The sequence below is a fragment of the Pogoniulus pusillus genome, chromosome 32 (assembly GCF_015220805.1).
Source record: "Pogoniulus pusillus isolate bPogPus1 chromosome 32, bPogPus1.pri, whole genome shotgun sequence".
Classification (NCBI taxonomy): domain Eukaryota; kingdom Metazoa; phylum Chordata; class Aves; order Piciformes; family Lybiidae; genus Pogoniulus; species Pogoniulus pusillus.
The window spans coordinates 15,476,285-15,547,299 of NC_087295.1; the positions used below are offsets into that span (position 1 = coordinate 15,476,285).

General features: G+C 50.2%; 1 protein-coding gene across 3 annotated transcripts; it reads left to right on the forward strand.

The window, feature by feature from the left end:
* The first annotated feature begins 16,740 nt into the window (after positions 1–16,740).
* Positions 16,741–56,861, forward strand: GPD1L (glycerol-3-phosphate dehydrogenase 1 like). 3 transcript variants are annotated; one of them, XM_064169704.1, is made up of 8 exons: positions 16,741–16,872; positions 25,152–25,329; positions 27,173–27,313; positions 31,455–31,608; positions 34,028–34,140; positions 47,881–48,114; positions 48,454–48,560; positions 54,009–56,861. In XM_064169704.1, the coding sequence occupies exons 1-8, from the start codon at positions 16,820–16,822 to the stop codon at positions 54,103–54,105; spliced, it is 1,077 nt and encodes a 358-aa protein (XP_064025774.1). In that variant the 5' UTR covers positions 16,741–16,819; the 3' UTR covers positions 54,106–56,861. The 3 variants fall into 3 exon arrangements, with proteins under 3 accessions (XP_064025774.1, XP_064025775.1, XP_064025776.1); XM_064169705.1 differs by having other exon boundaries at positions 31,455–31,593; XM_064169706.1 differs by lacking the exon at positions 54,009–56,861 and adding an exon at positions 52,351–52,434.
* The last annotated feature ends 14,154 nt before the right edge of the window (positions 56,862–71,015 follow it).

Genomic DNA, 71,015 nt, shown 5'->3' on the forward strand with positions numbered 1-71,015 from the left:
AATGGAACAGTTTAAACAAGCAGAGCTTGGAAAGCAGGAGCCTGAGAACAGGAAGAATTGTAACTAAGCTCATGGAGTCTTGGCATTCACTCCAGCATAGGCACTCACAACGTTTTTGGTCCCTAAGTCTCCTGTATCAAAGACACTTCCAAACTCGCGATGATGATCCCAGGGTAACACACAAAACATTCCAGGCAGAGGGAAGGAGATGATGCTGAGGTGCTAAGCTGGCAGGTGTGAGCTGCATCCACGTGGCCACCTGTAGTGAGCTGCAAAGGAGAGGGAGGAAGGCTGGATGCAGAAAGGGGCAGATTCTAAATCATCCCCCTTTAAATACTTCATTTTGAAACCCAGACTGGCCAGCAGGCACTGGCACCATTGTGCTGCCCAAGGAACTCAAAGCTTCCTCACAGCCCAGGGCACCAGCTGTGACAGACACACACACACACACACTGACCCTCCTGCTCTTTCTTATCTATGTTTTGTGTTCTTGTTTTTATACATCTCAGCAAGCCTGTGAGTGACCCCCAGGGCCTTTTCCTCAGGGCTGTCCTCTGCCATTCCCCACCCAGCTTGGAGCTGTGCTTGGGACTGTGGCCACCCAGGTGCAGGACCTTACACTTGGCCTTGTTGAATGTCATGAGGTTGGCTTGGGCACAGCTCTGCAGCCTGTCCAGGTCCCTCTGGATGGATCCCTGCCCTCTAGCAAGTCAGCTGTGCCACACAGCTTGGTGCCATCTGCACACTTGCTGAGGGTGCACTGATTCCTCTGTCCATGCCACTGACAGAGCTGTTACACAGCACTGGTGCCAGCGCTGACCCCTGAGGGAGCCACTTGGCACTGGTCTGTTCACTTTTCCCCCTGACCAAAGACTAACTGATACATTTTTTAACCCAACGGTGCAGTCAAATCTCCAAGGTTTCAAGCTGCAGAACAAGCCCTGTTAATGAGGTAACCAATGACAGCCAAGCCAGTTTCTGGTTTGTTAATTACTGGGCAGCTCACAGACTTCAGCAGATTTCTGACTGCATTGCTGCTGATGAGTTCTGGATGGGCAAAGCATTCATGTGTTGCACACATTTTAGTGCCTTCAAGGCCAACCCACTAAAAAACTTTGCAATCAATACTCTTTCAAACTTGAAAGCTAAGCCATAAACTATGTCCCTGAGTCCACCCTTCTCAGAGCAGGTTAATTAGTCACGCCAGAGGGCTCTGTGTGTGCCCAGCCGAAGAAGGACAATGCATCATCCCTACTAGCAGTGAACATGAAGATGTGAAGCTCCCAAAGAGCTGAGAATATTTCCTCTAAAAGATGCAGCAAGTTTTGGAGCAGATGAGGGGGAAAAAAACTGAGAAGAGGCTTCGTTATCTGAATGCAATTCAGCTGAAATGGTAAACATCACCATATTGCAGCAGGGAATTTGGGGTTATTATTGCTTTTGGGTTCTTCTGCTGTTGCTTCTTCCACACCCAAGGAACCAGCTGAGGCATCACTCAGGAATTTGGAGCTCAGAGGTCTTTTGGAAACGCCTTTGTTGAGCAGGGGCTGAAAACAGCTGTTAAAACCAATTAAGTTATCCATGAAGTACAGAATTTTAGCTTACTGTGGAGAGCACCCTGGGCTTTCTCAAATATGAAGGGGACAGACTCCAATTAGGTCCAAAGTGGGAGAGGTTTGTTTTTTTTTTAAAGACTAGGTTGAAGAATTGCAATAACAATCACCATGTGAATGGGCTGTAAGCTTTGGTTCACAGGCTCACAGCACCAGGCAGGCTGGCAAAGCCCCTCAGGAGCACCAAGTCCAGCCTAGAACCTACTCTACAAGATCCACCTTAAACCATAGCCCTAAGCAGCACATCCAAACCACCCTGAAACACAGCCAGGCTGGGTGACTCCACCACCTCCCTGGGCAGCTCATTCCACTCCCTGAACACTATCTCCATGAAAAAAAATTTCCTAATGGCCAATCTAAACCTCCCCAGCCTCAGCTTGAGGCCATTCCCCCTTGTTCTGTCTCCAGTTCCCTGTGAGCAGAGCCCAGCAGCAGCTTCTCCACAATGTCCTTTCAGGTAGCTGTAGACAGCAATGAGGTCTGCCCTCAGCCTCCTCTGTTCCACACTAACCATCCCCAGCTCCTTCAGTCTCTCCTCATAAGATTTACTCTCCAGGCCCTTCCCCAGCTTTGTTGCCCTCCTCTGGACCTGCTCCAGCACCTCCACATCTCTCTTGTATTGTGGTGCCCAAAACTGAACACAACACTTGAGGTGTGGCCTCAGCAAAGTTCAGTCCAAGGGGACAATCCCCTCCCTGCTCCTGCTGGCCACAGCATTTTTAACCCAAGCCAGGATGCCATTGGCCTTCTTGGCTGCCTGGGTACACTGCTGCTGGTTTGTACCACATCTTGTTTGGAAACTTTTAGTCTAGTGTCTCATTTGTCTCCAGCTTGGTCTTTTGCTCAGGCAGTTTGCAGATAAACTCTGTAAACCACTACAGTCCACAGATGTTTGAACTTAAGCTGCCTATGACAGAATTTACTGTGGGGAAACAGCAAATCCCTCTAGTGCTAAAGGAGCTTCCTCCCTCCCAGCACACTGAATGTGCAGTGAAAGTCATTCTTTGCTGATTAATATTGTGTTCCTCTTATGAAGTTGTATTCAAGAGTCTCGTAATCTTTTACTGCACCCAGAGAGTGGCTGCCAATGGCTCCATGGCCAAGTGCAGGCCAGTGACAAGTGGAGTCTCTCAGGGATCAGTCCTGGCACCAGTCTTGTTCAACATCCTTGTGGGTGCCATGGACAGAGGCACTAAGTGCAGCCTCAGCAGGTTTGCTGCCCACACCAAGCTGTGTGGTGCAGCAGCCAGGCTGGAAGGAAGGGATCCATCCAGAGGGACCTGGACAGGCTGCAGAGGTGGGCACAAGCCAAGCTCAGGAGGTTCAACAAGACCAAGTGCAAGGTCCTGCAGCTGGGTCGAAGCAATACCAAGCACAACTCCAGGCTGGGCAGTGAGTGGCTGGAGAGCAGCCCTGAGCAGAGGAACTTGGGGGTGCTGGTGGAGGAGAAGCTCAGCAGGAGCCAGCAGTGTGCATTTGCAGCCCAGAAAGCCAAGCAGAGCCTGGGTTGCAGCAGCATAAGTGTGGTCAGCAGGGCTAGGGAGGTGATTCTCCCCCTCTGCTGTGCTCTGCTGAGACCCCACCTAGAGTACTGCATCCAGCTCTGGAGCCCCTGGGACAAGAGGGATGTGGAGATGCTGGAGAGTGTCCAGAGCAGGGCCAGGAGGATGCTCAGAGGTTGCAGCAGCTCTGCTGTGAGCACAACCTGAAAGAGTTGGGGATGTGCAGGCTGGAGCAGAGGAGGCTCCCAGGTGACCTTCTTGTGGCCTTCCAGGATCTGAAGGAGGCTACAAAAAAGCTGGGGAAGGACTTTTTAGGCTGTCAGGGAGTGCCAGGACTGGGGGGAATGGAACAAAGCTGGAGATGGGGAGATTCAGACTGGACGTGAGGAGGAAGTTGTTGAGCAGGAGAGTGGTGAGAGGCTGGACTGGGTTGCCCAGGGAGGTGGTTGAGGCCCCATGGCTGGAGGTGTTTGAGGCCAGGCTGGCTGAGGCTGTGTGCAGCCTGCTCTAGGGTAGGGTGTCCCTGGGCATGGCAGGGGGTTGGAACTGGCTGCTCCTTGTGGTCCCTTCCAACCCTGGCTGATTCTGTGATTCCCTCCCGGGCTCTGTTGTATCTGCCAACATAAGTGTTAACAGCCACTGACAGTGACCAGGAAAAGCTGCTCTGCACATTCACATCAGGACACTGTTGGGCTCTGATGAATTTTTCTTTGGAAAAACAAAATATATTAAGCACAGTGAAAAGCTTTGATTTACACACTCAGACTCTGCCATGGTTGAAATGTGTTTGGAGTCCCCTGGTGTTTCACTGCTTGTGGCAAGTGTCTAGTTTCCAACTAAACATAAACACTGAAATCAGCCACAGTTATCCTGGATGCTAAACTTCTCCTAGGTGTCAATACTCAGGAGGTTAGTAGGCATTGACTCTGCCACGGAATAACAAACCAGAAAGTTGAGACATCCTCATGGGAGTTTTTATCCTCTGCAGGAAAGATAAATAAGGCCCTACCCTCTTGAGTTACAGACTAGCTGCAGCAGATCACAGAATCATAAGCACAGAATGGTTTAGGTTGGAAACGACCTCAAGGATCATCCAGTTCCAAGCCCCTGCCACAGGCAGGGACACCTCCCACTAGAGCAGGTCGCTCAAGGCCTCATCCAGCCTGGCCTTGAACACCTCCAGCGAGGGAGCAGCCACAGCCTCCCTGGGCACCCTGTCCCAGGGAGATTTCATGCTGGCTCAGTATGCTGCTACGAGGGTTTGTATGCTGCTGAGGCTGTAAGACTGCACTGCTGTACCCGGGGTCACTGAGATTGTCACCCCCGACGCAGGGAGGCTTTGCACACATCAGGCTTGCACAGCTGGCCTCGCTTGCAGATGCACAGCAGTGGAACAGCAGGTGTGTAACACAGACAAAACCACAGCCCACTGCTGGGCACAAGTAGGATTGCGTCTTACCGAAGACAGGCAGCAGAAAGCTGTCAGACCTTCATCACAGAGCTGCCTCGGCTGCGATGCCAGGCCTGCCCTCTGTCCTCAGGGTCTGAGGGCGAGAAAAAGATCAAATATTCCAAGTCAGGCAGCCACAGAATTGAAAAGGCAGGACGCCATGAAGGGCAGTTTTGAAAGCAAGGCGATGAGGATGCAGTGTCCCTGAGAAGAGAAACCTGTAGCTAGTCTGTAAGTTAGCTTCCTGCCATCAACTGGGGGTGTTGTTCTTACCAGTTTGGGTAGAAACTGTAATAGAATGGAAGAGCAATCATGGATTTATTGATAATGTGGATGGCTAGCTCAGATCGAGGGCACAGTGTCCACCTGGAGACCAGTGCCCCTTCAGGGGTCAGTGCTGGCAGCAGTGCTGTGTAACAGCTCTGTCACTGCCATGGACAGAGGAATCAGTGCACCCTCAGCAAGTGTGCAGATGGCACCAAGCTGTGTGGCACAGCTGACTTGCCAGAGGGCAGGGATCCATCCAGAGGGACCTGGACAGGCTGCAGAGCTGTGCCCAGTCCAACCTCAGGACATTCGACAAGGCCAAGTGTAAGGTCCTGCACCTGGGTGGCTGCAATCCCAAGCACATCTCCAGGCTGGGTGGGGAATGGCTGAGAGCAGCCCTGAGGAACAGGACCTGGGGGTCTGGGCTGATGAAAAGCTCCACAGGAGCCTGCAGGGTGAGTGCAGCCCAGACACAACCCTGTGCTGGGCTGCAGCAAGAGCAGTGTGGGCACAGGGCAAGGGAGGGGATTCTGCCCCTTGGCTCTGCTCTCCTGAAACCCCACCTGCAGTCCTGGGTGCAGCTCTGGAGCCCCCAACACAAGCAGGACATGGAAGTGTTGGAGCCAGTCCAGAGGAGGCCACCAAGATGCTCAGAGGGCTGCAGCAGCTCTGCTCTGAGGACAGGCTGAGAGAGTTGGGGCTCTGCAGCCTGGAGAAGAAAAAACTTCAAAGAGACTTTGGAGTTCCCTGAAGGGGGCTACAGAAAGGCTGGGGAGGGACTACTGACAAGGTCTTGGAATGACAGAACGAGGAGTAATGGGTTTGAACTGGCAGAGGGGAGATTGAAACTGGGTTTTAGGAAAGGGTTCTTTGCAGTGAGGGTGGTGAGACACTGGCACAGGTTGCCCAGGGAGGCTGTGGCTGCTCCCTGCCTGGAGGTGTTCAAGGCCAGGTTGGATGAGGCCTTGAGTGACCTGTTCCAATGGGAGATCTCCCTGCCTATGGCGGGTGTCTGGAACTAGATGATCTTTGAGGTCCCTTCCAACCTAAACCATTCTATGGTTCTGTGATAATAAAACATAATGCAAACTTTAGTTGGCTTAAGCTCATTATGATCTAATGATAACCTCACATCTCCTAGCTAGAGAAGCCCCTACCCACGTAAGGCTCTTACCCTGTAAGCATCTGCAGCAAATTTAAAAGAAGCTGTGTATTGAAGATGAAGCAAGAAAGTACCTAAGCTAGCAGTGGCTAGTTAGTAGGGGTTAGCCTTAGCTGCTGCTAATGTATTTTACTGTCTCCACAGTGCCCTGGCTCTGTGGAGTTCTCTCTTGGCACATTTTCTGCACAGGACCAGCATAAAATAACTAACTCTGTGTGGTGATTTGGTTTAGCACACTAGATACAGAATCTAGATTTTGGACAGCAGCTTCCCTAAGCACTTGCCTTGGTTCTTGTTTACATTTCCCAGAGACTCAAAACATAGCTAATGGAACCAGTACAATAACAGGATGCCTTCCCCTCTCCTTCCCCACACCTTTTGGAAAGAAAGGAATTAGATGGAGAGAGGAAGAGGGTACAACACCACAGCCAAATAAAGTAGCCTTGCTTCCATTTGGAAGGTAACAGAAAAACTTTAACAATAAATAAAGGATATTTAATTTAAGGTAGGGGAGTTACAAAGAGGTACAGAGAAGGAAAACAAGATACAAAATATGTATTTACAACCAGATTGCTGGCAATGGATGGAGGCAGAATCAGGAAGGGTTTGTGCACCATGTGGAAGGATTTCCACGAGGTAAAAACAAAAGCAGCCTCAGGAACAAGGGTGGTGCCAGCAGGCTGGGAGGTGAAAAGACATACAGAAACAGGAAGTTCCTCTGGTTTTATAGGGGCCCATGACAGCAAGTGGGAATGGGCACCTGGGGTCAGGTTCAGATCCACCCCCAGGAGGGTTAACCCTTTACAGCACTATCATAGGATCATCTAGGCCAGAAAGGACCTCTGAGATCAAGTCAAGCCATTTCACCCACTCCACCAAGTCTATCACTCCACCATGTCCCTAGGAACCAGATCTGTTTGGCTTTTAAATGCATCCAGGGATTCAATCACCTCCCCGGGCAGCCTCTTCCAGTGCCTGACAGCCCTGTCTGTGAAAAGAGAGAAGATGGAAGAAAATAGGAACTCCTGGTACAATGCTCTAAAAGTTAGATCCAGATCCTATGTATAAAAGTAAGCACTTCTAAGCAGTCACAGGATCACTCATTATGGCCTGCTGCTGCTCTGATGTCGCACAGTCAGAAGGTGAGGTACGAGCTGCCTCTCCAGTCGTGTATGTGTTGGCCACTTAGAAAGCAAACAAGTAGAGGGCAATATACATGCCCTGTTGTTCCAGTGAGTTCTGTGGGGACCAGAGAACACACTCACACATGGGTGTCTCCCTCTGGGTACAGCTTCAGTGCTTTATTATAGCTTAAACACTAAAACCATAATGAGAAAGGTAGACTGGAAACCACAGTCTCACATGCTACGGCCATAGAGAGAAGGGTACATGGGAGAAACTGCAGTGCTAAATTAGACGTGACAGACAATCCTGAGTAGCTCTGTTGATCGAAGGTCAGGCTGCACTCACCCTACCCCACTGGCCAGCATTGCTCCTGAGATGTGCAGAGAGCAGAGCTGGGCAGCTGCTGTCTCAAAAGGCAGGCATCCCCAGCGTGGAGCAGCGCCTGTCACGCTGCTGAGCCTGGTGCCACTCACAGCTCAGCCACCTCTGTGCTCAGTGTCTGTGTTCAGCATTCTGTGACCTGTGGCCAGCATGTCCCAGAAGGCTGAGCCAAGCAGAACCAAGCTCCTCCCTTACTGCACAATCTGTTACAGAACAGCTTCCCTACTGCCCATGCACACTGTTGGCTTCGGTGGTTGTGTGACCAGGTGCCCAGGTGGCCAGAAGAGCCAGTGGCATCCTGGCCTGCATCAGGAATGGTGTGGCCAGCAGGAGCAGGGAGGTCATTCTGCCCCTGTACTCTGCACTGGTTAGACCACACCTTGAGTCCTGTGTTCAGTTCTGGGCCCCCCAGTTTAGGAGGGACATTGAGATGCTTGAGCGTGTCCAGAGAAGGGCGACGAGGCTGGGGAGAGGCCTTGAGCACAGCCCTACGAGGAGAGGCTGAGGGAGCTGGGATTGGTTAGCCTGGAGAAGAGGAGGCTCAGGGCAGACCTTATTGCTGTCTACAACTACCTGAGGGGTGGTTGTGGCCAGGAGGAGGTTGCTCTCTTCTCTCAGGTGGCCAGCACCAGAACAAGAGGACACAGCCTCAGGCTGTGCCAGGGGAGATTTAGGCTGGAGGTGAGGAGAAAGTTCTTCACTGAGAGAGTCATTGGACACTGGAATGGGCTGCCCGGGGAGGTGGTGGAGTCGCCGTCCCTGGAGCTGTTCAAGGCAGGACTGGACGTGGCACTTGGTGCCATGGTCTAGCCTTGAGCTCTGTGGTAAAGGGTTGGACTTGATGATCTGTGAGGTCTCTTCCAACCCTGATGATACTGGGATACTGTGATACCCCTTAGCATCATCTTCGGCTCCCGCTGCAGCTGGTTGTCCTCTGCGGAGCCTGTCAAGGTCATTGCTGGCTCCACATGCTGTTTAGCCAACACCACATTCCAGCTCCTGGTTACAGGGATGGTATTGCAGGCTCTGTTTTCCTTAGTTTTATCACTGGAGAGCTTGCAGACCCTGTTCTGCCCAGGTCTTATCTCTGGTGACCTGGCAATTATTGGCCTGCCACCCTAAGTCAGATCAGCCACATACCAACCCTTCCCTCTTGCACCTGTGTAGATCTATAGCACAAGGTATGTTTCTGTGTGTTGCAACATGGCACAGCTCTGTACAGTGCACAGGTTGAAGCTGCACAAATGCAGCATACAGTGAATTGGGCTGTCTACATTACAGATAGACAGATAGGGTGGAGAGAGAGGGGGCAAGAAATGATATGCCACTACCAAGTACAATATGGCTTTCTCACTTCTGCAGCCTAGAGTTGTTTGTTTTTCTGGATCACTGGCACCCTTTGAGGCCCATGTAGTACAACTTCTGCAGACTGTATAACTTTACACAACCCATATCCCACAACCTTGTCTTCAACAATCTGCTTGGCTTGGTACTCAGCTCAAAGGCTCACAGACTTCCTTCCTGCTGTAATCACCCACTATGAACCAGGTTACTTTCTAATGTAGAACTTGTTTCACAGTGATTTGTATTGTTTATTGTTTCAGAATGTTTAGATGGTTTTCAGTTCAGTTGCTCTTGGTGGATAAGACAGTTTGCTAACTTGTTCCCCAAAAATTTACAATGACATATAATCAACCATGAATGCACTGAAAAAAATCAATTATGGATCTGCATACAACTTCAGATAGGCTACATCAATAAAAGCTATTAAAGAGTAACAAACTCCCTTTCAGATACAAGTGCTGAAAGCATCAGCTGCACATGCATTGATTGATTGATGAGGAATTGCTGGAGACAATTATTTCTGCAAACCAGTCACTACCTCTTTCTACAGTGACTTTTAATGTTTTCTTCAGACTGCATAATACTGATATTTGTTATCATAGAATCAACCAGCTTGGAAGAGACCTCCAAGATCATCCAGTCCAACCTAGCACCCAGCCCTATTCAATCAACCAGACCATGGCACTAAGTGCCTCATTCAGTCTTTTCTTCAACACCTCCAGGGATGGTGACTCCACCACCTCCCTGGGCAGCCCATTCTAATGCTAATCACTCTCTCTAGCAAGAGAGAGTGTTCAGTTCTGGGCCCCCCAGTTTAGAAGGGACATTGAGACACTTGAGTGTGTCCAGAGAAGGGCGACGAGGCTGGGGAGAGGCCTTGAGCACAGCCCTACGAGGAGAGGCTGAGGGAGCTGGGATTGGTTAGCCTGGAGAAGAGGAGGCTCAGGGCAGACCTTATTGCTGTCTACAACTACCTGAGGGGTGGCTGTGGCCAGGAGGAGGTTGCTCTCTTCTCTCAGGTGGCCAGCACCAGAACGAGAGGACACAGCCTCAGGCTGTGCCAGGGGAGATTTAGGCTGGAGGTGAGGAGAAAGTTCTTCCCTGAGAGAGTCATTGGACACTGGAATGGGCTGCCCGGGGAGGTGGTGGAGTCGCCGTCCCTGGGGCACTTCAAGGCAGGATTGGACGTGGCACTTGGTGCCATGGTCTGGCCTTGAGCTCTGTGGTAAAGGGTTGGACTTGATGATCTGTGAGGTCTCTTCCAACCCTGATGATACTGTGTGACACTGTGTGATACTGTGTGAACTTCCTCCTAATATCCAACCTATACTTCCCCTGGCACAACTTGAGGCTGTGAAGCACTGAAGCAAAGAAGGAAGAAATGACATTGGATCCACAAACCATTTACATAAGGCTTAAGGGTTAAGCCTCATGGGGAGCTGCTGTGTGTTTCTCAGATGCATGCAGGGACCGGTATGGTGAGTCTCACATCGATGTGATGCTTAAGACAATACTGTTTACTGAAGCTAAGAGTGATGCTTCTCTAGTGGCTAATACAACATGTATCATTCTGATAGGTTACATAGCAGAATATGGGCTGTGCACACACCTAGAAGCAGACCTGACCAACCGGCCCCCCTAAGTCCCCCTTGCACAGCTAACTTTGCAGCTTCTCTGCCAACCTTCTCAAGGTCATTTTCCCTGCAGCTCTGCTTCCAGGCAACCAGCAATAGAACAAGGGGACACAGTCTCAAGTTGTGCCAGGGTAGGTCTAGGCTGGAGGTTAGGAGGAAGTTGTTGGCAGAGAGTGATTGGCACTGGAATGGGCTGCCCAGGGAGGTGGTGGAGCCAAGCCTGGCTGGGGCACTTAGTGCCATGGTCTGGTTGATTGGTGTGCTAGTTTGAAGCAAGCTGGAATGTTTTGGTAAAAGAACTAGGGCAGCCTAGACCTCCCCTGGCACAACTTCACACTGTGTCCCCTTCTTCTGTTGCTGGGTGCCTGGGAGAAGAGCCCAACCCCACCTGGCTACAGCCTCCCTGCAGGTAGCTGTAGACAGCAATGAGCTCTGCCCTGAGCCTCCTCTTCTGCAGGCTGCACACCCCCAGCTCCCTCAGCCTCTCCTCATAGGGTATAGGTACCACACTATCTGCTTCCTGACATGCACTCAGTAATGCTGATGCTGATATTGACTGGGGTGTTGGCAGAGCAGATCTGTCAAATCTTAGAGGTGGTTTAATGAACCCAGATGTCTGCTTCACCTGCCAGAGGAGCTCATACTGCTGCCATAGCAAAGCTGCCATAAGGGAACATAGGCTCCTGCTTCAGCTGCTTCCATACAATGCCCAGCATGAGGACCCTGTGTAGTGGAAGGCCCAAATTATGTCTAGAGTCCATATCCATCCCATGTCCTGAACACCTGCCCAAATACCCACCTTGCCCCCCCCTTCCTGCTGCTTCTTCCCAGGTGGAAGAAGTAGAAAAGCAGACAAATCCTTTGGCTCCTCTCAGTCACTCACAGCCCCCAGGTTTGGCCTTGTTTTGCAGCCTGCTTTGCTTTGTGATAAAGGCAGGACACATCCTAGGCCTGTGCAGCTTCCTTCTCTGGAGACACAGCTCAGGCCTGGCTCTAGGGCTGGTTCTGTCTGTTGCTGCTGGTCACAGACGCTGGTCAGAACGCCTCAAGCCCTGGCAAACTGCTTGTTTGCTGCTGCTGCTGTTCCGTTCGTGCCCGTTTGCCTTACTGCCTCTGGGAGCCACCACTCTGCACCGTGCCCAACTGGGCACTTGCCTGCCACTGGCAGCCCTGACCCTGCCTGCACTGAAACCAGTTTGGACACTGGAATGGGCTGCCCGGGGAGGTGGTGGAGTCGCCGTCCCTGGAGCTGTTCAAGGCAGGATTGGACGTGGCACTTGGTGCCATGGTCTGGCCTTGAGCTCTGTGGTAAAGGGTTGGACTTGATGATCTGTGAGGTCTCTTCCAGCCTTGGTGATACTGGGATACTGGGATACTGTGATACAGTTTACCCTTGGGCTGGGATGCAGCTGCCCACTTGAGCTCAGACGAGCCCCAGTGCAGGTAACAACACAGCAATGCCCTAGCAATGAGTTGCAGCACCAGGACTTGCCAGCCTGCCGCTGCAGCCTGCTGTGCCAGCCCCAGGGCTGACTCCTTGCTACACACAGCACCCGATCAGACTGCTCCAGCCTGCAAGCCTGCACCCTGCTGTGCCCAGGGGGCTGCTGACCACCCATTGACTCCCTGAGAGCCACGTGTACAGGGTTAACCCTCCAGGGGGGGTGACCTTGAACCTGACCCTAGGTGGTCTTGACCCCTCTCCAGGGGTGGGTCTGAACAGCACCAGGCTGTTCATGGTTGGCCTGGTCCCCCTTCCTGCCTAAAGGTCTTTAAAAGCAGGGGGAGCTTCCTGATTCTCTCTCTCTGCACTCCTGTGCTAGTTTGAAGCAGGCTAGAATGTTTTGGTGAGAAGGACTAGATTACAGGCTGTGAAATGAAAACAAGAGTGGTGTCTACTTCCCTCATAGGCTTACTCAGATGTATAAAAACATAAGTCAAAACATAGATAAGACACTCAGCACCACTCTCACCAGGGCTGCTGGCTGAGCTGCATCTCTCTAACCTCACCTCCATTTTGGGCTAACCTACTTTGCTTCCTAACTCCCTGGCTGAACCTCCATTCTTCCTTGGGACTGGGGTAAGGTTGAGAGGGGTAGGGGGAAGGTGCAGGGGTGGTTGAGAGCCCCTCCTGGGCACTCAGGTTTCTGGGAGGGGAGTTGTGTTTCCATATTACCTTTTACCTTGTCTATTTCTGTTTATAACTGTATATACTGTAAATATCTGCCTGTATATTGTGCCAGCTGTAAATATAAGCTTCGTTCATATTTCCAGAGCTGGCTGAGTCTAGTCTGGGTGATTTCCAAAGTGTGGGGGGGTGTGGGGAACACCCAAACCATCACAACTCTCTGCTTCCCTGCTTACCAGCATCACCATCCTGTTCCTGGTTCTCTTTGTTTTACCACGTGGCCATCACCCATGAGGCAGACAAAGCCATCACCATCAAAATCTGGTTGTATTTACACATTGTGTCTATGTTTTCCCTTCCCTGTACCTTTGTAACTTCCCTACCTCAGGTAACCTGTTTAAATTTATTGTTAAACTTCTCTTCTTTTCATCTTCCAAATCAGAGTGAGATTTGAGTGTGCTGACCTTTTCCTGTCTCTACATCTAACTCCTTTCTTTTGGGAAAGGAGGGGGAAGAGGGAAGGGCACTCTATAAATTGTTATTGGTTCTATCAAATATATTTGAGTCCCTGGGAATTTAAATTAGAACCCAGACAATTAATTTGGCATCTCAGCGTGGGGCTAGGTAGAAAATAATTATTTTAGACAAGATTTGGAAGTTAAAAATGGATTTTTTGAGAGTTTCAAGCATTTGGATGGCTATTTTGGTCATGCACTAACACCATGGAAGACTTGTTTCGTGTCCGTGGGCCTTCTCAGATGATGTGCTCCATCTGGACTGAGCAAGCAGCAAAGCCCCACTGCATCATTACCAGATGAATTCCACCACGTGCCTTTGACTAGATGTTTTTCTGTTTATGCTTTTGGAGCACAAATATTGAGGTTGTTAACCAGTGTGATAAACTGGGCCTGGATTTGTATCAGTGAGAATATAAAGGACAATGGCAAAGCCTAACTGCTGTGAATCCAGAGGGGATTATTCTGCTGTATTCCACATTGGTGCAGCCTCACCTGGAGAACTGCATGCAGTTCTGCCCCCCACAGTTTAAGAAGAATGGGAAGGTCCTTGGGAGCATCCAGAGGAAGGCAGCAAAGCTGGTGAAAGGGCTGAAAGAAATGTCCTGCAAGGAATGGCTAAGGATTTAGCCTAGTGTAGTTTGGAGAGCAGTCAGAGGGCTAACCTCATTGCTCTTCACAGTTTCCTGAGGAAGGGAAGTGGAAGTGGAGGTGCTGATATCTTCTCCTCGGTATCCAGCCATGGGATGCGAGGGAATGATTCAGAACTGTACCAGGGTACGTTTAGAGTGGATGACAGGAAGCATTTGTTTGCCAAGATTATGGTCAAACACTGGAACAGGCTGCCCAGAGAAGCAATCAATGCCCAGCACCTGTCAGTGTTTAAATGGTGTTTGGACAATGCCCTTAACAGCATGCTTCAATGTGAAGGATCCTGGATTGTTCAGGCAGGGCGGATGGGGGATAGATGCTCATTGTGGGCAATTGAGATACTTGATTCTCCTCTAATAGGTAAAATCCTCTGTTTGGAATGGTACAGGTAGGCCTGTGAAGGGCAGTGCATCTGATGATTGTTCAAGATGAATAGGCATTTACATTGTATTTTGGTTGCTAATAGAGTTTGCATGAACTCAAACTGTTGAACTAACTGCAGTTTAGGTCATGGTGAAGATTTATGTTAAAGTTCAGGTTGCAGGCTCCCAGTAAGGTGATAGTTGTGTGTAAAACACAGAAGTACACACATGGAAGTTCTTCACAGAGAGAGTGATTTCCCATTGGGATGGGCTGCCCAGGGAGGTGGTGGAGGCACCATCCCTTGAGGTCTTCAAGAAAAGCCTGGATGAGGCACTCGGTGCCATGGTCTAGTTGACTGGCTAGGGCTGGGTGATAGGTTGGACTGGATGATATTGGAGGTCTCTTCCAACCTGGATGATTCTGTGATTCTATGGCCTCACAAAATGCTGCAGACTGCTGGCCCTTATCCTTCTAGACTGCTGAAGAACTGTCAGCTTAATGAAAAAAACTACAGACATTAGCATGTGTCTGATTTTTTTATTTCCTATTTAGCCTACTAGAGACTTTTATCTTTCCCTTTCAGATCATTAAAATGATCCTGAAATGCTTCTATTAAGGATGTGCTTTTTGCACCATTTTCATTCTCATATTCCACTGAGTATGTAGATTCCAGCCTTTTGTTACTCCATTTCACAGGCCTACCCTTTCCACAGTCACTCAAAAGCTAGGCTGATTATTGTCAACCCTGGCCTGTGGATGCTTAAGGCAATCCTAGGCAAAAGTCTTGCAGGACTCAAACAACGAGATGCAGATTTTCTGCACGTTATCAAATGCTACCAGTGGAAATGGAAGACAATAGTGTGAGCAGATTGGATTTAGGCATGTTTTTGTTGTTGTTGCTGTGTGTCATCCCACATTCTGGTTTGGTTTAGTTTAATTGGATAGTAAATCTGCAACAGAGTAGATGAAAACACTACTTGAAACAGAAAGAGGAACACCAGGTAGCAACTCGCACTGCTTGTTGTGATGACCTAAAAGGCAACCGAGGTGGTCCAAATCTCCCTCTTGTGTAGCCTCTAACTATAGGATCATTTCAGGAACAGCTTACACTATCAGACTCCTAGCAAGCCACCTGGACAAGGTGCAAGCAGAGTCTGCCACAGCTCCCAGTGCTGCAAAGCTCAAAAGGGTATTGTCTTGTTACACAGTTTGTGTGAATAAAGAGGAGGGGGCACTGTCTGTGTACAGAGATAAGAGTGCTGGCCAGCCAGAGAGACCTGGACAGACAGAGCTGGGCACAGAGGGACCAAATGAGGTTCAAAAAAGACAAGTGCAGAGTCCTGCACCTGGAGAGGAATAATAAACTGTAGCAGGACAGGCTGGGAGGTGACTGCTGGAGAGCAGCCCTGTGGAGAGGGACCTGGGAGTGCTGGGGGAGAGCATCCATGGCACAGCAATGTGCCCTTGTGGCCAAGAAGGCCAATGGGATCCTGGGGTGCATTAAGCAGAGTGTGTCCAGCAGATCAAGGGAGGTTCTCCTGCCCCTCTACTCTGCCCTGGTGAGACCTCATCTTGACTTCTGCATTCAATTGTGGGCTCCCCAGTTGAAGAGGGACAGGGATCTGCTGGAGAGAGTCCAGCAGAGAGCTATGAGGATGATGAGGGGACTGAAGCTTTGCCTAATGAGGAAAGGCTGAGGGACCTGGGGCTGCTTAGTCTGGAGAAGACTGAGAGGGGATTGAATCAATGTTTATAAACATCTGAGGGCTGGGGGTCAGGAGGGGGGCAGGCTCTGCTCACTGCTCCCTGGGGTAGGACAAGCAGCAGTGGATGGAAGCTGCAGCACAGGAGGTTCCAGCTCAGCACAAGGGGCAACATCTTGCCTGGAAGGGTCCCAGAGCACTGGCACAGGCTGCCCAGAGAGGCTGTGGAGACTCCTCTGGAGCCTTTCCAGGCCTGTCTGGATGTGTTCCTGTGTGACCCTGCTCTGGCAGGGGTTGGGCTCTGGACTGGATGACCTTTTTGGGTCCCTTCCAACCCCTGACATCCTGTGAGCTGTGACTGCATGGAGAGCTCCCAGGCTGTTACAAATACAGTGAAAGGTGTCAGCAGAAATACACCTTTGAAAATGAAAAGCTTATCACCGGTGACATAAAACCACCTTAGGGACCTAACACCACACCTGCATTGTGTTTTCCCTGCTAGAAAAGCACAAGGACGGCAAACAAGACGCTTTTGGCTAAAAGCTGAGGGGAAACGAGTATCTGAGAAGACTCTCATTGCTCTCGTTGAATGTCCCCGGGTTACTACTTACAGATGGGATTCTCCCACAGCTGGAGGCTCTCTCCGAAGCTGCTCGATGCTGTCGGGCACGGAAGGAGAGCAGAAGAATTCGCTGTGACATACGTGACTTCAATGCATGGCTTCAGCTGCGTGGAGAACAGTGACAACAAGCACGGGCACAACGCCGGCGGCAGCCGCAGGCCTGCCCCGCCAGGCCCGCCCGCCCCGGCGGCAGCCGCCGCCCCCCGCAGCGCCGGCACGGCAGGGGGCGCGGGCGGCGCGGCAGAACTACGCTTCCCGGCAGCCGCCGCCGCGGCGGGAGGCGGGGGCGCGGGAGCGGGCGGCAGCTGTCGCGCAGAGCTCCTCGCTGCGGCCGGGAGCGTGGCGCTGCCGGCGCTGCTATGGCGCTCTCCGCGGCGCCCCTCAAGGTCTGCATCGTGGGCTCGGGAAACTGGTGAGTGCGGCGGCAGCCCCTGAGAGGGCTGACAGCCCAGCGGCGGCCCCGGGCTTCCTTGCCTCCGGTCGTGCCTGCCCGGGCCTTGCTATGGCTTCCCGCGCAGCGCCGTGGCGCCCCCGGCCCGCAGCCGGAGAGTTTGGCGCTGTGGCGGCGCTCCCCTCGCTGGTGGCGGTGGCGAGGGCAGCCGCGTCCTGGAGGCAACGGCCCCGGCGCTGCTGGTGCGATTGCGGCGGGCGTCTGGGTGCCCTTGTGCCGTAGGAGTGAGGTTCCTTAGCCCGTCGTCTCCCCCGGGGCTGGAAGCGCTGTCCCCGAGTGGAGGAGGCAGGAGGAGCCCCCAGCCGCGGCGTGCTCGGGGGCCCCGTCCGTCGCGGGGCTATTTTTACCGCGGCATGCCGTGTGTGGTTCGCCTGGCGCCCGTGACGTGGGCGTGGGGCGCTGAGCGTTCCGCTGCGCACAGCCGCTCACTGGGCACCGGGCACTGCCTGCGGGGCTCCCGGGGCAGGTGCACTGCTCCCCAGCGCTGCCGCTCGGGGGTTCCTGCCGTACCGTTTGCCCGGGTAGCTCCAAGCAGCGCAGCAAGACACTGGGTCGTTTGAAATAGCTGAAGGCTTTATTGCTTAAACTTACGGTTATGTCCGCAGAAAACAATAGATTAGCAATCAGTTCGCCGAGTGAAGGGTCACTTTATCAATCCATGCCCTTGCTGCTTCAGTTTCGCTGCCATTCCTGCTGAACAGTGAGCAGGGTTCCTGTTTACGGTAAGCTCGGCGTGTCCTGCAGGTGTGTTCCCAGCGGGTGTGATTGCTGACGCTGTGCACACATTATTTGTGATAACGTTAGGCTTTTTTCAGGCTGAATGCACCTTCACATGAGTCTGGTGTAGAGCAAAGTGCTGCAGATTATTAAACAAAACAGGCTTTTGTCAGGGCGGTCTTAGACTTGTTGCTCGCCCCCAGCTCCCTCTGAGCAATTGGTTATTGGTGCTGGTTTGCTTTTAATTAAGAATACCAGGAGCTGCCAAGGTATGTTTTGGTTTGTGATGGCAGTTGCAGTGCAGTAGCTCTTCCTTTCCCTGGCACTAGCGTGTAAATGGTCAGGGAGATGCTGTGCAGTGCAATGTGTGTCAGAAGATTCCATAGTTAGACATCATTCTTCTAGTAGTGTCGTTGTCATTCTTCCATACTTGAAATCTGTCAGAATGCTTTACAGGAAGTTTTTATGTCTGGCTCACTGTGAAACACACTTGCAGAAGCAAGAGGATTTGTAGATGTTATCGCAGGATGTGAGGGGTTGGAAGGGAGCTCTGGAGCTCTTTGGGTCCAGTGCTCATGCCAGAGCAGGACCATATAAACTAATGCAGGTCACACAGGAATGTATCCAGACAGGTCTTGAAAGTCTCCAGAGAAGGAGGCTCCACAACCTCTCTGGGCAGCCTGTGCCAGTGCTTTGGGACCCTTAAAGAGGTTCCCCCTTGGGTTGAGGTGGAACCTCCTGTGCTGTAGTTTGCATCCGTTGCCCCTTGTCCTGTCACAGGACACAAGTGAGTGAAGGCTGTCCCTTCCTTCTTGACACCCAGACCTCATGTCCCCTCTCAGTCTTCTCTCCACATGAAACAGACCCAGGTGTCTCAGCCTTTCCTCATCAGGCAGTGCTCCAGTCCCTTAATCATCCTTGTGGCCCTTTGTTGGACTCTCTCAAGTCGATCCTTATTGCTCCTGAACCGGGGAGCCCAGAACTGGATGCAGTATTCTAGGTGGGGCCTCACTAGGGTAGAGTAGAGGGGCAGGAGAACCTTCCTCTGTCTGCTGGACACACTCTGCCAATAAATAACCATGGGGTTTTTTTTTTCACCTCATTGGATCAGTCTAATAAAAAGAGAAGTCAGTTGTCAAATAAGTCTAATAAAAAGAGAAGAAGAGGGTGAGTATTTGGGTGGCAGTGTGTCTGTATCTGTGATGCTGAGAGAAAGACATGCTACTACCAGCATTATGTATCCTCTTTTGGGGATGAATGCATTCAAATAACTGATAGTCTATTTCTTGTTTGATAGCAATGTGCTGTTTGTTTCTTTTCCTAGCAGTAAAGCAGAAACCAAAGTAATACCAAAGTTTAAATTGCAGTAGCTGTCCCATGTCCTTCCCCTCTGCCCCCTAGTGCTTCTGAAAACCATCATTCTTGGAGAGGTAGGTAATCTCTTCCCCAGAGGCCAAGGAATGACAGACTGCAAAGAGCACTGTTGTTCAGTGATGTATGTAACCATTGAATTCAGCAGGGCTTAATCTGAATTGTGTACCTGTGTATGTAAGTGACTTTTTGAACTGGGGTCTGTAACCCTAAAGCACTTAATGCTCAAAAGCAGGTCATAGAAAGAAACTGAAACATGTCCATCTTGTTGTTGATATTTTGGGGTTATATGTTTTTTAGCCTAGGCTAGTGGAGTGTGTGACTGATGTTCCTAAACTGTGAGCTTGGAAATAGATGAACTGAGTGGCATCATTAGCAGTTCAGAGTCTATGGGGGGTTTGGGCTTCTGTGTGAGGTGATTCTGCCTCACAAGTGGCAGTGAGTGGATGGATATCTTTGCTTTCTCACAGCAATTCAACTCATATCTGGGATGAAAAAATCATTAAAGGAACTTGGTATCAACAGTCACTGTTTAGAAGGGTTGAACCGGTCACTTTAACTGCTAAACTACTTTTAGTTAGTTCTTTGGTCTGTTTACTAAGGGGAAGGTGACCTTAACAATGAAGCTGGCTTGGCAAGGGTCACTTGACACCTAAGGGAAGATCATGGGATGGGTCATATGGCTCACAAGGCACCAAAAAGCAGGAGCTGTGCTTTTTGCTGGCCTTGCCTATTTAGGGTTACTTAGCTGATAGATAAGTGATTGTATCAGGATCTTAGGACATAAAGTAAGCTTTCTGGAATGTGCAGCTTGGGAATGTGCCTTGGAACCTCAGGATTCAAGGACGGTGCCCAGGATCAGTTAGAACACTGCAAATGCTGCCCTGAACATGTACTAAAGCTTGCTTTTCTGAGAGTGCTTCCAGGGCAGGTTGACAGGGTGTGCAGGGACAGAATTTATCCCTGTTGGTTTCCCTAAAATGGTTGTTAATTAATCTGATTGCTGAACTTGAACAGAAACTGTAGTGTTTTGAAAGAGATGGAAGCTTCTAGGACAGATGGGTTTGTACAGTTAGGAACTTGCAGTAGGAAAATAGGAGGTAAAAACTACAGCTTGAGGTGATTTTTACAGGGGCAAGTTGTAGAGATAGTCAGTGGTGTTATTTGTACTTGCATCTTGTGACCTCCACTGGTGCTAATATGAGGGCAAATTCAGGAGTTTCTTAGCCTTGTGATATTAGAGTGATGAATCATAGACTCAACCAGGTTGGAAGAGATCTCCAAGCTCACCCAGCCCAACCTAGCACCCAGCCCTAGCCAATCAACCAGACCATGGCACTAAGTGCCCCAGCCAGGCTTGGCTTCAACACCTCCAGGGATGGTGACTCCACCACCTCCCTGGGCAGCCCATTCCAATGCCAATCACTCTCTCTGCCAACAACTTCCTCCTGACATCCAGTCTAGACCTGCCCTGGCACAGCTTGAGACTGTCCCCCCTTGTTCTCTTGCTGCTTGCCTGGCAGAAGAGCCCAACCCCACCTGGCTACAGCCTCCCTGCAGGTAGCTGTAGGCAGCAGTGAGCTCTGCCCTGAGCCTCCTCTGCTGCAGGCTGCACACCCCCAGCTCCCTAAGCCTCTCCTCACAGGGCTGTGCTCCAGCAGACCACTTTTGATGCACTCTTGCAGTGAAGGGCAGGAGACAAAGCAGGTATCCTGCTGAGTGCCCATCAGAGAGAGTTTTCAGAAGTGTTAAGTGGATGTGATTGCATTTGGGCTTACCTTGATATTGTTTGTGAGGAAAGGAACTGCTGTGTGGCATGGATCTGTCTTGTCCAACGTGAACAGGTTTAACAGTCTCTCAGAGCATGTCAGGGTTAAGGTGTATGAGGTAATCTTCGACTGTTTTCTCCTTCTGCAGTTGACACCAAGTCTTCCAAATTAGCTCACACTAGCACTGTTATTGCTAGGAGTGAATGGGCGAGGTTTGCCTTCTCTTTGCCTCGCAGTGTGTCAGAAGTATGCAAGGAGAGCCAGATATTCCAGCAGACTGTTTCAGAGTGCACACTGGGGAGTGTTAGGGCAGAGAAAAGAAGAGAGGCTTGCTTGTTTGATTAGCAGGTGTGGGGAGCTGGTATTTCCACAGAGCAGTCTTAGACTCAGTTATTTGACCTTGGCACAACAGCTATTGCAACATAACAGGAAATGAGGAGCCAGAAAAGCTGGCCAGCAGGATCTTCCTGAAGTCAGGAACTCAGACTAGGCAGAGCTTCTCTTTTTAAATGCTACATTCAAAGGCTGAGAAAAAAGACAAGCAAGATAAGTGGGAAATAGTAACAGAGTTAGTGTCTCACTCAAGTAGTGCACACTGCCAGATGTGCTGGCAAACTCCTTGAAAGTCCCAGTCAGAAAGTTGCTGAATCAGTTATTTTTGTCCCTATCTTCTGTTCACTAAGCAAGAATGTGTTGTGGAGTTCAAAACCGAAGACAGTAACTTGCCAGAATCCAGACTTTGTATATAAATCTACAGTAGTATCACAGAATCTCAGGGGCTGGAAGGGACCTCCAAAGCTTACCAGCCCAGCCCCGAGCCAGAGCAGCATCTCCTAGACCAGATCACACAGGAATGCATCCAGACAGGTCTTGAAAATCTCCAGGGAGGGAGACTCCACAACCCCCCTGGGCAGCCTGTGCCAGGGCTCTGTCACCCTTACAAGGGAAAAATTCCTCCTCATGTTTCAATGAGACTTCCTCTGCCTCAGCTTCCACCCAGTGCCCCTTGGCCTGGCACTGGGCATCACCCAGCAGAGCCTGGCTCCAGCCTCCTGGCACTCACCCTGCACATATTGATAACCACTGCTGAGGTCACCTCTCAGTCTCCTCTTCTCCCAGCAGCACAGCCCCAGCTCCCTCAGGCTCTCCTCCTAGCAGAGCTGTTCCATTCCCTTCAACATCTTTGTGGCTCTGTGCTGGACTCTCTCAAGCAGTTCTGTGTCCCTCTTGAACTGGGGGGGCCCCGAACTGGACACAGTACTCCAGATGCAGCCTTACCAGGGCAGGGTGGAGGGGCAGGAGAACCTCCCTCAACCCACTAACCACAGCCCTTCTGATCCACCCCAGAATGGCACTGTCCCTCCTGGCCACCAGAGCACATTGCTGGGTCATGGTCACCCTCCCATCCACTAGGACCCCCACATCCTTTTCCCCTGCACTGCCTTCCAACAGGTCAGTCCCCAACCTATGCTGATACCTGCCACTGTGCTCAGAGAACTAAAAGCACTTTCTGAGGAGCACATACCTGTGCCGTGTTGAATGTGATTCATACTGGTTGTGTGGTTCTGAAATGTGGGTGTTGAGCTGGTGAGTGGTCTGCCATTGCAGTGAAAACTGCTCTGTGCCTGCAGATCTAGAATCTGAGCTTGGTGAGAGATGGCTGACAATTGTGGCTCCTGTATCACCTCCTGAACCCAGAGGAATTTGCAGTGTTTGAAGTTCTATCAGTGAAATAAGTTCCAGTCTTTTAAGATACACAATTTTATGGTTTAACTGGAAAAATCTACTTAGGATACTGTCATTTCTTCTTCCACTACTTACAAATTGACCTTGGGCCTGTGATAGCACACATTGGTGATGCAGAACACTGAGTTGTGCCATATTAAAAGCTCTTAGAGCAGAGTGAATTTACTTGATTTAGTGTCAGCTTTGACTGCATTTATTACTAGCAATGTGCACAAGCAGTATAGAGGAGTGAGTGAGTATTCAAAAAGCTGAGGTGTTGCTGTCTACAACTACCTGCAGGGAGGCTGTAGCCAGGTGGGGTTGGTCTCTTCTGTCAGGCAAGCAGCAACAGAACAAGGGGACACAGTCTCAAGTTGTGCCAGGGCAGGTCTAGGCTGGATGTTAGGAGGAGGTTCTTCACAGAGAGAGTGATTGGCATTGGAATGGGCTGCCCAGGGAGGTGGTGGAGTGGCTGTGCCTGGAGGTGTTGAAGCCAAGCCTGGCTGGGGCACTTAGTGCCATGGTCTGGTTGATTGGCCAGGGCTGGGTGCTAGGTTGGGCTGGCTGAGCTTGGAGCTCTCTTCCAACCTGCTTGATTCTATGATTCTTGCACCCTATTAAAATGTGCAGTTTCCACATACAGACAAAAGCCTGAGATTGACTCTGTATTTTTATAGCATCTTTCCAAATTCTTGTTTTGTCTGCTTGGTGACTTTTATCAGTAATTATCAACCCGCCTTCTTATCTCAGAAAAGGAAGTTAGGTTAACAGATATTAAAAGTTTGTATCTTTTTAGCTCATACAGCCTTCAGGAATGGAAACTTCTTTCTTCTTTTGTGCAGCTTCAGTAGTTCTGACTGACTTCATTGTTGATTTGAGTAGTAAAAGCAGGCACTGTTGCCCAGTTCTCACTGTATGCTCTTGGGGAGAAAATGAGGCTGACAGCAATGGAATTGTCAGCCTGCAAATTCAGAGGATGCCATTGCAACAATTAGATTCTGTCAGGTTGGCAGCATAACCATAAATCTTATAGTTTTTGCTAGATATAAATGCTTCTTGGCTTTAAATGCACACCTGTATTGTACAGCAGTTGATGGCTCAGTCAAAGAAAGCTTCCTGTTTCTAAGGTGAAAGTGATCCTTGTTTTGAAATTGAGCATGTCACTTTTACCACTGCTTTGAAGATCTTGTGTGTGATACCCTGTGCTGGGCTGCAGCAAGAGCAGTGTGGGTACAGGCAAGGGAGGGGATTCTGCCCCTTGGCTCTGCTCTCCTCAGACCCTACCTGGAGTCCTGAGTGCAATTCTGGAGCCCCCAGCACAAGCAGGACATGGAACTGTTGGAGCCAGTGCAGAGGAGGCCACCAAGATGCTGAGAGGGCTGCAGCAGCTCTGCTCTGAGGACAGGCTGAGAGAGTTGAGGCTCTGCAGCCTGGAGAAGAGAAGGCTTTGAGGAGACCTTGGAGTGGCCTTGCAGGATCTGAAGGGGGCTCCAGGAAGGCTGGGGAGGGACTACTGACAAGGTCTTGTAATGACAGGACAAGGAGGAATAGGTTTGAACTGGCAGAGGGGAGATTCAAAGTAGATGTTAGGAAGGAGTTGTTTGCAGTGAGGGTGGTGAGACACTGGCACAGGTTGCCCAGGGAGGTTGTGGCTGCTCCCTGCCTGGATTTGTTCAAGGCCAGGTTGGATGAGAGGCCCTAAGTGACCTGTTCTAGTGGGAGGTGTCCCTGCCTATGGCAGGGAGCTGGAACTCGATAATCCTTGAGGTCCCTTCCAACCTAAACCATTCTATATAATCCTTTTGATCTGTGGAAGTACAGTAACCCAAACCCTCTGTTTGCCAGTAAGCAGGCAAAATAAGTAAACTCATTTCCAGTAAATGCTTCAGCCCAGCCTACTTTAGATATATTTGAGAGAAAGCAGCAGATGTGAATGACTGCTGTATTTTTCCACTTGTCTTACTAGGTGACAAAGGCTGCATCGTAACCAGTTGATAACCTGTGAGTTTGCATATCTTAGTGTGATGGTTTGGGAGTTACTCAGCCCCTGCACTTAAGTAAGTCACCCAGACTAGACTCAGCTGCCTGGAAGTTAAAGAATGAAGCTATATTTACAGCTTAGCAGAATATACAAGCAGATATATACAGTTATATACAAGATAAAGGTAGTACAGAACCACAGTACCCCTCCCAGAAATCAGAGTCCCCAGGAAGGCTCCCAACCCAATCCCCCCTTCCCCCTCCCTCTTTCCCTCCCTTCAGAAATAACCAGATCAACCCACGTATATCTCAGGTGATAAACCTGGAGATCTGAGGTGAGATGTCAAAAAGAGACGATGAGGAGGTTAGAGGAAAAAGGGTTGGGTGGGTTGGAGAGTTGGCAGAGTAAGGCACAGAGAGCAGACCACCAGGAGGAAGGCGCAGCCAGAAGTGAGAGCTGAGCAGTGAGTGGCTTGTGAGTGTTGTGACTGGTTGTGTTTCTCAGCTGAAGAATGGGTGATCCAGGGCACCTACTGGTTCTTCCTTCTCGCAGCTAAGGATTTCATTTCCCTCAGTAAAACATTTCAGTTAGGCTCAAACATCACACTTGGAGACAGTCTCTTTCTCCTAGAGTAAAATCCTAATTGTTCTTAGGCTGTTTGCTGTTCTTTCCCCCAGGGGTTCTGCAGTTGCCAAAATAATAGGCACTAATGTAAAAAAACTGCAGAAATTTGCCTCTACAGTGAAGATGTGGGTCTTTGAGGAGAACATCAACGGGAGAAAGCTGACAGACATCATAAACAAGGAACATGAGAATGTGAAGTATCTCCCTGGATACAAGCTTCCAGATAACGTGGTAAGGCTCAGAAGCTGAATGCCGGTTATGGGTGGGGGGAATGTTGCTCATGCCATGAATGGAGGTAGAAACTTCTCTTGTTACCACCACTACTAGGGTTTATGATGTTCCAGACCTATGCTATTTTACAGGTAAGATCTGAAATTGGAACAGGTGAACTCGTGGATCTGTGCAGGGAGGTCAAACCAACACATTGGACTCTCTTGGGGTTTTTTTTTCCCTCATCTCAATTTTTGTCTTTGTGTGACTTCAGCTTCCACAGAGGGAAGCAAATGTGAAAATGAGGGCAGGAGTAATAGCTCTGACCACACCTATTAAAAGAAACCAAACACCCCAACTTTGGAAGGGAGCTGATTGGTGAGAATTCTGAAGCTCTTAGGAAGTATTGAAGGATAAGAACTAGAGTGTTTCTCAAGCCAGCTGCAAGCTATTTGCAGTTTATCTGTTTCTCAGTTGTGTTTCAACTCAGTGCAGTCAGATCAGCATGGTAGTTGTAGCGCTGCTAGGGCAGAGCAGTGAGACTCCACATCTGTTCTGTGCTGGTGTAACATGCTAATGGGTGGGCAGGTGATGGCTCTTGCTCACAGAACATTATGGGAAAAGGCTGCAGCAGCTGACAGTTCAGTAGAGTTTTCGGGCAGGAAAAACATGATTTGATGTGCTTTGCAGTTTTCTCTTTAACAGTAATGCTGAAAGCACATTTCCCTGGCCTTCAGCAAGTGAATCATAGAATCAGGCAGGGTTGGAAAGGGACCACAAGGATCATCCAGTTCCAGCCTCCCTGCCATGGTCACAGACTCCCTACCCTAGATCAGGCTGCACACAGCCTCAGACAGCCTGGCCTTCAATACCTCCAGGGATGGGGCCTTAAACACCTCCCTGGGCAACCCATTCCAGGCTCTCACCACTCTCCTGCTCAACAACTTCCTCCTCATGTCCAGGCTGAATCTCCCCACCTCCAGCTTTGCTCCATTCCCCCCAGTCCTGTCACTCCCTGAGAGCCTAAAAAGTCCCTCCCCAGCTGTTTTGTAGGCCCCCTTCAGATCCTGGAAGACCACAAGAAGGTCACCTGGGAGCCTCCTCTGCTCCAGATTGAATAGCCCCAACTCTTTTAGTGGTGAAACTGCTCTCAGCAGTGGTGCTCCTGCTGCCCACTCCCTGCTCACTCAGATTTTCTCTCTATCAATAAATAAGTCAAGCTTCTTGCTGCATTTAAAACCTGAGTCTTGTTTTAGGATGGTGGTTAAGTGTCACTTTCTTAAAGAGTAAACAGAATCTATGAGTACAGTGAAAGAGAATGTGAACTGGTAAGTGTAAGAGGTCTGGCAAAGAAATCTGAGTAAGTCATGAAGTAAAGAAACTACTTTTCTGCATGTAATAAGTTACAGAGTTTTTTTTGTCAGAGAAGTCAGATTCTCTTTCTACATTTCTTTCTTTAGGCTACTTAGAATCGTAGAATGGGTTAGGTTGGAAGGGACCTCAAAGCTTGTCCAATTCCAAGCCCCTGCCATAGGCAGTGACACCTCCCACTAAGAGAGGTCACTCAAGGCCTCATCCAGCCTGGCCTTGAACACCTCCAGGGATTTGAATGTTATGGAGCATTTTGAATTTTGGGGGCACTAACTCTGCTGGTGGCTCTGAAGATGCCTGTTTCAAAACATAAAATAACTTGTTTGAAAGCTTAGGTTGTTTTGCTGTTCTGAAAAGTTCATGTTAGTGTTTATTTCAGATGGTGAGGCACAATGGTTTGTAGCATTTGGTATAGATTTCAAAACCTGCCTTTACTTGTGGGTAGTGTTCATTTTAAGGAGTTATGTGGCCTTTCTCTCCTCTAACTGCACAGGTTGCTATCCCAAACCTTAATGAAGCTGTACAAGATGCAGACTTGCTGGTTTTTGTCATTCCTCATCAGTTCATTCATAAAGTCTGCGATGAAATCACAGGGCGAGTGCCTAAGAAAGCTCTTGGTATAACTCTCATAAAGGTATGGTAAATAGTGTGTGTTAAGAACTGAGGTTGGGTCATGGCATAGTGTTTTGGTACCAAAAGTCTCTGTGTTATTCATTTTGTTGTTCTGTTAAACCTCTCTAGGTGTAAGATTGGAATTTCTCTTGGTCAGTAAGGGGTGGTTGTGCTGTGCTTTATTTGAGGCAGGAAAAGGAAAACGAGGCTGTGCAGAAGACTTTTTAAGAGCAAGAGGGGAGCAAATATGTTTTGCACCAGCAAGCCTTCCAATCTTTTATTTGTTGTTCCCAAACATCATCAGATGAAGCACAGAGGACAAGCATAAAGATTTGATTGTTAACACACATCCCACGTGCTGAGTTGATAGTTCTGCTGAGAGAGTTTCACATGACTGAGAGGATAGTGCTCCTGTTCCTGTGAAATAGGTTGGCACAAGAGAGTGTTCAGCATGGCCCAAATAGACAGTTCCAGCATAGGAAACAGGAGGGGGCAGAGGTGCAGGAATTGTTCCACTGGAATGTTTATAGTTCTGGTGGCAGGACTTTAAAATGTGCATGAGCTGCCTGCTTTTTTTAACTCCCTCTGTATTTAGCTCCAAAGCTATTCCCACAAGGTCTGGAAGGTTCTCGTTTGTGTTGCCTTTAACTTATTTGAGAGTAGGCTATTTTTTCAGCACACATTCCCTTGTTTACTGTCATTTCTAGGCAGTGATACACTTAACCCTGTTGCTGGGTACTGTAAGCTTGTCCCTTCAGTTTGGCTAAGCCAAGCAAACCTGTGTTGTGTTGCCAGTGCAGACCTGATGTGTTGCTGAGATGTATGAAAAAGTAGTGCTCCCTGAGTGCACTTGCTGCATTTTGTACAGAATGTTAAAAGGTTGAATGCAGAAGCAGCAAAAACCACATGTGCTGGTTAGAGGCTAACTGGAATATTTTAGTGAGAAGGATTAAATTATAGGCTGTGAAAAGGAAACAGTGCTGATGTCTGCTGCACTCTTATCCATCTCAGCAAGCCTACATGCAAGAACACAAAACACAAATAAGACAGAAGAGTCAGAGTGTGTGTGTGTCTCTGTTGCAGTTGGTGCCCTGGGCTGCTTCTGTGTAACTAATCCTTCTGCTTCTAACCCCCCTTGCCAATCCTCCAACCTCTCCTTGCACATAAGGCAAACTCTGGGACAAGGTAGAGGGGTGGAAAGAAGGTGGAAGGGTGGCTGGGAGCCCCTCCTGGGGCCTGAGTTCTGGGAGGGCTGCTGTGTTTCTGTATTACTTTTAACTTGTAAATTTCTATATATAGCTATATACATTTGTGATATGTTGTAACTCTCTGCTTGTATCTTGTGCTGAGCTGTGAATATAAAGCTTCATTCCTTAACTCCCAGCTGGCTGAGTCTAGTCTGGGTGATTTCATAAGAGTGGGGGGCCAGGGAACTCCCAAACCATCACACCACACAACTGTCCTAGGTGCACTTAAGTTTGTCTCTCTGAAGCTGTGCTTCTTTATTCTGTAAGCTCAGAGTAATTTTTATCCAGCTTTAATTTGCTGAATGTGGTTTGTGTTCTCCTGTCTTTAGTGGCAGAAGTAACACTAATGAATTCAGTGGGGTAAATAAGTATATGTGTCAGCATATCTAAAGTCAGTCTGAGCCTTTGTTCCTGTGGGATTACTGCTCGGAGTATCGATTAGAATCATAGAATCAGCCAGGTTGGAAGAGACCTCCAAGCTGATCCAGTCCAACATAGCACCCAGCCCTATCCAGTCAACCAGACCATGGCACTAAGTGCCTCAGCCAGGCTTTTCTTGAAGACCTCCAGAGACAGTGCCTCCACCACCTCCCTGGGCAGCCCATTCCAATGCCAATCACTCTCTCTGGCAGGAACTTCCTCCTAACATCCAGCCTTGAGACTGTGTCCCCTTGTTCTGTTGCTGGTTGCCTGGGAGAAGAGCCCAACCCCACCTGGCTACAGCCTCCCTTCAGGCAGCTGCAGACAGCAATGAGCTCTGCCCTGAGCCTCCTCTTCTGCAGGCTGCACACCCCCAGCTCCCTCAGCCTCTCCTCATAGGATTTGTGTTCCAGGCCCCTCCCCAGCCTTGCTGCCCTTCTCTGGACACCTTCCAGCACCTCAACATCTCTCTTGAATTGAGGGGCCCAGAACTGGACACAGCACTCAAGGTGTGGCCTGAGCAGTGTTGAGTACAGGGGCAGAATAACCTCCCTTGTCCTACAGGCCACACTGCTCCTGGTGCTATAATGAAATATTGATTAATTATTATGTTTGAATAAAAAAAGAAGGGTGGGTATGGGTCTTGAAAAAAATGTAGAAAATCCAACCCCCAAACAAACCAAAACAACCCCACCAAAACAAAAAGCCTGTGCTTGCTGTAGTTCAAATAGAGTATAAAGTAGTGGCACCTACCATGGACAGAAGAGCTGATCACTGTCACACTGGGACCCTGCATCAGAAGGCAATCTTTCAGAGGAGATGGTGTGAGGGCCCTTATGTTTTTTACATTAAATATGTATAAGCTTTTAAGAGAAGGCATAACTGTGCAGCATTAAAAGTATCATTTAAGAAAGGGCAGAGAGTTAACACCACAATGAAAGGCAGCAGTAGAGGCAGGAATGCACTCACTCCTCTACTTTTGCAGCTTCTTTATGCATGCTGTTTTCATCAAAGTCATATTTTTAGTGCCCTGAAATACAGGGTGGGAGGGGTGTTTGCTTTCCCTCCTCTCATACATCACTCAGTATTTGATTTAACTCTACAAGAAATGGATGCACCCCTCCTTGACTGTCAGAAGCTGCATCTGTTTCATGGTGGACCTGAACCTAAGCCTCTCTGCCCTCCTTTCACTTGGATGAATGTACAAATTCATATTTTTGTCATGTACAAATTCATATTTTTGCAGTTGTTCCCAATGTGTGCTTCTTTTAAATGAATTGGCTGCTTAGGAGGAGCCTTTACAGTTACTTTGTGGGGACATTTGTGACACTGAGTTGAAAATACAACATGTGCATGCTGCAGAGACTTCATGTATGGCTCACTAAAGATGAGAATGCTGTGCACTGAGTGTTACAGGTTGAAAAATAATGCAGATATCCAAGCACTGCTTTAGTTGGTTGGTTTTAGATAGGCCTTTCTGCATGTCTCCTGATTGCACCATGTTATTTAAGGAACAACACCTCTGAGCCATGGAAATGCAAATTACCTGCCTGAAGTGCCACTACTGACAACATATAAATATGCATGTCTGTGTGTATGTGTGTCTGGAAATACCACAGGACCACACTGCCTTTTTGTCTTCAGTCCATAGTTGGAAATTAACAATCCACAGAAGTACCAAATGATACTGTCCAAAAATTGGTGCTCTGCAGTAATAAAAAACATTGCAGTAGCTTATCTGCTGTGTGTCTCTTCTAAAAACTCAGAAAGAGCCTGCAATTACCAGGCTGGCTTTGTGAGAAGCAAGTGTTCTCCTTGGTTCTTGGCTCAGGCAGCAGTAATCACTGGGCTGACCTTTTCTAAGGTCCTATTTCAGACCCTGCTTTCACACTTGTATAAAGAAGTGTGTAATAAATGCCAAGTCAAAATAGTATTCTGAGTTGTTCAACTTTCTACATACCTCTGTTCAGCTGCTCTGTTTGTACTATTCAGAACTATGAAGCTGGATTTCTACTAGCAAGCTGTTGGTACTATACAAGCCAATTTGTCTCAATAGTTCAGGTACCTCTTCACAAAGCAAGTTACTGGGATGGCATTTTGTGAGTTTTAGTGCAGTTCTAAGTCCAAGTGCAGGCTTGGTTCATGGCTGATGGATTGGTGATGATTTGCTGGCCCTAGTAAGGATACTGATAGCAAGGAGCTGAGATTTGTAACTAACAAAGCTGAAAACCTGTAGAATTTGACAGAGCATGGAATAAAAACTGTTAGCATCAGCTAGAGTTAGTCTTAATTCTGAAGGTACTGCCTCCTGTGAAAAGACAGCTTGAAGAGGCCACAGCAATAGCAGAAATGTCTCTGGTACAAGTCTGTCACCTTTAGTCTCTATCTAAGTAGACTTTTTTGGATTCTCAACCATGGATAAGACTGTTTGTGGTGTACTTTCTTCTCTACTGTGTCATGAATGACTTCAGTGATTCCATTTAATGTTGGCTGCAGGGAATAGACGAAGGCCCGGAGGGACTCAAACTGATCTCTGACATTATCCGAGAGAAGATGGGAATAGACATCAGTGTGCTGATGGGAGCTAACATTGCCAATGAGGTGGCAGCAGAGAAGTTCTGTGAAACCACAATAGGTACTGTTCCAAGTGGTAAGAACGTTTAAAACATGCTCCTGTCCTGGCAGTGGCGCAGCAGAAGGCTCAGATTATACTGGTTTCAATGTTGTCTGCCTGTTACCAGCAGGTGTTGGGGATTGCAGATTTTCATGTGAGCTTCCTAGAACATTTACACTTCTGAAAGTAGGATCATAGAATTAACCAGGCTGGAAGAGAGCTCCAAGCTCACCCAGTCCAACCTAGCACCCAGCCCTGGCCAATCAACCAGACCATAGCACTGAGTGCCCCAGCCAGGCTTGGCTTCAACACCTCCAGCCACGGCCACTCCACCACCTCCCTGGGCAGCCCATTCCAATGCCAATCACTCTCTCTGCCAACAACTTCCTCCCAGCATCCAGCCTAGACCTTCCCTGGCACAGCTTTGAGACTGTGTCCCCTTGTTCTGTTGCTGCTTGCCTGGCAGAAGAGCCCAACCCCACCTGGCTACAGCCTCCCTTCAGGTAGCTGCAGACAGCAATGAGGTCTGCCCTGAGCCTCCTCTGCTGCAGGCTGCACACCCCAGCTCCCTCAGCCTCTCCTCACAGGGCTGTGCTCCAGGCCCCTCCCCAGCCTTGCTGCCCTTCTCTGGACAACTTCCAGTATCTCAACATCTCTCTTGAATTGAGGAGCCCAGAACTGGACACAGGACTCAGGGTGTGGCCTGACCAGTGCTGAGTAGAGGGGCAGAATAACCTGCCTTGTCCTGCTGGCCACACTGTACTGGTAGTAGAGGGAGAGAGAGGAGTTCCATTTTGCCCAGTCCATAGCAGGTGAAATACTAAGCATGCTTTTCATCACCATCCATGTAAGAAATATCTCTCTTTATCACTGTGCTTGAGGTTTTTCTTGTGTCTGCATGGCTTTATGTGGATAAATCATTATGTATTCTGTTCTCCAGCTCCTCTCTCTGGTCACAGATGATACCTCTATGTGTGTTTAGGTTGTTGGGATTTTTTTAAGGTTACTCTTCTGTTGATTTGTCAAAATAAGGAATTCCCCCAAAAGCTGGACATGGCTTTAATTTTGTGATGATGTTTGCACACCTTTGCTCTGCAGCACAAGGATGTGTGCCAAGCCTTGGATTTTGTACTGTCCAGATAGACAGATGTGCATGTGTGTACACACATAGCCAGTCATACATAGCACAGATGATGGGATTTTTGGAGTGTTATTTTTTACAGTTTTGTGCTTTCTAGCTTTGTAATCTCTCCTTAACAGCTCTTGCATTGAACTTATTTTTGAAAGGTTGATTTACCTCTTAGTGTTCAGAAGCACTTGTCAGTGACAGTGTGCTCAGTTACGAGAACATCCTCAAGGTGCTGTTATCAGTAGGTATTTTCCTGGCCTTAAAATCATAGAATCAGGCAGGGTTGGAAGGGACCACAAGGAGCAGCCAGTGCCAACCCCCCTGCCATGCCCAGGGACACCCTACCCTAGAGCAGGCTGCACACAGCCTCAGCCAGCCTGGCCTCAAACACCTCCAGCCATGGGGCCTCAACCACCTCCCTGGGCAACCCATTCCAGCCTCTCACCACTCTCATGCTTAACAACTTCCTCCTCACATCCAGTCTGAATCTCCCCATCTCCAGCTTTGCTCCATTCCCCCCAGTCCTGGCACTCCCTGAGAGCCTAAGAAGTCCCTCCCTAGCTTTCTTGTATCCCCCTTCAGATCCTGGAAGGCCACAAGAAGGTCACCTGGGAGCCTCCTCTGCTCCAGCCTGCACAGCCCCAACTCTTTCAGTCTGTGCTCACAGCAGAGCTGCTGTAGCCCTTTGAGCATCCTTGTGGCCCTTCATTGGGCACACTCCAGCACCTCCACATCCTTCATGTAATGGGGGCTCCAGAACTGGACCAGGTGGGGTCTCACCAGAGTGAAGTAGAGGAGGAGAATCCCCTCCCTGGCCCTGCTGGCCACACTTCTCCTGCTGCAGCCCAGGCTCTGCTTGGCTTTCTGGGCTGCAAGTGCACACTGCTGGCTCCTGTTGAGCTTCTCCTCCAGCAGCACCCCCAAGTCCCTCTCCTCAGAGCTGCTCTCCAGCCACTCACTGCCCAGCCTGGATTTGTGCTTTGGATTGCCTCAACCCAGGCACAGTAATTGGTAGAAGTGTAGCTGGTCTATTTTTATTTGACCTTTGTTTTATAGCTGGCTTACTTTTAAAGAGAAGGATAAAAAAGAGAGATTACAGATAATTATTGCAATTAGAATTTGTTGCTGAGCAGACAATGTTTTATGAAGTGCAGAGCATTTAAATGCTATATAGAGGGCATGACCTTAGTCACTTGAAACAGGAGTCTCCTTAGGATGGAAGTAGAACATTATCTCTGCTTTTAGATATTTTGGCTTGCACAGGAAAGGCTAAATAACACTCAAATAAATTATTGATTTTTTTAGCCTTCCTTTCTCCCTGAACAGGCAGCAAAATCTTGGAAAATGGCCTTCTCTTCAAAGAACTCCTGCAAACCCCAAACTTCAGGATCACTGTAGTAGATGACGCAGATACTGTTGAGCTCTGTGGTGCTTTGAAGGTAAGATTGAGAGGCTGTAGTTGGTACACAGTTGGAATGATGATCCCAGTAGAAAAAAAAAGGCTGTTTTCATTTACAGCATTAAGTTGCTTGTACTTTATCTAATATATGAAACTGGTACTTAATGTTTCTGTACAGATGAAATGGGAACCTGGAGAGCAGCACGTTCTGAGAGATGGCTTTTAGGCCCATCTCCCAAATGCTCTTTCTACACAGTCATGAAGCAGGTACCAAGCTGGGGGCAGATGTGACTGAGTTGGAAGGCAGAAGGGCTCTGCAGCGGGACCTTGACCGCCTGGACAGATGGGCAGAGTCCAAGGGGATGGCTTCAATAGCTCCAAGTGCAGGGTGCTGCACTTTGGCCACAACTACCCCATGCAGAGATACAGGCTGGGATCAGAGTGGCTGAGAGCAGCCAGACAGAGAGGGATCTAGGGGTGCTGATTGATACCCACCTGAACATGAGCCAGCAGTGTGCCCAGGTGGCCAAGAGAGCCAGTGGCATCCTGGCCTGCATCAGGAATGGTGTGGCCAGCAGGAGCAGGGAGGTCATTCTGCCCCTGTACTCTGCACTGGTTAGACCACATCTTGAGTGCTGTGTTCAGTTCTGGGCCCCCCAGTTTAGGAGGGACATTGAGATGCTTGAGCGTGTCCAGAGAAGGGCAACGAGGCTGGGGAGAGGCCTTGAGCACAGCCCTACGAGGAGAGGCTGAGGGAGCTGGGATTGGTTAGCCTGGAGAAGAGGAGGCTCAGGGGAGACCTTATTGCTGTCTACAACTACCTGAGGGGTGGTTGTGGCCAGGAGGAGGTTGCTCTCTTCTCTCAGGTGGCCAGTGCCAGAACAAGAGGACACAGCCTCAGGCTGTGGCAGGGGAAATTTAGGCTGGAGGTGAGGAGAAAGTTCTTCCCTGAGAGTCATTGGACACTGGAATGGGCTGCCCGGGGAGGTGGTGGAGTCGCCGTCCCTGGAGCTGTTCAAGGCAGGACTGGACGTGGCACTTGGTGCCATGGTCTGGCCTTGAGCTCTGTGGTAAAGGGTTGGACTTGATGATCTGTGAGGTCTCTTCCAACCCTGATGATACTATGATACTATGATACTGACTTCTTCAAACTAGCATCCCTTTCAGTTCCCTTCTTTCTGCAACAATGCATCCACAGGAAGAAAGGGGGAAGGAAGTTGGCATTGATCCTTTGTGTCTGTTGATAAAACTCTTCCCTCTTCATAGCCTTACACAGTGTGAGCTGTCTTAGGTCTTGTGTTTTGTGGATGTACACTTGAGTAAGGTTCATACAGAAATTACCAGAATAGGTGTGCTGGTTTGAGCCTAGCTGGGATATTTTGCTGAGAGGAATTAGATGCTAGGCTGTGAAAAGGAAACAATGATGATATCTACTGCACTCACAGGCTTGCTGAGATGGATGAAAACAAGAACACAAACTGACTCTGGCCCCTTCCCTCTCTAACCTGCTGTCTGTGTGACTATTCCCTCTGCTTTCTAACCCCCCTGCCTGATCCTCCAAGCTCACCTTGCATGTAAGACAAACTCTGGGATAAGGTAGAGGGGTGGAAAGTAGGTGGAAGGGTGGTTGGGAGCCCCTCCTGGTTTCTGGCAGGGCTGTTGTGTTTCTCTATTACTTTTACCTTGTCTATTTCTGTCTGCAGCTGTAACTGTTGTAACTCTCTGCTTGTCTGTTGTGCTGAGCTGTGAATATAAAGCTTCATTCCTTAACTTTCCAGCTCAGCTGAGTCTAGTCTGGGTGATTTGGGGCAGGGAAAATCCAAACCATCACAATAGGAAAAAAAATATTTTGAACAACTACTCCTCTGAATATTTATGGTAAGAAAATTGATGCTAATAGGAAGCAAAGGTTAGCTTAAACATATTTTCAGGTTAACTTACAGGCCATTTGTGAAGGGAAGGTGAAGGAAAGGTACTAGCTGTTTGGCACCCTGGCCATAACACTGTAGTTCATATTATTTGCTGTCTATTGTGGAAGCTTTTCTGATAGGTGTAGTGGTTTAGTAGATAATTTGGCTTACCTTTGTTTTTTTTTGGGGGGAGTATTTATTCTGTATTGCTTTGTTTTCTCTATTAAAATTATGTAAACTGCATCATTTGTTTGCAAAGCTATGGCAGCAGGGAATGATCACAGGCTCACAGGATGTCAGGGGTTGGAAGGGACCCAGAGAGATCATTGAGTCCAACCCCTCTGCCAGAGCAGGACCACACAATCTAGCTCAAGTCACACAGGAACACATCCAGACAGGCCTTGAAAGGCTCCAGAGAAGGAGACTCCACAGCCTCTCTGGGCAGCCTGTGCCAGTGCTCTGGGACCCTTACAGTAAAGAAGTTCCTCCTTGTATTGAACTGTAACCTCCTGTGCTGCAGCTTCCATCCATTGCTCCTTGTCCTGTCCCAGGGAGCAGTGAGCAGAGCCTGTCCCCTGCTCCTGACCCCCAGCCCTCAGATGTTTATAAACATGGATTAAATCCCCTCTCAGGCTTCTCTTCTCCAGACTAAGCAGCCCCAGGTCCTTCAGCCTCTCCCCATCAGGCAGTGCTCCAGTCCCCTCATCATCCTCATAGCCCTCTGCAGGACCTTCTCCAGCAGTCTTTAATGGTTTTGATGTCTTTAAGCTAAGGAGTTCTGATTCCTGCTCAGCTGGAAGTTATAACATAATTTTTGGCATACTGCTTTTAATACAGAATCACAGGGGCTGGAAGGAACCTTGACAGATCATCTAGTCCAATGCTCCTGCCAGGGCAGGATCACCTGTACCAAATGACACAACCATCACAAGACTGGCGCCACTGCATTCTTGGTGCGGTCTGGTAACAGCTCCAATGCCAAAGGAGAAACCTCAGCTGATTTCTCAGCTCAGGGGTTTGGGTTTTTTCCCCAGCATATATCTCATCATTTCTCTTCATGTGTTAGATCTATTATTATAATTTCCACTGTCATACAACTGAGAGATTCCATTTCTGAAGCTTACTAGTTAGAACCTGCAATAGCTTAGATTTTGTTGTCATTTCTGCCTGCTGAAGCATTTGATTCTTTTTGTTGCAATAAAACCACCATATTTCTGTCAGCCTGTCCAGAGAATTCTGATAGAAATCATAAATTTTCTCTCATATTTGGCTATTTCTCTGATGAAGTGAAAGGTCAATTTGCTTACAGTTTCCGTGCTTCATTACAATTCAGCTCCTGTGCTGTGTAACGTGGGCAGTAGTAACTTTCTGCACACTGATGTACAGCAGCTGCTAACTCATTTCCATAGTGCTGGTGCTGCTCTAAGGGCATCGTTAGCTTTGTCTTAGGAGTTGACATGGGAAGGAGGAGCCAGCAGTGTGCCCAGGTGGCCAAGAGAGCCAGTGGCATCCTGGCCTGCATCAGCAATGGTGTGGCCAGCAGGAGCAGGGAGGTCATTCTGCCCCTGTACTCTGCACTGGTTAGACCTCACCTTGAGTGCTGTGTTCAGTTCTGGGCCCCCCAGTTTAGGAGGGACATTGAGATGCTTGAGTGTGTCCAGAGAAGGGCGACGAGGCTGGGGAGAGGCCTTGAGCACAGCCCTACGAGGAGAGGCTGAGGGAGCTGGGATTGGTTAGCCTGGAGAAGAGGAGGCTCAGGGGAGACCTCATTGCTGTCTACAACTACCTGAGGGGTGGTTGTGGCCAGGAGGAGGTTGCTCTCTTCTCTCAGGTGGCCAGCACCAGAACAAGAGGACACAGCCTCAAGCTACACCAGGGGAGATTTAGGCTGGAGGTGAGGAGAAAGTTCTTCACTGAGAGAGTCATTGGACACTGGAATGGGCTGCCCGGGGAGGTGGTGGAGTCGCCGTCCCTGGAGCTGTTCAAGGCAGGACTGGACGTGGCACTTGGTGCCATGGTCTGGCCTTGAGCTCTGTGGTAAAGGGTTGGACTTGATGATCTATGAGGTCTCTTCCAACCCTGATGATACTGGGATACTGTGAGGTTATGTATCTGTGCACTGGGCTAATGGAATACACTGTGGTGTAACATGTTGCTGTATTTATAGCAGTTGCTCAAGACTGGAGCTCATAGTCTGGCTTTAAGATGCTGTGGTGATGTGGGAGGTCAGCAAGGGGGAAGATCACCCTGTGTACAAACCTGTGAAGTGAAAAAGTTGTAGATTTATTTTGCCATCTGGCCAGCTTAAATTCGTGCTAGATAGAGGAGTCCTGCCCTGGGTAATTTTTATTCCAGACAGATCTTGTGAAAGGGCCCCAGAGAGGAGTGTACTCATCAAGCTGAGCAGCTACTCAGCAGACACTCAAGCTCCACCGTAAAGATCCAACTCAGACAAGATATCAGCATCTCTTTGGGAGCGCAGTGACCTGGAAAGATACTGAGGTGAAACTTGTGCATTTTCTTTGCAGCCTTGTTTTGTTTGTTATCCCCTTCTCACTCTGAATCCTGCAAACAGAAGGTCTAGCTGTAGCTCTAAAAAGCTGTGTGTATAGTGTGCTCTGGCCACTTGGTTTTGATTGCAGTACCACTTTGTTCAGTGAGGTGAGACTTCCAAACAAACACATGCTGTGATCTCTGAACAAAAATCAAGTGAAGGATAGATTCATTCATTTGAAACTACTGCCTCATGAAAACTCATGGACTGGTAAAAGAGGCATGCATCTGTCATTGCAGTGTGGCTGATGTTTTTTAACACCCAAATCTTCCTTTACTTCAGAGAAAATCTTATTACTTTTTTTTTTCATTTAAACTCCTTTCTAATTTAATCCTGGATTTTGTATTGGCAGCTTGCAAAGAATTCCCTCAGCTGTATTTAACTGGAGCATTGCAAAATGTTGTTCATACACTGAGAACATGTGTTCTTCAGAAAGGAAATGAAGAAACTGAAAGAGATGGCAGTGCTTGATTGCCTCTGCAAAGCAAAATGCCAAACCCAGCTGCAAAGAGTGATATCTAAATAGTGAAATCACAGAATCAACCAGGTTGGAAGAGATTTCCAAGATCATCCAGTCCAACCTAGCACCCAGTCCTAGCCAATCAACCAGACCATGGCACTAAGTGCCCCAGCCAGGCTTGGCTTCAACACCTCCAGCCACGGCGACTCCCCCACCTCCCTGGGCAGCCCATTCCAATGCCAATCACTCTCTCTGACAACTTCCTCCTAACATCCAGCCTAGACCTGCCCTGACACAACTTGAGGCTCTGTCCCCTTGTTCTGTTGCTGCTTGCCTGGCAGAAGAGGCCAACCCCCACCTGGCTACAGCCTCCCTTCAGGTAGTTGTAGGCAGCAATGAGCTCTGCCCTGAGCCTCCTCTTCTGCAGGCTGCACAACCCCCAGCTGTATGTAAAATGCAAACTCAAGCATTTTTTCCTGGGGGAGTGTCAAGGCCCAGAGGAACAGAGATTAACAGTATCTCTGTCCAGAGGAGCAAGACCAGTCCTTATGGATTCCATGTTGTGAAATCAAGATGCAAACAAGACCATGGATCACCACGAAACTATTTATTAAAGGATAAACTTGGGCAAAACAGAGGGAGAGAGGGGAGAAGGGAGAGAGAGAAAGATCAGAACAGAGGTGCTGCACTTTGGCCACAACAACCCCATGCAGAGATACAGGCTGGGGTCGGAGTGGCTGAGAGCAGCCAGACAGAGAGGGATCTGGGGGTACTGATTGATACCTGCCTGAACATGAGCCAGCAGTGTGCCCAGGTGGCCAAGAGAGCCAGTGGCATCCTGGCCTGCATCAGCAATGGTGTGGCCAGCAGGAGCAGGGAGGTCATTCTGCCCCTGTACTCTGCACTGGTTAGACCACACCTTGAGTGCTGTGTTCAGTTCTGGGCCCCCCAGTTTAGGAGGGACATTGAGATGCTTGAGCGTGTCCAGAGAAGGGCAACGAGGCTGGGGAGAGGCCTTGAGCACAGCCCTACGAGGAGAGGCTGAGGGAGCTGGGATTGGTTAGCCTGGAGAAGAGGAGGCTCAGGGGTGACCTTATTGCTGTCTACAACTACCTGAGGGGAGGTTGTGGCCAGGAGGAGGTTGCTCTCTTCTCTCAGGTGGCCAGCACCAGAACAAGAGGACACAGCCTCAGGCTGTGCTAGGGGAGATTTAGGCTGGAGGTGAGGAGAAAGTTCTTCCCTGAGAGAGTCATTGGACACTGGAATGGGCTGCCCGGGGAGGTGGTGGAGTCGCCGTCCCTGGAGCTGTTCAAGGCAGGACTGGACGTGGCACTTGGTGCCATGGTCTGGCCTTGAGCTCTGTGGTAAAGGGTTGGACTTGATGATCTGTGAGGTCTCTTCCAACCCTGATGATACTGGGATACTGTGGGATACTGTGAGGGAGAGAGGGGGGAAGGGGGAGAGAGAAAGATAAAGAGAACGATGGAGAAGAGAAGAAGGAGCAGGGAAGGAAAACAGCTGTGATCATATTACCCTCAGTTGCAGATGGAGGGGAAGAGAGAGAGATGGGTGCATGGCCCAGGGATGATCTTCTCTGGAGTTTGTCAGAGTTTCTTCGGGTGGTGCAGCTCTGGTGGTCTGGTGGTGGTCTGCCCTCGGTGGTCCAACGGAGGTGCACTGGTGGTCCGATGGGAATGGCACTGGTGGTCTGCTGGAAGTGCCACTGGTGGTCCGATGGAGATGCCACTGGTGGTCTGCTGGGAGGTCCACCCTTTGGCAGGCATTTCTCCTGCCTTTTTATACAGTTCTCTGCTTGGTGTCCAGCTGCAGCTCCCCAGGGCATCTTCCTGTGCATTCTCCTGCATTCGCAGGGGTCCGGTGCCACCGGGGAGAAGGCCTCCACCCCCTCCCTGGCTGCACCTGTCCACACCCTAACTGCACAGAAACCTTTTCCCTTGGGGGTAGCTGAGATAAGATGTAGGCCTCCTGGGCATTGCAGCCAGGCTGAGCTCCAGGAGTTTCCAAGGTGTTGTCTGTTGATTTGCATCCCTGAGCTTTGAGCCAAGCCCCAAGTCTGAGTCCCACAAGTAACAAGATTAAGGAGAGACAATGCAGTCTTTATCTTTGTTGATTAAGGAGAGACAATGCAGTCTTTGTCTTTGTTAATTAAGGAGAGACGATGCAGTCTTTGTCTTTGTTGATGAATGAGAGAGGGGATTTAGACTCTCACAGGGAGTTGTACACCTGTTGTATTAGAATTGTTTGCTGAGGGGAACAGGCACTTTGCCTGTGATTAGTCTGGTAGCTTATGTAATAAAAATGTGAAAAGTAACTTTTTTATAGAATCATAGAATCAACCACACTGGAAGAGAGCTCCAAGCTCATCCAGGCCAACCTAGCACCCAGCCCTGTTCAATCAACCAGACCATGGCACTAAGTGCCCCAGCCAGGCTTGGCTTCAACACCTCCAGGGACAGCAACTACCTGGGCAGCCCATTCCAATGCCAATCACTCTCTCTGCCAACAACTTACTCCTAACATCCAGCCCAGACCTCCCCTGGCACAACTTCACACTCTGTCCCCTTGTTCTGTTGCTGCTTGCCTGGCAAAAGAGCCCAACCCCATCTGGCTGCAGCCTCCCTGCAGGTAGTTGTAGACAGCAATGAGCTCTGCCCTGAGCCTCCTCTTCTGCAGGCTGCACACCCCCAGCTCCCTCAGCCTCTCCTCACAGGGCTGTGCTCCAGGCCCCTCCCCAGCCTTGCTGCCCTTCTCTGGACACCTTCAGTGCCTCAACATCTCTCTGCAGTGGAGGAGCCCAGAACTGGACACAGCACTCAAAGTGTGGCCTGACCAGTGCTGAGTACAGGGGCAGAAGAACCTTCCTTGTTCTACTGGCCACAATGTTCCTGAGCCAGGCTAGGATGCCACTGGCTCTCTTGGCCACCTGGGCACACCTGGGTGTTCTAAAATTTGAGGTCAGAAATCAATAAGCTTCAATTTTGGCTAGTTGAGTTTCAGGGTGGCTGGTTGGCTTTACAGGCAGACTGACCCAAAGCTACCCTGCAAGTTCCAGCTGCCATTTCCCAGCTGATGAAGGTGCCTTCCTAGGAAGCTGATGGCTGCATTCTTGAGTGTAAACCATACTGGAATCACCTACCCAGGGCAGCAGTGCAGAGGGTAAGTGTGAGGGAAGCGAGAGTAGAATCTGTGGATATGGCAAAAGGGCAGCTCCAGCTGCTTGATGTATATTCAGGGATCTGGAGAGTTAAAAACCCTCCAGTGGCAGCATAAAACCTACCCTGTACATCATGTTCTAGTGTAAAAAGCTGTTAGTGCTGAGATGGGAGAGATGTGCTCGTTCCTGTGATAGCTTCCCAGGCCAAGGGAAGCTCTGTGCTGTAGTCATTCTGTGGGGGTCGTCTCGGGATGCCCAGGCCAAGGGAAGCTCTGTGCTGTAGTCATTCTGTGGGGGTCGTCTTGAGATGCCCCAGGCCAAGGGAAGCTCTGTGCTGTGGTCATTCTGTGGGGGTCGTCTCGGGATGCCCCAGGCCAAGGGAAGCTCTGTGATGCAGTCATTCTGTGGGGGTCGTCTCGGGATGCCCCAGGCCAAGGGAAGCTCTGTGATGCAGTCATTCTGTGGGGGTCGTCTCGGGATGCCCAGGCCAAGGGAAGCTCTGTGCTGTAGTCATTCTGTGGGGGTCGTCTTGAGATGCCCCAGGCCAAGGGAAGCTCTGTGCTGTGGTCATTCTGTTGGGGGTCGTCTCGGGATGCCCCAGGCCAAGGGAAGCTCTGTGATGCAGTCATTCTGTGGGGGTCGTCTCGGGATGCCCCAGGCCAAGGGAAGCTCTGTGATGCAGTCATTCTGTGGGGGTCGTCTCGGGATGCCCCAGGCCAAGGGAAGCTCTGTGATGCAGTCATTCTGTGGGGGTCGTGGCAGTACTTTGTAACCTTTGGAAGAACAGGTTTGTCTGTAGGCTAAAGCTGTCCTTGCTGGTGGGGCTCTCAGACTCATGCGTGGGGTATGCTGGTACAGTCAGTCTCTGGTGGTCTCTCTCCTCCTGCACATCCCTTGCATTTGCAGAAGCTCTGCAAACTTCAGCTGCAGGCTTTGGCACTGGCACTGGTCTCAAGCAACATATTAAATGCAGAAAGATGCTTTTGCCAGACAGATGATGTGATTCTCCCCATGCAGTCTGCTTCTCACTTTAGTGCTTCTAGGCTCTTGTGTGTCAGTTTGTGTTTTGCTTATGCATCTTTCTGAGACAAACTCAGCTTAGTGCCTGCACCCAGACATTTCAAGTACCAAGCTGCCAGTTTAGTTTTCAGCTGGAAACTGAGACTTGGTCTGAAGTTTTGTGAGGGTTTTTTTGTTGTTGTTTTTAAAAGAAATTACTTAGAATCATAGAATAGTTCAGATCAGAAGAGACCTCAAAGATCATCCAGTTCCAACCCCCTGCCATAGGCAGGGACACCTCCTACTTGTCTTTCAGTATATTAGATATGAGAGAGTTGTCATGGAGTTTTCAAGGGTGTAAAAGAAACTATATGATGTATCTTGTAAGTTCAGAGTTCTGGCTGAAGGGTTGTGTACTCTCCAGGCATGGGTTTGTGTGTCAGAGCACACTCTTCTTTCCTTGTTACTCACAAACCATGTATAAGAAAATACAACAGGGACATTGTATAGCCAAAGAGCTTGGTGTTTCAGTGTTAGACTCAACATTTCCCTTCTTCCCTATCCCATCTCCTCACAAGTACATAGTCTTGGAATTACCTAAGCCAGAACATTATTTCTGTTCATAGAATCAGCCATGTTGGAAGAGAGCTCCAAGCTCATCCAGTTCAACCTAGCACCAGCCCAAGCCAGTCAACCAGACCATGGCACTAAGTGCCCCAGCCAGGCTTGGCTTCAACACCTCCAGGCACGGACTCTCCACCACCTCCCTGGGCCGCCCATTCCAATGCCAATCACTCTCTCTGCCAGGAACTGCCTCCTAACATCCAGCCTAGACCTGCCCTGGCACAGCTTGAGACTGTGTCCCCTTGTTCTGTTGCTGCTTGCCTGGCAGAAGAGGCCAACCCCCACCTGGCTACAGCCTCCCTTCAGGTAGTTGTAGGCAGCAATGAGCTCTGCCCTGAGCCTCCTCTGCTGCAGGCTGCACACCCCCAGCTCCCTCAGCCTATCCTCACAGGGCTGTGCTCCAGGCCCCTCCCCAGCCTTGATGCCCTTCTCCCAACACCTTCCAGCACCTCAACATCTCTCTGGAATGGAGGAGCCCAGAACTGGACACAGCACTCAAAGTGTGGCCTGAGCAGTGCTGAGCACAGGGGCAGAATAACCTCCCTTGTCCTGCTGGCCACACTGCTCCTGAGCCAGCCCAGGGTGCCATTGGCTCTGCTGCCCACCTGGGCACACTGCTGGCTCATGTTCAGCTACTCTCTACCAGCACCCCCAAGTCCTTCTCTGCCTGGCTGCTCTCAGCCACTCAGTCCCCAGCCTGTAGTGCTACTTGGGGTTGTTGTGGCCAAAGTGCAGAGCCCTGCCCTTGGCCTTGTTCAGTCTCATCCCATTGGCCTCTGCCCACCCATCCAGCCTGTCCAGGTCCCTGTGCAGGGCTCTCCTACCTTCCAACAGCTCCACAGCTGCTCCTAGCTCGGTGTCATTTTGCTCCAAAGAAAATCATTACAAAAGGTAGAAGTAGATAGGCTGCTTCAAGGTGGAAACAAAGTATTGGAGTCCAAGAAGTAAATGGTGAAATCCCAGAGTTGGTTCCAAAATTTCCTTTTTCAGCTGAGCACTAAACACTTGCAGGCTTCATGTGTGTGTAAATCCCATTTAAATAAGTTGTCTTACCTGGAAACTTCTTTAATGCCTGATTGACTTCCTCTTGCTTTGCCACCAGATGAGCAAGTACTGGAGGTCGCTATGGGAGAGCATCTGCTGAAAACATACCTTGGCTCGATCACCACTGCCAGAATTTAAGCCAAGATGATCTAAAGTGTCAGCTTTAAAGTCTGATCATCTTTTACTGCTTCCTCTCTGGTGTTGAGATCTCTCTCTGCAAATTTTAAGGTCCTCTTTAGACCTCAACTAGCTACTGGGGAAGCAATGATTTGACCTCTGCCCTCATCTGACTCAGAGTCACGAAGCATAACTGACCTCACAGCATGGCAGCTGCCTGCAGTTTTTGGGTCCTACAGTGCCAAAACCACAACAGAAATGGCTGCTAATCAGTGTGCTGCTCTCATTAGCAACTTCTGCTTGTGGCTGTTTCTCCAGCAGCAGCTGAAGTTGGATGGGTGGCTTGGTTGCTTTTTTGCCCCTGTGTCAGTGCAGCATTAGGTGCTGTAGTGTTTGTTTTCCTTTGGTTTCTGTTGAGGTCGTTGCTGCTGTTGTCGCTTGCAGAGGGATGTTGCTGTGTCTGTTGCCTCCTTGTTTGCTTTGCCAGTGTATTACAATCTCTTCTTTTTGTGGAGTGTTTTGGGCTTTGGTACAGTATGTTGTTGGGGGTTTTTTGGGGGGGAGGAGCAAACTAATTGTGCTTCTGACTCCCAGACCAGCAAATAGCTTTTATAGTCACATCACTCAATGTCTGCCACCTAATCTCTGTGTTCATAAAGCAAAGAAGGGACTGCATTGCTGGTTGGCAGGAAAAGCAGCACATTCTTTGCAGAAGGCTGTGTCAAGGTCTGGAGGAGCAGAGATGAACAGTATCTCTGTCCAGAGGAGCTAGACCAGTTCTTATGGATTCCGTGTTGTGAAATTAAGGTGCAAACGAGACCAGATATCACCATGAAACTGTTTATTAAAGGATAAGCTTGGGCAAAACGGAGAGAGAGAGGGGAGAAGGGGGAGAGAGAGAGATCAGAACAGAGGGAGAGAGGGGAGAAGGGAGAGAGAGAGAGATCAGAACAGAGGGAGAGAGGGGAGAAGGGGGAGAGAGAGAGATCAGAACAGAGGGAGAGAGGGGAGAAGGGGGAGAGAGAAAGATAAAGAGATTGATGGAGGAGAGAAGGAGCAGGGAAGGGAAAAAGGCTGTGATCATGTTACCCTCAGCCGCAGACAAAGGGGAGAGAGAGAGATGGGTGCGTGGCCCAGGGATGATCTTCTGTGGAGTTTGTCAGAGGTTCTCCAGGTGGTGTGCAGGTCTGGTGGTCTGCTGATGGTCTGCCCTCGGTGGTCCGGTGGAGATGTCACTGGTGGTCCGATGGAGATGTCACTGGTGGTCCGATGGAGGTGCCACTCTTGGTCTGGTGGGAATGGTGGTCCGCTGGGAATGCCACTGGTGGTGCAGTGGGAATACCACACATTGTCTGCTGGTGATGTCACGCGTGGTCCGGTGGGAATGGTGGTCCGCTGGGAATGCCACCCTTTGGCAGGCATTTCTCCTGCCTTTTTATACAGTTTTCTGCTCAGTGTCCAGCTGCAGCCCCCAGGGCATCTTCCTGTGCATTCTCACACATTCGCAGGGGTCCGGCGTCGCCGGGGGGAGGGCCTCCACCCTCTCTCGGCTACACCTGTCCACACCCTGCATACACAGCCCTTGGGGGCAGCTGAGATAAGGTGGAGGCTTCCTGGGCAGTCCAGCCAGGGTGAGGTCTAGGAGTTTCAAAGGTATTGTCTGTTGATTTGCATCTCTGAGCTTTTGGGCCAAGCACCGAGTCTGAGTCCCAGAAGTAACAAGATTAAGGAGAGATGATGCAGTCTTTGTTGATTAAGGAGGGACGATGCAATCTTTATCTTTGTTGATTAACAAGAGAGAGGATCAGACTCTCACAGGCTGCCACCAGATCTAAGGAAAAAAAACAGAACATTTTTTTTGCTTAGGAAAGGTCTTCCTGTGTTATGAACCATCTTGGAATGCTTCATTACCTATTACTGTGGCAGGAACTCTGCCTACTTTAAAAGGCTGGGTACTACTAGCTTGGCTGAATTTGATCCTCTAGCACATCAGCATGGAAGCTGATAAATGTTTGTTTGATTCAGTATTGCTTTAATCATAAGGAAAATGTGAGCAAAAGGGCTGTGGGCTGTCAGTCTAACTTTACCCCTGCCTCAGGGAAGGAGCAGCTCAATCTAGAAAATACCTTGTTGGAGTGGAGTGTAACCTGTTTGCTCTTGGAGACAGCCAATAATTACAGCTGCAAAGCCTCTGGGGCAACTTGTCCCAGAACTTTAAGTGTGTTTTTATCCTTGGAAATACTTAGCAAAGTAAGACTTGTCATCTTCTCTCATAGACCTCTCTTCTTCTCTCATAGACCTCTCTTCTTCTCTCATAGACCTCTCTTCTTGTCTCATAGACCTCTCTTCTTGTCTCATAGACCTCTCTTCTTGTCTCATAGACCTCTCTTCTTCTCTCATAGACCTCTCTTCTTCTCTCATAGACCTCTCTTCTCCTCTCATAGACCTCTCTTCTCCTCTCATAGACCTCTCTTCTCCTCTCATAGACCTCTCTTCTCCTCTCATAGACCTCTCTTCTCCTCTCATAGACCTCTCTTCTCCTCTCATAGACCTCTCTTCTCCTCTCATAGACCTCTCTTCTCCTCTCATAGACCTCTCTTCTCCTCTCATAGACCTCTCTTCTCCTCTCATAGACCTCTCTTCTCCTCTCATAGACCTCTCTTCTCCTCTCATAGACCTCTCTTCTCCTCTCATAGACCTCTCTTCTCCTCTCATAGACTGGTCTTGTTGTCCCAGAGACCTCCTAAACCAGAAACCTGAAAAGATCAACCTGGTCTTGCACTAGGGAAATGTTTGCAGTTATTAAGAGCATCTTTGCTCTGTCTTTTGGTGTTTCCTAGGATGCTGTAGGCAATAACTGACTCATTCCCATACTTTTTTTTCCCTCTTCTCCTTAGAATATCGTAGCAGTAGGAGCTGGGTTCTGCGATGGCCTCTGCTGTGGTGATAATACCAAAGCTGCTGTTATTCGCCTTGGCCTGATGGAGATGATTGCCTTTGCCAGGATCTTTTGCAAAGGCCAGGTGTCTACTGCCACTTTCCTGGAGAGCTGTGGAGTGGCTGATCTCATCACAACGTGCTATGGTGGCCGGAATCGGCGTGTGGCAGAAGCCTTTGTTAAAACCGGAAAGGTACTCCCGGGGGGACTCCCACTGCTCCAGACCCTCCCAGCCCTGCTTTGTGGGTGTCCTGGTACAGTCACCCAAGAGATGCCAGCTGTGCTCAGTTGTGAGTGTGCTGCAAGGCTAAAATGTTACAGAAAAGAACCAAAGCAGATCTAGAGATAGAAGATGTTGGAAAATGCAGATGTAAGAAGGAGAATATTTCCAAAGAAGAATATAGGAGACTCAGTGTCACAGCTGAGAAGGGAAAGTCCTTTAGTAACACCTTTTTCATTCCTGGCCAGATGGTGTAGTGTGACAACTTTATCATGCCTTTCCTTTTCTTTGTTTTTCCCTTCCACTCTTTAGTCTATTGAAGAATTGGAGCAAGAAATGTTGAATGGTCAGAAACTGCAAGGACCACAAACCTCTGCAGAAGTGTACCGCATCCTCAAGCAGAAAGGAATGCTGGAGAAGTAAGAACAAAGAAACCAAGTTCCACATCCCCCTTTTTTATCTCCATAGCTCTTTCAGTGTATTCATTGTTCTTATCTTCATGGAGATAATACCCATAAAGAAAATCGCTGCAGTTGGAGCACCTTAATCCTCAAAAGGAGGATTGGATGGAACCTCAAAAGAATATTGCATATAGAGCTAGTTGTGAATGCTTTTCTTCTTGCAGAAGGTATTACTGCCTTCTGCTGTGATAGGAAACCACAGCAAGCATGTTTATAACGTGCCAGGGTAGGTATAGGCTGGATGTTAGGAAGAAGTTCTTCACAGAGAGAGTGATTGGCATTGGAATGGGCTGCCCAGGGAGGTGGTGGAGGCACCGTCCCCGGGGGGTCTTCAAGAAAAGACTGGATGAGGCACTTAGTGCCATGGTCTGGTTGACTGGATAGGGCTGGGTGCTAGGTTGGACTGGATGATCTTGGAGGTCTCTTCCAACCTGGTTGATTCTATGAGGAAGGAATAAAATTAGATAGCAATAGAAGCTGAGCTCTACAACTTATTTCATACTAGTGGATTGATTATGTACCTCCCTGGAGAGGAGCTTTGTTATGAAGGATCTATATAGGTGATCATCTGAGCAGAGCAGCTGCTTCCGTTTGTGTGGACTCTAGATACTGTAGTTCTCTTTCCTAATATCACTTCAAGTTTGGTTTAGGATAAAACCTACCATCTGCTTGTGTAGGTCTGGGTTTGTTTGTGGTAGGAAATTAAGCACCTTGTTCTGGCCTGTGAATGTGTGTGCCAGTCAGAAGATGTATGCTTTCTAAAGCCATGCACACACTTCATAGAATCACAGAGTCAAGCAGGTTGGAAGAGACCTCCAAGCTCATCCAGCCCAACCTAGCACCCAGCCCTGGCCAGTCAACCAGACCATGGCACTAAGTGCTCCATCCAGGCTTTGCTTCAACACCTCCAGGGACGGTGCCTCCACCACCTCCCTGGGCAGCCCATTCCAATGCCAATCACTCTCCCTGCCAACAACTTCCTCCTAACATCCAGCCTATACCTACCCTGGCACAACTTGAGACTGTGTCCCCTTGTTCTATTGCTGCTTGCCTGGGAGAAGAGGCCAACCCCACCTGGCTACAATGTCCCTTAAGGTAGTTGTAGACTGTAATAAGATCACCCCTGAGCCTCCTCTTCTCCAGGCTACACACCCCCAGCTCCCTCAGCTTCTCCTCATAGGTTTTATGCTCCAGGCCCCTCCCCAGCCTTGCTGCCCTTCTCTGGACACCTTCCAGCACCTCAACATCTCTCTTGAATTGAGGGGCCCAGAACTGGACACAGCACTCAAGGTGTGGCCTGACCAGTGCTGAGTACAGGGGAAGAATAACCTCCCTTGTCCTACTGGCCATAGTGTTCCTGATGCAGGCCAGGATGCCATTGGCTCTCTTGGCCACCTGGGCACACTGCTGGCTCATCTTCAGCCTACTATCTATCAGTACCCCCAGGTCCCTTTCCTGCTGGCTGCTCTCAGCCACTCTGTCCCCAGCCTGTAGCACTGCTTGGGGTTGTTGTGGCCAAAGTGCAGAACCCTGCACTTGGCCTTGTTAAACCTCATCCCATTGGCCTCTGCCCACCCACCCAGCCTGTCCAGGTCCCTCTGCAGGGCTCTGCTACCTTCCAGCAGCTCCACACCTGCTCCTAGCTTGGTGTCATCTGCAAACTCACTGATGCTGGACTCAATCCCCTCGTCCAGGTCATCAATAAAGATATTGAACAGGACTGTGCCCAGCACTGATCCCTGGGGCACACCACCAGGGACAGCTGCCAACTGGATGTGGCACCATTCACCACCACTCTCTGGGCTCTGCCATCCAGCCAGTTCTTGATCCAGCACAGAGTGAATCTGTCCAAGCCATGAGCTGCCAGCTTTGGCAGGAGCTTCTTGTGACAGACAGTGTCAAAGGCTTTGCTGAAGTCCAAGTAGACTACATCCACAGCCTGCCCCACATTCACCAGGCAGGAACCTGATCATAAAAGGAGATCAGGAGATTAGAGTTGCATCTATCTGTTCCTTTTGTAGAGGAAGTAAAATCAAAACATAAATGACTACCAATCAGACCAAGCTTTGTTATTTTTTTCCCCACAGCAGCTTTTAAAGCCTAGTTTTAATGGAGTGACTTATTTTTTAACCTTATTTCTGGATGTAAGGTAATTAAGTCTCTCTGTGCAGTAATTGAGCTACCTGGGGGAAAAAAAAAGCCAAAACAACAACCAAAGTGAAATATTGGATTCAGTCTTTTTCTCATGATTGCTGGAATGAGGCAGGCTGCTGTGGGGTTTTGTGTTGGGATCTTTTTCAGTTAGTTGTTTTCCCCCTATTCTATCTCACAACAAATAGAGTGCATTATCAGAGACTTCAGGTTGTGTTTTTAATGAAAGATATAAACCCAAGAGAATCCTTTCCCCCACTCCATTTTCCCACTGGAATGCACATTACTGCACTCAGCCAAGTACAGTCTGTATCTGCCCCTTAGAGTGCAGTAGTCACCATGCTGTCATGGTACTCGTGCATGGCTCGTGACTACTCCTGTGACCTCTGGTTTATTTTGAGGACTCCTGTTCAGAGCTGCTTTAGCCTAACAGATGATAACAGAGTGTATGGGCAAGTACATGTGATGAGCAGTAATGATTGGAGGTTCTGTCAGTGCTACAGTTGTGCATTACAGATAGTTTTAGAATCATAGGCTCACAGATGTCAGGGGTGGAAGGCACCCAAAGAGATCATAGAGTCCAACCCCCCTGCCAGAGCAGGACCACACAGTCCAGCTCAGGGCACACAGGAACACATCCAGACAGGCCCTGAAAGGCTCCACAGAAGGAGACTCCACAGCCTCTCTGGGCAGCCTGTGCCAGTGCTCTGTGACCCTTACAGGCAAGAAGTTCCCCCTTGTGTTGAGCTGGAACCTCCTGTGCTGCAGCTTCCATCCATTGCTCCTTGTCCTATCCCAGGGAGCAGTGAGCAGAGCCTGTGTTGTCCGTCCGTCCCCCACCCCGGTCCTTCCCACCCCTATCCCCAGCCCTCAGATGTTTATAATGATTGATTAAATCCCCTCTCAGTCTTCTCTTCTCCAGACTAAACAGCCCCAGGTCCTTCAGCCTCTCCCCATCAGGCAGTTCTTCAGTTCCCCTCCTCATCCTCGTAGCCCTCCACTGGACCTTCTCCAGCAGATCCCTGTCCCTCTGAAACTGGGGAGCCCAAACCTGAAGGCAGTGCTCAAATGAATGACCACTTTTCTGAGGAGAAAGTCCTAGTCCAGATGCACTGTCAGTCACTCAGAAATTAAATATCTCCAGTGCTCTTTGTTGTTATTGCAGTCAAAGTAACAGTGTATTTGGTCAAAATTAATCCCTGGGAAAGACCCCACTGAAATGGCATTTGGGGAACAGATAATTAATCCCTCAATGCAGCAGGCTGTATGAAGAGGGGACTTCTCTGGCTGCCACTGTTTGTGATGGACAGAAAGCAAATAGAAATTTCTGGAAAGTGCCATGGCTGTACCAAGCCTTCAGATGATCAGAGCAGGCTGAGTAACCTGGGGGCTGTTGGAAACGTGGCCAGTTCTTCAGAAGGGGAAAACCAAGAGCTAGAGTTTAACCTTTCAAAATGCACATTTAAGTTTGGACTCAGTAAAAACTTGGCCTTCATTTCTTCTTGGCTCTCTTGGCATCATGTTCTGCACTTGTATTGCCAAATTGTTCTTCAGACATAATGCAGAACTGTTGTGCCAGCCTTCCTTTTAACCACAGGTGAATACTGCCATGAGAACACTAAGGAATGATGCAAGTGTTTTTAATCAGAGGACAAGGATGGCAACCAGAGGAACCTGGACAGGCTGCAGAGCTGTGCCCAAGCCAATCTCATCAAATTCAACAAGGCTTGGGCACAATCCCAAGCACAACTCCAGGCTGGGTGGGGAATGGCTGAGAGCAGCCCTGAGGAAAAGGCCCTGGGGGTCTGGGCTGATGAAAATCTCAACATGGATAGGGCTGGGTGTGAGGTTGGACTGGATGATCTTGGAGATCTCTTCCAACCTGGTTGATTCTGTGATTCTGTGAGCCTGCAGTGTGAGTGCAGCCCAGACAGCAACTGTGTGCTGGGCTGCAGCAAGAGCAGTGTGGGCAGCAGGGCAAGGGAGGGGATTCTGCCCCTTGGCTCTGCTCTCCTGAAACCCCACCTGTGTGCAATTCTGGAGCCCCCAACACAGGAAGTTCATGGAACTTTTGGAGACAAGATGCTGAGAGGGCTGCAGCAGCTCTGCTCTGAGGACAGGCTGAGAGAGTTGGGGCTCTGCAGCCTGGAGAAGAGAAGGCTTTGAGGAGACCTTGGAGTGGCCTCCCAGTATCTGAAGGGGGCTCCAGGAGGGCTGTGGAGGGACTATTGACAAGGTCTGGGAATGACAGGACAAGGGGGAATGGGTTTGAACTGGCAGAGGGGAGATTTAGACTGGATGTTAGGAAAGGGTTGTTTGCAGTGAGGGTGGTGAGACACTGGCAGAGGTTGTCCAGGGAGGTTGTGGCTGCTCCCTGCCTGGAGGTGTTCAAGGCCAGGTTGGATGAAGCCTTGAGTGACCTGTTCTAGTGGGAGGTGTCCCTGCCTATGGCAGTGGGTTGTGCAAGTCTGTTCTGATGATTAATGGTAACATTGCTGTCTTACATCCCCTTGGCTATAAAAAATAGGATTCTTTAGCCAAAATGCTTGCTTACCTGAGCATAGAGAGAAGTTTGCATGTTTGTTGGCTCAGTTCAATGAGGAGTGAAAGAACACCATGATCTCTGGGCAAGTAGTACATTCAATGGCTATGAATCTCTGAGGAGTGGGTGTCAAGGGGCTGGCACCAATCTCTTTTCACTGGTGCGCTGTAGTAAGACCAGGAGCACTGAGTGCAAACTGCAACCTGGGAGGTTTCACCTCACCATGAGGAGAAACTTCTTTGCAGCAAGAGTGAGAGAGCACTGGCACCGGCTGCCCAGAGAGGTTGTGGAGTCTCCTTCTCTGGAGACTTTCAAGGCCTGTCTGGATGCATTCCTGTGCAGACTACTCTAAGTGATCCTGCTCTGGCAGGGGGGCTGGCGTTGATGATCTCTGGAGGTCCCTTCCAACCTCTGTGCTCTGTGATGTTTCATTTCCTAGATTACCTAATGGTTTGTCATAGGTGATGGGTGTTAGCAGGCTCCCTCAGGCCAGCTGGGCTTCTGAGAATGACTCATTTTATCGGTGCATGTAAGGTCTCTTATTTATCCAGTGCTGTTCAGCCCAACTTTAGCACTTGACAAACACTGGAAGAAAGTGGAGGTCCAGTCTGTCTTCTCTCTCCCTCTCCTCTCTTCATTGTATTTCATCCATTTAAAAACTGCTGCAAAACAAACTTACACTGCCTTTGCTTTTCCCACCCCTGTCTCCTCAGGTTTCCTCTGTTCACTGCTGTCTATCAAATCTGCTACGAAGGGAAGCCTGTCAGAGAGATGATCTCCTGCCTTCAGAGTCATCCAGAGCATATATAAAGCCAGCCAGGCCATGGCGCTACTGCAGCTTTCCGCCTTTCAAACTTAGACGTGGGTTCAAGTGGATGTATCATGCTTCATTCAAAGCTGCTGGCTAGGCAACAGCCACAACGTGAATGTTTCTTCCTGGCTATTGTTCTGTGTTACACAGCCTTGTCTCAAGCAGCCTGCAGTGTCAGCTTGGTGCGGGTCATTTCACCGTCTCATGCAACTCGGTTTAGATCACGATGCAGAAGTTGCTCTACCTATCTTGTGTAGACACACAAGTGCCCTGTGTGTGTGTTCCTGTGACATAAACCACAGTGTTCTCTTCTCCCTTGTGGAGGCCTAGTCAAAGATCTGTTGCACACAGTGGTTTTGGTGGGGGCTGAGCCAAGCCTGTAGCTGAAACATCAGGAATCTTTCTGTTAGAACTTGGGTTATTACCTGCCTGGGATGATATTAATCTAAGCCACGAGGATGCAAAGCAAGTGGTAGCAGCTATTCAGGGGCCTGCAGGGGTATTTGAATTAACTCTGCTGAAGAGTGCTTTGATTTTTGAAGGGTTTTTAAACTACCAGACTCTTGTGAAACTGATTTCTAAGTGAATTTAAACTTTTTAATTACACTGTTTTAAAGGGAATAGACCAGAGGGGGATCACTACCTCCCCTTCTGTTTTTTAATCCTTGTGGTTTTGTATTTCTCTGTTGCTCCTTTGCCATTCCTAAACGTTAGGCTGTTCTGGAACCCTGTTCTCCAAAACAAGAGGGAGATGTTGACCAGGGAATTCTGAATGCTGGAACTTAGGGTTCGCTTTAGTGTTACACCTGTGGTTGTTCTTCACTGGTATTGTTTGGTGGATGGGAAAGGATACTCTTGGATGTCTCTTGCTCTAAAATCATCACGCTGCTTTTCTAGCTGCAAAGTGTTCGTTCGACACAACACTGGAAGGAACATCTGGGGAATTCCCTGGCTTGTGCTGTCAAAAGAGTGATCTGCCAGTATCTGGACTGCATTCATTTCAGTGCCTGACAGTGACTGACTCATCAACTGGACTTTGGTCCTGAATCAGCCACCCCAGCGAAAAGGAGAATTCGGAAGTTAATCTTTCACTGGACAAGACTTTAATGAGTGCTGGACAAAGACCTTTGGAGTCTCCCAGAAAGTTCCTCAAAGGCACCTGTCTCTTTTATACCCCAGGAATCTCACCTGTTTCTTTTTCAGGCACCTTTGCTTTTTGAGAGAGAGTAATTTAATTTATTGTTGGAGAATCTGTGATTTTGTGGAGTTTGGAGGTGAAGTTGGCTTGATTGGGATTCTCTAGCATCGACCTCCTGAAAAACAAAAGAGAAGGTAGATAAATGAAATCTGTCTTGCTTGTCTTGGATGTTAAGCTCTGATTCTTTTGGTGAAATAGATGCTAAGCACATAATGAGTGGACTCAGTCTTGCAGCTGGGAAGCAAGGGCTAGCACTGAGATTCACAGAGCTCAGCAAAAATGCCCATCAGCTCCGAATTCCCACTGCAAACCTCTGAGCAGGATCAGAACTGTCAGTTGCTGATCTCGGTGGTGTTTTCAGACCAGAAATTGTAGCACAAGTCCATCTTGAAACATGGAGTTGTCATTCAGAGCTTGCTAAAACAACAGCAGTGCCTGAGAATAACGCAATTGATACTGAAGTAGCCCGGATCAGTCTGACACAGGTGAGCCTTCCAGCAGCTCTGTGTAGACAGAAGGATGCTTCAGCTCAGGGGGAGCATTTCTTGTGCTCCTGTCGTGCTTTTAATTCATTTTCAGATCTGCTGAATGTTATCAGCTAATCACTGATACCAAAAGTTGTTCTTGCCTTATTTCTGATTTCATGCTGAATGGAATCAATGACTTAGAAGTTAAATGTTGCCATTGAGGAAGTCCCAGGTGGAGCTGCCGCGGAGCCAGCTAAAAGGATGGGTCAGGATGGGAAGCGCTGTTGCGCTAACGCACACGTGGAGCGTGCACTCCTCCTTACTGCCTAACTCTCAGTGTGTCTGCTGATGCTTTGCAGTGCTTTCTTTAATACCAGGCTGGTCTGCTTTGCCTTTGTGTCTGTGTGTCTCTCTGTGGAAACCTTTTTTACATGCAGCATGTAGAAGAGCAGTGTTTTGTAAGGGAAAGGGCTATATGAGTTCCACGTGCTAGATTGATATCCATGTTAAGAGTATTTCTTTGCTATTGCAGTAGTACTTCTGCCTCTGAAAGCCCCAAACCTTAATTGCCCTGCTTTTCTACAGAAGCCTGTTCTAAGGCACATCTGGTTTTTGTTGCTCAGTTCTTTCCTTCAGTGTGTAGTGATGCTATTCCATTTTGAGACAGAAAGCAAAGGTTCATTCACTACAGTAATTTCAATTTCTATAGCTACTTCTTTACCATTTGTATTTGCTCTTCAGTGCTCGAAAACATTCAGCTTGGCTACAGGTAATTTTTCCCCACTTAATATTTACTGCTTGTTAAAAGACTGTGGTGTGATATACTGGAGCTGAGTTAGTAGAATCCTGTTCTGCAAACACTCCATTTTGCCTAGCACTGGGGTAGTCTTACTGAAGACATTTAAGCCCTGTGTGAGGGGTCTTAAATCTGGCACTAATTCTTGATTTGTGAAGATTAATTGATACAGAAGGAATTATCTGCTAATGCTACACACTCAGCTTGCCCTAGACGTGTACTGATCGTGTTTAAAGATGGTGAATGTATACTTACTTGGAGAGTTATTACAAGTAAAGGTTTTTGTTTTGGGAATCTGGTGTCTGCTGTCTCATTTTACATGGCTTGCAATTGGTGTTTTGTTCACTTGATGGAATGTGGGTGTAGAATCATAGAATGGTTTAGGTTGGACGTGACCCTAGGGATCACCCAGTCTAACCCCCTGCCATGGGCAGGGACACCTTCCACTAGAACAGCCTGGCCTTGAACACCTCCAGGCAGGGAGCAGCCACAGCCTCCCTGGGCAACCTGTGCCAGTGTCTCACCACCCTCACTGCAAACAACCCTTTCCTAACATCTACTTTGAATCTCCCTCTGCCAGTTCAAACTCATTCCCCCTTGTCCTGTCTTTACAAGACCTTGTCAATAGTCCCTCCACAGCCTTCCTGTAGGTCCCCTTCAGATACTGGGAGGCCACTCCAAAGTCTCCTCGAAGTCTTCTCTTCTCCAGGCTGCAGAGCCCCAACTCTCTCAGCCTGTCCTCAGAGCAGAGCTGCTGCAGAGTCAGTGGAAAGGCAGCCAGAGTGACGCCGGGTACCGGTATGGTTAGAAGGTTCTCCTTTCATGTGGCAATGCAGTGCCTTGTAGGCTAACTTGGAAGAGGTGTGACTTTAAGATTGGTACATGTGGAAGGCACAGATAGGTTAAGGCTTAAAGAAAACAACTGCGGCCAGCAGATTGTGCCCCCTTGCAGCTGGGCGTGGGGGTTGTTTCATCGCCTTAGCTCCTGCCTCCGAGCTGAGCCGCAGGACGCCCCTCGCAGCATGGGTTGCTGGCGTTCATCAAGCCATGTCCTCTGTCACAGGAGCTGCTTCCACAGCCCAGATGTGAGATTGCCATGCAAGAGCCTGTATTGTGTACAGAGCAGCCTGGCGTCCCAATGTCAGCATCTTCATTTCGGTCCGGTAGTGACACTGCTGCGGTGGCCTCGGGCTCAGAGAGGACTCTGCCGCCGGCGCCCTGCGCTGCTGAGCGAGCCACGGGAGGGCGCCGCTGGGGAAGCGACCTGGGGGCAGCTGCGCAGCCGCTGCGCTGTGGTTCCCGGGTTGCTGCGGTCCCTGCGCTGCCTTGCGCGCTGTTCCCTGCGCTCACAGCTGCTCCTCTATCGGCACTGGATGCACATGCTGGAGAGCCACAGGGAGTGAGAGGAGGAGCTTGCTTGCTGCGGCTCCCAGTCGCAAGAGCCCGGGAGGTTCTGCGCCCACCCTGCAGTTGGTATTGTCAGTTTTTACATCGGCTAAAAGGGTGAGAGGAGTCAGAAGTTTTACCCAGGTGTGATGGTTTGGGTGTTCCCACACACACACTTTAGAAATCACCCAGACTAGGCTCAGCTGGCTCTGGGAATAGAAATGAAGCTAATTATTTACAGCTAGCACAATATACAAGCAGAGAGTTACAGTATATACAGTTATATGCAGAAGTACACAAGGTAAAAGGTAATACAGAAACACAACTCCCCTCCCAGAAACCTGAGTCCCCAGGAGGGGCTCTCAACCACCCCTGCACCTTCCCCCTGCCCCTCTCAACCTTACCCCAGTCCTAAGGAAGAATGGAGGTTGGGCCAAGAGGTTAAGAAGCGAAGGTGAGTGGAAGGTGAGGTTAGGGAGATGCAGCTCAGTCAACAACCTGAGGCAGAGTGAGACAAAATGGTGAGAGTGTTATCTAATGTTTTCCTTCCTCCTTCAGCAAGACTCTGAGGGGAGCAGACATCACCACTGTTTCCCTTTCACAGCCTGTGATCCAGTTCTTCTCACCAAAACATCCTAGCCTGCTTCAAACCAGCACACCAGGGAGAAGACTGCTTGGTGCAGGGCACCACACTGTGAGGGAAGTGTGGGTTTACTGGTGGGTGAAATCATGCACTCTCTACCTGAAACTCTCAGAGCATTTCATAGTGCAATGTCCTGATTGCTCAGTTACAAACAGAGATCCTGAGCCAGGTGGAGGTGGTTGCCAGCTAACTTGTGACTGCATGCATTTATTCCTAGTTTTAAGCCATTTTGTCACTTCTCGTTGTACTTTTAGCTTAGTTTTTTATTTCAGGGTGCATGGAGTCAAGCAGGTACCTAAACCACACCATCCAAGTAGCCTTGCATTCTACTGAGTCAACAGGAAAGTACAGACCACCACAAGAGAACTGGCTGGAGGTGTCCTTCATGTGGCCATCATCTCCTGAAGGGATGGTGCTTTCTCACAAAATCACTGCCTGCAGCTTGGATGCCTTTGGTCATCTGACTGTAAATAACACCCAGGCTGGCCTTGAGGTGCAGAACACATAGCAGACAAGAAGTCCATTTCCAATGGCCCATCCTGATCCTTGTTCATGACTCCCACCCTGCACTTCAGTGTAAGGCTGCAGTTGTATGATTTAAGTACAAAGCTGTCACAGAGGCTGGTTAATGCTGAAAGGAAATCATAGAATCATAGAATCAACCAGGCTGGAAGAGAGCTCCAAACTCATCCAGCCCAACCTAGCACCCAGCCCTGGCCAGTCAACCAGACCATGGCACTAAGTGCCCCACCCAGGCTTGGCTTCAACACCTCCAGGCACAGCCACTCCACCACCTCCCTGGGCAGCCCATTCCAATGCCAATCACTCTCTCTGACAACAACTGCCTCCTAACAGCCAGCCTAGACCTCCCCTGACACAGCTTGAGGCTGTGTCCCCTTCTTCTGTTGCTGCTTGCCTGGCAGCAGAGCCCAACCCCACCTGGCTACAGCCTCCCTTCAGGTAGCTGCAGGCAGCAATGAGCTCTGCCCTGAGCCTCCTCTGCTGCAGGCTGCACACCCCCAGCTCCCTCAGCCTCTCCTCACAGGGCTGTGCTCCAGGCCCCTCCCCAGCCTTGATGCCCTTCTCTGGACACCTTCCAGCACCTCAACATCTCTCTTGAACGGAGGAGCCCAGAACTGGACACAGCACTCAAGGTGTGGCCTGAGCAGTGCTGAGCACAGGGGCAGAAGAACCTCCCTTGTCCTACTGGCCATAGTGTTCCTGAGCCAGCCCAGGATGCCATTGGCTCTGCTGCCCACCTGGGCACTGCTGCCTCATCCTCAGCCTACTCTCTACCAGCACCCCCAGGTCCCTTTCCTCCTGGCTGCTCTCAACCACTCTGTCCCCAGCCTGCAGTGCTGCTTGGGGTTGTTGTGGCCAAAGTGTAGAACCCTGCACTTGGCCTTGTTCAGTCTCATCCCATTGGCCTCTGCCCACCCATCCAGCCTGGCCAGGTCCCTCTGCAGGGCTCTCCTACCCTCCAACAGATCAACAGCTGCTCCTAGCTCAGTGTCATCTGCAAACTTACTGATGCTGGACTCAATCCCCTCATCCAGATCATCAATAAAGATATTGAACAGGACTGTGCCCAGCACTGATCCCTGGGGCACACCACTAGTGCCAGCTGCCAGCTGGATGTGGCACCATTCATAACCACTTTCTGGGCTTGGCCTTCCAGCCAGTTCTTGATCCAGCACAGAGTGAATCTGTCCAAGCCAGGAGCTGCCAGCTTGGCCAGGAGCTTCTTGTGGCAGACAGTGTCAAAGGCTTTGCTGAAGTCCACAGCCTGCCCCACATGCACCAGGCAGGAACCTGATCATACAAGGAGATCAGGTTGGTGAGACAGGACCTGCCTGTTTAATCTCATCCCATTGGCCTCTGCCCACCCATCCAGTCTGGTCAGGTCCCTCTGCAGGGCTCTCCTATTCTTCAACAGATCTGCTCCTAGCTTGGTGTCATCTGCAAACTCACTGATGCTCGACTCAATCTCCTGATCATCCAGAAAGACATTGAACAGGACCAGGCCCAGCACTGATCCCTGGGGCACACCACTAGTGGCATCTGCCAGCTGGATGTGGCACCATTCACCACCACTCTCTGGTCCCATCCTTCCAGCCAGTTCTTGACCCATTTCAGAGTGAATCTGTCCAAGCCAGGAGCTGCCAGCTGTGCCAGGAGCTGCCAGCTGTGCCAGGAGCTTGTTGTGGCAGATGGTGTCAGGGGCTTTGCTGAATCCCAGGCAGGCTGGACTGCAACGAGTACTGTACTGGAACCAGTAGCACTTCACAGAAGGTGTAAAACTCTTCTGGCAGTCTCCTGGCTGCATGCAGTATCCTCCTGTGATTTGCCATGAGCTGATAGAAATCTAAGCACTAAGGGGCAGTGCTTCTGTCTTGAATAATGGATGAGAAAAGTATCTGCCTTCAACCCCGGCGTGTGTAAGGGAGAGGTGCTGGGCATGCAGGGTAAAGCAAACCTACCTCTCTTGTCAGGCTGCTCTAACTTGATCCCAGCTTCCTGCCAGTATGCTTTGGAGAGAGACTTTTAGATACTGATGGTCTATCAATCTAGCCCTGCTCTCATTGAAAGCAGTTGCTGAATTGGGCTTTAAGAGGAGAACAGCAGAGTGGTGTCACTGTCAGGCTTCCCATGGTTAGATTGAACCTACCTGTTTGTCATATTTACCTATTGCCTACAGTGTCTGCTTTGGAGAGATGTTGTGAAGGTAATGTGAGGGAGCACTGGGAACTGTGTAAGGTACTGGAAATGGCATCAGTTGCTGCTGTTAGATATATCTGCTCCTCAGAACTCATGCTGATGGAACAGGTGGATAAAAAAGCACACCTGTGGCATGAGCAGTCATTATTGCTTAGGTGGGGCACAGAACCTGAGAACGGTTTGGGTTGGAAGGGAGCTCAAAGCTCAGCCAGTTCCAACTCCCTGCCATAGGCAGGGACACCTCCCACTGGAACAGGTTGCTCAAGACCTCATCCAACCTGGCCTGAACACCTCCAGGAGGGTTGTGGAGCACAGAATCACTGAATGTGATCAAAGATCAAAGCTCACATTCTGTGATTCTGTGCTCCACAACCTCCCTGGGCAACCTGTGCCAGTGTCTCACCACCCTCACTGCAAACAACCCTTTCCTAACATCCACTCTGAATCTCCCCTCTGCCAGTTCAAACCCATTCCCCCTTGTCCTGTCATTACAAGACCTTGCCAATAGTCCTTCCCCAGCCCTTCTGTACCGCCTTCAGATACTGCAAGGCCACTCCAAGGTCTCCTCACAGCCTTCTCCTCTCCAGGCTGCACAGCCCAAACTCTCTCAGCCTGTCCTCAGATCAGAGCTGCTGCAGCCCTCTCAGTATCCTTGTGGCTCTCTTCTGGACTGGCTCCAACAGTTCCATGGCCTTGTGCTGGGGGCTCCAGAGCTGCCACAGTCTGCTCAGTGCAATCCATGTTGCACTCAGTGATGTGGTTGCTGTGCTGCATGTTTCATTCAGCCAAGCTGAAGTTCCTCTGGCAGCTCTTGTACAGCCAGGTGGGATGAGGCCTTGAGTGACCTGTTCTAGAGGGAGGCTTATGCAGGGGGGGGTTGGAACTCGATGGCCTTTGAGGTCCCTTCCAACCTAAGCCACTCTATGATTTCTTAGCTGGCTGCAAGTCATTTAGCACCTTTCACCCTCCAGCTTTTCTTCTCTCTGTCCCAGGGTCCCTGCTGTGCTAATGTAGCTTACCTGCTGTGCTGCAGTGCACCTCAAGGGGGGTTCCCCACAGGAAAGGCTGGGGGTGTGCAGTGCACATGCCCATGCTCATCTACAGAGCTAAGCACCTGCCTACCTTCTACTGCACCTTCATGTGCACAAATAACCCCTCTGAGGGGCTGGGAATTCTACACAGGCTTTTAGTGAGGCCACCAGGGGGGCTGATACTCATCCACCTCTGCACCAGCTGTGCCCATACAGTGATGTACAGCTGGGGTGAAGCCAGTGCCTGGATCTCTCCCAGACCCTCCCAGGGTCCCTGGGATGGCAGTGTGTCAGTTTGGGTTAGCTGAGTACGTCGCTACTCCTGTAGGGAAACAGTACCAGGTCTGTGCCAGCAGGCACTGAAGCTCTGGAGCACCACTTTTGTAAAGCATGGCACATTTAGGTGAGGGTAACAGTGCCATTAACTGGATTGCTTTGCTCTTTCTCCAAGCCCAGGCTCCTGGTTTGTGCACTGGCAGTGCAGAGATGTGTGCACTCTCTGCAGCTACCTGCAGGGAGCCTGGAGGGGGCAGCCTCTTCTCCTGGCTGTCAAGCGACAAGACTGGAGGGAGCAGCTACAACCTGTGCCAGGGCAGGTCCAGGCTGGATGCTAGCAAACACTTCCTCATTGGAATGGCCTGCCCAGGGCAGTTGCCATCTCTGCTTAAGCAGTGTTGTGGACATGGCACTTAGGGACCAGGTTTAGTTTTACACTAAACCAAGGGGTCAGGGGGTGGGCTGGAGGACTTTTAAAGTCTCTTCCAACTGGATGGATTCTGTGATTACAAACCCATTTCTGTGATTACAAACCCAATTCTGCCATCACAGACCCCATTTCTGCCATTACAAACCTATTTCTGTGATTACAAACCTAATCTCTGCCATCACAGACCCAACCTCTGCCATCACAGACCCATCTCTGCCATCACAGACCCACCTCTGCCATCACAGACCCATCTCTGCCATCACAGACCCATCTCTGCCATCACAGACCCACCTCTGCCATCACAGACCCATCTCTGCCATCACAGACCCATCTCTGCCATCACAGACCCACCTCTGCCATCACAGACCCATCTCTGCCATCACAGACCCATCTCTGCCATCACAGACCCACTGCTGCCATCACAGACCCACTGCTGCCATCACAGACCCACTGCTGCCATCACAGACCCATCTCTGCCATCACAGACCCACTGCTGCCATCACAGACCCATCTCTGCTATCACAGACCCAACCTCTGCCATCACAGACCCACTGCTGCCATCACAGACCCATCTCTGCCATCACAGACCCATCTCTGCCATCACAGACCCATCTCTGCCATCACAGACCCACTGCTGCCATCACAGACCCACTGCTGCCATCACAGACCCACTGCTGCCATCATAGACCCATCTCTGCCATCACAGACCCACTGCTGCCATCACAGACCCATCTCTGCTATCACAGAACCACCTCTGCCATCACAGACCCACTGCTGCCATCACAGACCCATCTCTGCCATCACAGACCCACTGCTGCCATCACAGACCCATCTCTGCCATCACAGACCCACTGCTGCCATCACAGACCCACTGCTGCCATCACAGACCCACTGCTGCCATCACAGACCCACCTCTGCCATCGCAGACCCACCTCTGCCATCGCAGACCCACTGCTGCCATCACAGACCCAACCTCTGCCATCACAGACCCACCGCTGCCATCACAGACCCACTGCTGCCATCACAGACCCACTGCTGCCATCACAGACCCATCTCTGCCATCACAGACCCACTGCTGCCATCACAGACCCACTGCTGCCATCACAGACCCATCTCTGCCATCACAGACCCACTGCTGCCATCACAGACCCATCTCTGCCATCACAGACCCATCTCTGCCATCACAGACCCACTGCTGCCATCACAGACCCACTGCTGCCATCACAGACCCAACCTCTGCCATCACAGACCCACTGCTGCCATCACAGACCCACTGCTGCCATCACAGACCCATCTCTGCCGTCACAGACCCACTGCTGCCGTCACAGACCCAATCTCTGCCATCACAGACCCATCTCTGCCATCACAGACCCATCTCTGCCATCATAGACCCACTGCTGCCATCACAGACCCACTGCTGCCATCACAGACCCATCTCTGCCGTCACAGACCCATCTCTGCCATCACAGACCCACTGCTGCCATCACAGACCCATCTCTGCCATCACAGACCCACTGCTGCCATCACAGACCCACTGCTGCCATCACAGACCCACTGCTGCCATCACAGACCCATCTCTGCCATCACAGACCCACTGCTGCCATCACAGACCCACTGCTGCCATCACAGACCCATCTCTGCCATCACAGACCCACTGCTGCCATCACAGACCCACTGCTGCCGTCACAGACCCACTGCTGCCGTCACAGACCCAATCTCTGCCATCACAGACCCATCTCTGCCATCACAGACCCATCTCTGCCATCATAGACCCATCTCTGCCATCACAGACCCACTGCTGCCATCACAGACCCATCTCTGCCGTCACAGACCCATCTCTGCCATCACAGACCCACTGCTGCCATCACAGACCCACTGCTGCCATCACAGACCCACTGCTGCCATCACAGACCCATCTCTGCCATCACAGACCCACTGCTGCCATCACAGACCCACTGCTGCCATCACAGACCCATCTCTGCCATCACAGACCCACCTCTGCCATCACAGACCCACCGCTGCCATCACAGACCCATCTCTGCCGTCACAGACCCACTGCTGCCATCACAGACCCACTGCTGCCATCACAGACCCACTGCTGCCATCACAGACCCACTGCTGCCGTCACAGACCCATCTCTGCCATCACAGACCCACCTCTGCCATCACAGACCCACCGCTGCCATCACAGACCCATCTCTGCCATCACAGACCCACTGCTGCCATCACAGACCCATCTCTGCCATCACAGACCCACCTCTGCCATCACAGACCCACTGCTGCCATCACAGACCCACTGCTGCCATCACAGACCCACTGCTGCCATCACAGACCCATCTCTGCCATCACAGACCCACTGCTGCCATCACAGACCCACTGCTGCCATCACAGACCCACTGCTGCCGTCACAGACCCAATCTCTGCCATCACAGACCCATCTCTGCCATCACAGACCCATCTCTGCCATCACAGACCCACTGCTGCCATCACAGACCCATCTCTGCCATCACAGACCCACTGCTGCCATCACAGACCCACTGCTGCCATCACAGACCCATCTCTGCCATCACAGACCCATCTCTGCCATCATAGACCCACTGCTGCCATCACAGACCCACTGCTGCCATCACAGACCCACTGCTGCCATCACAGACCCACTGCTGCCATCACAGACCCACTGCTGCCGTCACAGACCCATCTCTGCCATCACAGACCCACTGCTGCCATCACAGACCCACTGCTGCCATCACAGACCCATCTCTGCCATCACAGACCCACTGCTGCCATCACAGACCCAACCTCTGCCATCACAGACCCACTGCTGCCATCACAGACCCACTGCTGCCATCACAGACCCAACCTCTGCCATCACAGACCCACTGCTGCCATCACAGACCCACTGCTGCCATCACAGACCCATCTCTGCCATCACAGACCCACTGCTGCCATCACAGACCCACTGCTGCCGTCACAGACCCAATCTCTGCCATCACAGACCCATCTCTGCCATCACAGACCCATCTCTGCCATCACAGACCCACTGCTGCCATCACAGACCCATCTCTGCCATCACAGACCCACTGCTGCCATCACAGACCCACTGCTGCCATCACAGACCCATCTCTGCCATCACAGACCCACCTCTGCCATCACAGACCCATCTCTGCCATCACAGACCCACTGCTGCCATCACAGACCCATCTCTGCCATCACAGACCCACCTCTGCCATCACAGACCCATCTCTGCCATCACAGACCCACTGCTGCCATCACAGACCCATCTCTGCCATCACAGACCCATCTCTGCCATCACAGACCCACTGCTGCCATCACAGACCCATCTCTGCCATCACAGACCCACTGCTGCCATCACAGACCCACCTCTGCCATCACAGACCCACTGCTGCCATCACAGACCCACTGCTGCCGTCACAGACCCAATCTCTGCCATCACAGACCCATCTCTGCCATCACAGACCCACTGCTGCCATCACAGACCCATCTCTGCCATCACAGACCCACTGCTGCCATCACAGACCCATCTCTGCCATCACAGACCCATCTCTGCCATCACAGACCCACTGCTGCCGTCACAGACCCAATCTCTGCCATCACAGACCCAACCTCTGCCATCACAGACCCACTGCTGCCATCACAGACCCACTGCTGCCATCACAGACCCACCTCTGCCATCACAGACCCACTGCTGCCATCACAGACCCATCTCTGCCATCACAGACCCACTGCTGCCATCACAGACCCATCTCTGCCATCACAGACCCACTGCTGCCATCACAGACCCACTGCTGCCGTCACAGACCCACTGCTGCCGTCACAGACCCACTGCTGCCATCACAGACCCACTGCTGCCATCACAGACCCACTGCTGCCGTCACAGACCCAATCTCTGCCATCACAGACCCATCTCTGCCATCACAGACCCACTGCTGCCATCACAGACCCATCTCTGCCATCACAGACCCACCTCTGCCATCACAGACCCACTGCTGCCATCACAGACCCACTGCTGCCATCACAGACCCATCTCTGCCATCACAGACCCACTGCTGCCGTCACAGACCCACTGCTGCCGTCACAGACCCAATCTCTGCCATCACAGACCCATCTCTGCCATCACAGACCCACTGCTGCCATCACAGACCCATCTCTGCCATCACAGACCCACTGCTGCCATCACAGACCCATCTCTGCCATCACAGACCCACTGCTGCCATCACAGACCCACTGCTGCCATCACAGACCCACTGCTGCCATCACAGACCCATCTCTGCCATCACAGACCCACTGCTGCCATCACAGACCCACTGCTGCCATCACAGACCCATCTCTGCCATCACAGACCCACCTCTGCCATCACAGACCCACTGCTGCCATCACAGACCCATCTCTGCCATCACAGACCCACTGCTGCCATCACAGACCCACTGCTGCCGTCACAGACCCAATCTCTGCCATCACAGACCCATCTCTGCCATCACAGACCCACTGCTGCCATCACAGACCCATCTCTGCCATCACAGACCCACTGCTGCCATCACAGACCCATCTCTGCCATCACAGACCCACTGCTGCCATCACAGACCCACTGCTGCCATCACAGACCCATCTCTGCCATCACAGACCCATCTCTGCCATCACAGACCCACTGCTGCCATCACAGACCCACTGCTGCCATCACAGACCCATCTCTGCCATCACAGACCCATCTCTGCCATCATAGACCCACTGCTGCCATCACAGACCCACTGCTGCCATCACAGACCCACTGCTGCCGTCACAGACCCATCTCTGCCATCACAGACCCACTGCTGCCATCACAGACCCATCTCTGCCATCACAGACCCACTGCTGCCATCACAGACCCATCTCTGCCATCACAGACCCACTGCTGCCATCACAGACCCATCTCTGCCATCACAGACCCACTGCTGCCATCACAGACCCACTGCTGCCATCACAGACCCATCTCTGCCATCACAGACCCACTGCTGCCATCACAGACCCATCTCTGCCATCACAGACCCACTGCTGCCATCACAGACCCATCTCTGCCATCACAGACCCACTGCTGCCATCACAGACCCATCTCTGCCATCACAGACCCACCTCTGCCATCACAGACCCACTGCTGCCATCACAGACCCATCTCTGCCATCACAGACCCACTGCTGCCATCACAGACCCACTGCTGCCATCACAGACCCACTGCTGCCATCACAGACCCAATCTCTGCCATCACAGACCCACTGCTGCCATCACAGACCCATCTCTGCCATCACAGACCCACTGCTGCCATCACAGACCCATCTCTGCCATCACAGACCCACTGCTGCCATCACAGACCCATCTCTGCCATCACAGACCCATCTCTGCCATCACAGACCCATCTCTGCCATCACAGACCCACTGCTGCCATCACAGACCCATCTCTGCCATCACAGACCCCATTTCAACAGCTGCACCATGTTCTTGTCAGAGAAACCTGCTTCAGCTGTCAGTGTGTGGATTCTTTCTGAGTTTGTTGTGAGGAGTTGGTGAGCATCTTTCAGTTCAGCCTCAGCAGTGGTTATCAATATGTGCAGGTGAGTGCCAGGAGGCTGGAGCCAGGCTCTGCTGGGTGATGCCCAGTGCCAGCACAAGGGGCACTGGGTGGAAGCTGAGGCAGAGGAGTTTTCATGTAAATAGGAGGAATTTTTTCCCTGTGAGGGTGACAGAGCCCTGGCACAGGCTGCCCAGGGGGGCTGTAGAGTCTCCCCCTCTGGAGATACTCAAGACCTGCCTGGATGCATTCCTGTGTGATCTGGTCTAGGAGATCCTGCTCTGGCAGGGGGTTGGACTGGATGGGCTTTGGAGGTCCTTTCCAGCCCCTGACATTCTGTGATGCAGTGGTGGCTGAGCACAGGCATGTGGTGGGCTCAGAAAATACAGCCTGCTGGATTTTAGTTTGCTCTCTTGATTTCTTGTCTTGACAGTGCCAGGCACTGCAAAGAGCAGAGGTGTTGCCTAGCAGGCACAGATACCTTTCTGAAAGCTATCAGCTGAGAAATGAGAGAGGAGAGCAGCATGGGGTCTGCCTGCCTGCCTTACACATGAATTGGCCAAGTGGAACTTGTGTGTACGAGTGGGGACGAGGGGACAGGATTCCAAACACTGCACTTGTTGGAGAACACAGACTGGGACTGAGTCAGCTTTAAGCAGTACAAGAGGTGGTAATTCAAGAACACTTGAAGTTGAGAGCTAACCTGAGCCACTTTTGGCCTCTCATTCTGTGCCAGCCATAGCTTCATGGTACCAGCTTAGTGCAGCAATGTTCTCTTCAAAGCTAAAGCGTGGGAAATGCCAATTCATGGAACCCAGCAGTGGTTGAGCACAGGAGAGATTTCACAAGCACACCTGGCACTGAGCTATAGCAACTACTGTTGAAGTTCCTTCTCCCTTCCATGTATCACTCTCCAAGCAAGAGATGGAAAACTCTTGAGATGAGAAAAATATGTTGTTCATGCCCTCTAGACAGGTCATAGAGAGGAAGGGTGCACATTACTCACTTGGCTGTGGGATCATGAGAGCTCACACTGAGAGTCATGAGAGAGACTGGTGAGAAGTGGTCAGAGAAATAACTGCAACCTCTGTGATGGTTTGGGAGTTCCCTGCCCCCTCACACTTAAGAAAATCACCCAGACCAGACTCAGCCAGCTGGGAGGTAAGGAATGGAGCTTTATACTCACAGCTCAGCACAAGATACAAGCAGAGAGTTACAACAGTTACAGCTACAGACAGACATAGACAAGGTAAAGGTAACACAGAAACACAACAGCCCTGCCAGAAACCAGAGTGCCCAGGAGGGGCTCCCAACCACCCTGCCACCTTCTCCCCACCCCTCTGCCTTATCCCAGAGTCTGCTGTATGTGCAAGGTGAGATTGGAGGACTGGCAAGGGGGAGTTACAAAGCAGAAGGATTAGTTACACAGAAAGCAGGCTGGGGAGAAAAGCACAGACACCAGCTGCAACAGAGAGCCACTGCAGCTCTGTTATCTGTGCTTATGTTCTTGTCTTTATACACCTCAGCAAGCCTTGGAGTGAAGTAGACATCACCATGGTTTCCTTTTCTCACCAAAATACTCCAGCTAGGCTCAAACTAGCGCACTGGGATTGCTGGCTGTGCTGAGCCAGGAATCTGTGCTGAGCCAGGAATCTGTGACTTCATTCCCTGTGCTTTCTGTCCTGCTTTTGTGTCTAAAATTCAGGTTCTGGACAGGAAGATGTGTGTGTGTGCACAGACAACATTTGAGCAGGGCAAATACTTGATTGGCAAGTCTGCTTTCAGTTCTGAACTATTAGTGTTAGCATGGAATTTACTCAGTGCAGTTCTCTTGGGCTGCCTAGGAATGAGCCTTTGTGTAGCTCTGCAGAGTTTTGGAGAGCTGATTTTGCTTTCTGAAAGCATTCTCTGGCTTGAGATGGAAATCCAGCAGGCAGATCTGATGAACTGGCTCAGCTGATCTGCACATGCATTTTAGTGTGGATTTGGAGTGCTTGGGGCTGGTGATGATGTGGGTTGGCAAAGTGTTTACTGCCTGTGCTGCCTCTGAGCAAACACAGCTTACTGCATCTGCTGTAGGCCAATATTGCTGACTAATTACAAGGCACAGTTGGCTTCTTTTGGCACAGTTTATGTCAAGGGATTCACTACCACGCACACAGAGGGCAAAGGCAGCTTCTCTGTGGAGTGCCTCTTCTGCCACCTCTCTTGCAGCTGATGCTTGGTAAAAGTTCATGAAATACTGTGGAATCATCTTGCCTTTTTCAGGGCAGGGATACACAAAGAGCAAGTGTGGCTGTATATATTAATTAGTGATGGGCAAAGTAACAGCGACATAGAATCAGTCAGGGTTGGAAGGGACCACAAGGATCATCCAGTTCCAACCCCCCTGCCATGGGCAGGGA

Bases quoted from the DNA above. Each gene is read 5' to 3' on its own strand.
- GPD1L (XM_064169704.1), top strand. From the start codon at position 16,820: ATGGCGCTCTCCGCGGCGCCCCTCAAGGTCTGCATCGTGGGCTCGGGA. The intron at 16,873-25,151 runs GTGAGTGCGGCG...TCTTTCCCCCAG, and splicing joins ATCGTGGGCTCGGGAAACTG to GGGTTCTGCAGTTGCCAAAA. The intron at 48,561-54,008 runs GTAAGAACAAAG...CTGTCTCCTCAG, and splicing joins CAGAAAGGAATGCTGGAGAA to GTTTCCTCTGTTCACTGCTG.